Source organism: Leopardus geoffroyi, chromosome C2 (assembly GCF_018350155.1).
Source record: "Leopardus geoffroyi isolate Oge1 chromosome C2, O.geoffroyi_Oge1_pat1.0, whole genome shotgun sequence".
NCBI lineage: Eukaryota > Metazoa > Chordata > Mammalia > Carnivora > Felidae > Leopardus > Leopardus geoffroyi.
In genome coordinates, this window is record NC_059333.1 from 2,196,980 (window position 1) to 2,264,856 (window position 67,877).

The following is a 67,877-nucleotide window of genomic DNA, read 5'->3' on the forward strand; positions in this document are numbered from 1 at the left end:
TGCCCCACCGTCTCCCAGGCTGCCTCTTACCTCTGTGTAAGGTCGGTGCCCGTTGGCAGGGTGAGGGCTCTTCAGGGAACAGGGAGCCAAAGCCCCAGCTCTGCAGTGGGAAACACCACTCTGTACCGTGGGATGGCAAGGCGGTGCTCGCTCACTCATTCGTTCACTTGTCCACCCTTTCCCTCCTGCACAGGCTTTGTGGAGACTGGCAGGCCTGGGCTCCAGCCGGGGGGTGGGCGATCCCCACCCATGGGCTCCCAGCCCTAGGCACGCGTGCCCGGCACGAAGTGAGTGCCTTTCAAGACTCGGACTTTCACAGTTATTTAAAAACAGTCTGAATGATGGAACACTTTACAAAAGAAAAGTCACCTATAATCCCTGCTCTAACAGCTTGTCTTCACCATTCAGTGTTTTTTTTTCTGGTGTTTCTCTCTCTCTGCGCATGTACACACACCCATACACACCCATACGTGTGCACATATTCACACACTCGCGTATGTGCGTGTATGCATACACATACACATATTCTCCTTTTGTATGTACCCTGTGCATGTACATTCTATATACCTTCTTTATATATATATATATATATATATATATATGTCCTCTATATATGTATGTGTGTGTACATAGATATTATATATGTAAATGTAAATATACAAATAAGCAAATTTAATTAATTAATTTATTTTTTTTTTAATTTTATTTTTTTTAATTTTTTTTTTCAACGTTTATTTATTTTTGGGACAGAGAGAGACAGAGCATGAACGGGGGAGGGGCAGAGAGAGAGGGAGACACAGAATCGGAAACAGGCTCCAGGCTCTGAGCCGTCAGCCCAGAGCCCGACGCGGGGCTTGAACTCACGGACCGCGAGATCGTGACCTGGGTGAAGTCGGACGCTTAACCGACTGCGCCACCCAGGCGCCCCTAAGCAAATTTAATTTAAATGAATACTCACCGGTTTACCCACCAGCTTTGTACTTGTCATTTTTATTGTCTGGATGATATCCCAATCTGTGGCTATAACGTTATTTCTCAAAATATTCCTTAGATACTGAATGTTTGGTTCATTTTCAAAGTCCTATTCTCTAAATCTGCAGGTGCTTGGCAACCGCCCCCACACCGGCCCTGGTAGACCTGGGCCTCACCGTGTACAACACAGACCTGCCCCCAACACACACGGTGTGGGGGCGGCAGGCAGTGAGCAAGTGACTAGACAAAGGATGGTCACAAAGGGAGTGCGTGCTGAGAAAGGGACAGAGCGGTGGCTCTGGGACGGGCGGACAGCTGTCCTCATCACATGGGAACGGGCTTCCGCTGGCGGGGTATTTCTCTCCGGGGGGCTGAGGTGCCCTGGCTGGGCTGCGTGAACACATCGTGCGGGTTCACCTGTTATCAAGCACCTTGGGGCCAGTGTGTGGGTGGCGGCTGGGGAAACTCTGCACGTCCCTGCGGCCCCTGCGAGAGGCCACCGAGACGGGCTCTCAGAGTCCCGTAAAAATCGGCGGAGGTGCAGCCCTCAAAACTGTGCTCGAAGCTCCGGGTCGCAGTCGGTGGCACAGAGCGCCTGTCCCAGGTACGCATATGAGGCATGAGTTCGGTCCAGTTCAGATTACGGGCGGGATCTCCAGTCCTGATTTGCTATCTTGAGTCTCTGGCCAGGAATACTGCCTTTTCCGAGCCCAGCGGGCACGTCCACGGGCAGCAGGCTCTTTACCCACATGGTGGTAACGTCCGGACCCTGAACCTGCCCGGCCCCCTCAGTCCGCCACACAGGCCCGGGCACGTCAGGGCAGGACAGGCACAGGGCCCGGCACAAATCGAAACTCAGACCCCTTGCTCGTAACTTGTTAATAATTTCAAAACAGTGACAATGAGCCTCCAACCACGCGCTGGCCTGTCCACAAGGCCTTTGCTGCCTCTTTGGGTCAGAAGAGCTGATGTTGATATCCTGGCCTAACTGTGTCCCCGCGTTGGGGGGAAAAAGGTACTCATCCCATTGCTAACAGGGGTAAGGGACTTTTTCCAGGGAACCAGCCCAGCAGGGGGGAGGTCAGGCGCAACTCTGACCACAGCCCCCAAACGTGTGACTTATGGAGGCCAGAGAGCAGGCGAGGTGCCTCAGGGCGGATGGAGGAGACACCCTGAGGCACTGGGCCCAGCCTCTGATGGGACCCTTACTGAGAACAGGCCAGGTGATCAGCATGCGACAGTGGCCCCAGCACCAGCACGTGATGGCATCTGGAGACAGGGTCTTACAGAGGCGATTGGGTGAAAATGAGGTCACAAGGGTGGGTCCGACCCCAATGCGACTGGGTCCTTATGAGAAGAGATCAGGACACAGATACACGCAGAGGGAGGGCCAGGTGAGGACTATGGCGGGGCGGGGGGGGGGAGGACAGAGGGTGGTCCTTGGACATGCAGCCTCCAGGACAGAGAATGACAGCTTGCTGCCTGAGCCGCCCCCCTGTCCACCGCGGGAAAACAGTGTGGCTGGTGTGTGTCTGCCAGACCCGTGATGCTGGCTCATTCCAGCACGAACCGCTCACGTGCTTGGCACACAGACGCTTCGGGGTATTACAAAGGCGGCTGCCGTTCCAGAGCTGGACGAGCCAGACAGACTTCGCCCCCGCAGAGAGACAGACGAGGACAAGTAGACACAGGATCGCTGCGGGAATGTCAGCTCTGGGCCGGGCCCACCTGGGAGGCCGCCCTGGTCACTTGTGTTACTGTTTACGGTTCCAGATACCCGCCGGGGAAGGTTCCAGGCGATGGGAACGCAGGCTGGCACCGGGCCAGGAGTGAGAGACGGAAGACAGGCGCGCAAGCCCCTGCCCGGCCTCCCCCACCCTGCCTGGTTGGGGTCCTTCTGCAACCCCCGTCCATGCGCGGCACAGGGCGAGCGAGCCTGGGCCTGCGTGTGGCGCTCCCTCCCAATCCCTGTCTCTGTCTGTCCCCGCCAGGAATGTGACCCACCCTCTGAGCCTGACCGGACCTTCAGCACTGCTGTCCCAGGTAGGCCTGCCCCTCCCCCCCCAAGGGGGCCCTGGAGGTCTCGGGAGTGACAGCCAGACCCCTGAGAGGCCGTGGGCCGTGGGACCCTCCTCCTGCTGTTGTCCCCACCTGAGCTTTCCTGGGCTGGGGACACGTGTCCCCGCTCTGCAGCCCACACGTGGCAAGGCCTGTGGCCACTCCCTCCCTCCCCATCCGGGCATTCTACCACGGGGTCCCTGCAGGTGGGGGCTCTAGCAGCACTGACATCTTCTGCCAACACCACCCCGGCAGCTGTGCCCTACACAGGGTCCTGGGTCCCGGGCCCCCAGCCACGGCCCGTCTTCTGACTGTGGCAGGTGCCGTGAGGAAAGTAAGGCACGGTGCTGTCTGCGTGGCCTGTTGCCCCCCGACCGCCTGACTTCCTGTCTATCCCTCACACCCTGCCTGCTCCCATCTCTACCTCGTCCTGCTCCATGCTCCACGGTGGTCACCCCACCTGAGGGCACCTGCTTCTGGCACGTGATCTGTCCCTCCCACTGGAATACCCCGCCTCAGACCCCCGTGCCAGAATGATGTACACCGTAGAGGTGACCCACAACAGAGCTTTCTCGAGTGAATGTCCGACCGGACGAGGAGGTGGCACTGAGAGGGACGTATCTCGATGAGGAAACAGACGTGCCAAGGCCCTGGGGGGGGGATGAGCTGGGCCCTAGGACGGGGGAGGAGGGAGGAGCCCATGGGGGTGCAGCAGAGGTGGGCGGGCCCAGACCTCACGCTTGGACCATACTGGGGGCTCCGGGGAGCACTGGAGTGCTCCCGGCAGAGACAGGAGCACGCTGTCCCCTTCTGGGGGCCATTCCCACCTGCGGGCGTCTCCCTTCCGGCCAGCGTGACCGACGCTTCAGGCAGCAGAAACGCAGGGGCACGGAGCCCCCAAAGCAAACACACCCCGTGAAGAGCACATCGAAACCCCACAGAAGTGGTTTTTATCTCAGGGTGCACGGTGCTCTGCGTGTCCACGAAGACGGGCTGTGTCTGCGGGCCCAGTGTGGGCAACACCTGGACCTTTCGGTTTTTCTCGGTCCTGATGTGACCAGCTCCCGGGGATGGGAAGCGTGTCCTGTCGGTCCCTCTCAGGGCGGGCCACCGTGAGCACGAGTGGGAACTCGCTGGCCTCTGTCGATTCGGAGATGGGAGCGAGGGTCCGCTCTCGGCTGAGGCCGCGTCTACGGGGGCCTCCCCTCCCCCGGTGCTGCCCCGCAGACCCACGCCGTGCTGGATCAGGAGGGGAAGGTGGGCGCCTCGGCCAGCGGGCGGGCCATGCTCTGGATGGCCCACTGCAGGATGCCGTCGAAGGAGTGCTAGAAGACAGGGGAGCAGAGGCCTGCGAGACCTGCCTGAGCCCCCAGGGGACAGGTGCACACACCGTGGGTTCCAGCGTCCCCTGGAGTCACGGGCATCCCGCCCCTCCTAGTCACAGGTGGGGAAACTGAGGCCTGAAGCACCACAGGGCACGCCAGGCGAGGGAGGACTCCTCTTTTGGTGCTCTGCCATGGCATCCTGCAAACACGGGGCACGGCCGCCACGGCTCTTCTGCCTCCGTCTTCTTCCCGGCTCCGAGGCAAGACCGGTTCTTTCCATCGTGTGCTCCCGCGGGACGGAGGGGGCACGGGGAGACCCAACATTCCAGCATAATGGGGCGACTGCCCCCTTTCTCCAACGGCATCACGCGACCGCCCCGCCAGAGCCACAGGGCCAACATCCAGTGCCCGGGGTCACCCCGAAAGACTCCTGCACTGAGACCCCCCCGTGCCCAGCCCACCACACCGGGCAGGGCCCCACAGCCCCAGGAGGCCACGGGCGGGCCACCGGGGTGTGGGAATGGCTGGAGGAGTCTGACCTCCTGTCAAAAGAAGATGGAACCCCAAAAAGGCCCATTTCCTTCACAGCGACCATAGCTGTTCATCTTAGGGTGGAGAGGCTGGGGCTGGGAGGGGCCGTGAGAGGTCCAGCGGAGGCAGAGGTTCCGGGGCGCCCACCGCCCCCCCCCCAGGGGGAGTCATGGCATCAGAGTCAGGCTTCAGCGGTGCTGGTGCTGAGGTCCTGCAGCCACTGCCCCCCCCCCCACCCCGGATCTGGGAACTCTGGACCAGGCTGGAAGCGGAAAGGGCTCAGGGGCTCCTTTCAGCTCCTTTGTGTGCTAGGGGCTCCCGCATATGCTGGGGGGCCAGAGCCGTGCCCGAAGCAGCCTGGGCCTGTGGTGCTCAGGGCACCCAGCAGGGTCTCCCAGGCCCTCCTCTGGCTCCCGTGCTGGCTGCTTGGGGCTGGGGGGGGGGGGAGGGGAGGGGAGGAGAAGGAGGAGCCCCAGCCAGGTGACGCATTACCTCGCTTAGGAGGGATTCCAGGTCGTCCCTGTGCACACCCGGCTCGTGACCAGCAGAACCGTCCCCTGCCTGCAGCCCAGGAAAGGGAGGTCAGCCCAACTCCCACACCCCTGCCGGGCGCAGCTGGAACAAAGCGGCACACCATGCAGAGGCAACAAGGGTCTAGGGGACAGTGGCTAATGCCAGGACAGAGGGCATGCTGCCCCAAGCAGGGCCCTAGGAGCTGAATTCTAACACCCAGCTCCTGCCAGGGTCATGGGCACGAGCGAGCTTGGGGCTCTGGAAGCTGGCTGCCCAAGGCCCCCAGGCCTGCCTGCCTCCACGTGCTGTATGCAACCTTCTGGGGAAAGCCAGGTGACTCAGAACCAGCTAGAAGGGACCGTCGGGGATGGAGAAACTGAGGCCCAAAGAGGAAAGCGTCTGGTGTGGTGCCAGCCATTCACCCATCCGACTAGCATTGCCAGGGCCAACCGTGCCCCCTCCCACCCAACCCCCCCCTTAAGGGGCCAGGGCCTAGCGTGCCCCCCCCCTTAAGGGGCCAGAGCCCGGCAGCAGGCTGTCCATGAACAGCCTAGGAGGGAGAGAGGACCATGCTAAGTGGACCCACACGAGACTGCCAGGTTCTGGCTCAAAATAGCCAAATCTGAGCTCCTAAACACAGGCCCTTGGAGGCAACATCAGCCCCTGGGGCGTGAAAAGGGACCCAGCTCCAAGGTGGGGGCGGGGGGGGGGGCGGCGGCTGCTGGGGAAAGCACTGGGGCCACACCCACATTTTCAGGACAGCCCCTGGGAAGGGAGCCAAGGGGCTGGGACTTCTTAGTCTCCAAAGTTGTTACATTTTACATCACAAAGACAAGGGGGTCTTTGCTAAATTGAGAAAAGAACCCAAGAGTCAATGAAGAAGCATCTTCTGGAGGGAGGGACCCTCTCTGGGGCGGGGTGGCACCCGGCAGGGCACGCACAGGTGTGGGCTGAGCCGCGGGCGTGCACGTAAGCCCCCTCGTGGGCAGAACAGGGGCCCCCGTGCCTGGGCTGGCATCGCACAGGCACAGTGTGTTCGCGGGAGGGTGCGGCGCGGCTGGGGAGCACGACGGGGCACCGGTGGGGTAGGACTTGCCACCACCCAGGGCCCTGAGAGGTTCTTGGGGGTGGGGCGGCAGGGACACGGTCAGGCAGGATGAGGTGCGCCACCTCGAGGCTCCTGGGAACACACGCGTTCTGAGGGAGCCCGGGGTGACTGCTGGGTAGGAGGGCAGAGGGAGGCCACTTCTCCCCGATGGCTCCTGGCCGCAGGATGGGGCTTGACAGGGCCCCGGCGGGGCCACGGGGGGACTGGGGTCACACTGGGGAGTCAAGCGGGCTTGCTCATCCCCGGTGGAGCCTTGTTGCTGCGGTCGCTTCACCCCCCACCCCACTGTGGGGATCGTGCTGGGAGAAGGAGGCCTCGGGGGAGCCCTGCGCTGGGAGAAGGGGGCCTAGGGGGGGCCCTGGCTCAGTCATCACGAAAGAACAGCCATCCCACAGCCGCTGGTTTCCAACACACGTGATCCGAAGGGAAGCTATTTAAACAACTAAATTGTATGAAACAGTGAACGCAGGGCCACGGGGCGCGGCGCATCCGCGAAGCTGGCACTCGAGTGTCCCTGGAGGTGTGCTCGCCACCTCGACCCCGCGGGGTCCCCGCCTCCCTGGGCAGCACTGACCTTGGCGGGCCCGGGCGCGGCTCGGGCGGGGGTCGGGGCGGGCGCGCCCTCCTCGGAGGTCGGGGCGGTGTCTCCGGAGCAGGATCGGCAGCGCGGGACGGCCCTGCGCACAGCGGAGGATGGTGTCGTGGGCTGCCGGTCCCCCGCGGTGTCCCTCCCGGTCCTGCGCCCAAGCCGCCGCGCTCACCCGGGCCGCGCTGCGCCCGCGGGGAAGTGACAGCGCCAGTGGAAGGCGGCGGCGCAGTGCGCGCACCGCAGCGCGTCCGTGCCGTCCCCGCACACGCCGCACCGCGCACCTGCCGGGCCCTGTGGGGGGACAGAGTGGTCACGGTGGGGGGGAGGGGCGCCCACGCCCTCTGCCCCACCCCCGGGAGCCCAGCGACACCCAGCACCTTTGCTCTGCAGTCCCGAGAGACCTTGCTCCGCCTTAGTGGACCCGGACCCCCTTTAGGGCTGGTCAAGGGGACCCCAGAACCGCCTCCCTTATTGTCCTGCCCCTGTGAGGGTGGGCTGGGGTAGGGGTTCCAGGAACCGGGGCGGAATGTATCACCCCTGCTGGAATCCCTCCGGGAGCCTCCCCTCCCTGGTTCTGCCCCCCCCCCACCCCCCTCTGGCTCCTCCTCCCTCAGCCCTGACCCCAGCCCCCCACCTGACTACTGCCCCCTTTCCCTGCATGTCACTCCTCCGATTTAGGCTCCGTCCGGTTGTCCTGCGGGCCCTGAGCTCCCAGAAAACAGCCACCCCCACCTCAGCACCCCCTCACCTGCTGCCCCTCGGGGCCCACACACAGTAGGGGGCGCAGGGCTGAGGGGTTCAGCACCGTCAAGGGGGCTGCAGAAGGCGGGACCAGCAGGTGCTTGTAGGCGCCGGCAGCGTCCATCCCGGCTGAGGGCTCCCTGGACAGCCCCTTGGCCTCTTCCCCCGTCAGCTTCAGCCCCAGGAGGACCTGGAGGCAGAGGGCCGGTGCTTGGGGAGGCCATGGTGGCCTGTGCCTCACCGCCCAGGGAGTCAGCGATCACTGGGACCCGGGATAGCCCCGGGGGCTAGCGTGGGAACCCCACATGGGGTTGGAAAGGTTTGGGTGAAGCTCCTGGCTCTGTGTCCTCAGCAAGGTACTTGACCCTTTTGCCATCTACAGACGGGGTGCCCGTGGCCCTCACGGGCTGTCAGGGAGGACTTCGGATCTACCTGGACGTGTGTTGTATCATTCCTGTCTCTGCTGCAACAAAACGCTTCAAACATTTGTAGAGAATGTTATTAGTAGCCAAAGTGCATCCCCTGAGCCGGGCGACAGAGCCAAGGCCCCACATGGGGCCATTTCCCAGTGTTAGAAGCCAAGCTGATGAGGCCAGGCCGGGGGTGGGGCGTCCAGGTTCCAAGCCTGGGGCCTCACCCATGGGAGTGGCCGGGAAGCCGGGGGGGGGGGGGGGGGGGCCTGCGGTGGGCCTGGGCCTGGGCCTGGGCATACCTGGGTCTCCGCGGGCGGCTCCTGGGGCTGGGGCTCCTCAGCCTGGGGAGGGTCCCGCTGGCCTCCTCCCCGGAGACAACTGTAGCACCTCCAGGTCCCACTGCTCACGTGGCCCACGTGGTCACCAGCCAAAGACATGCAAGGGGGACAGAGGGGACCACAGACTCCCAGATACACAGGCAGGGGAGGCCTGAGGTCTCCTCCACGTTGCCACTTTCCTTTCGCAGATGGGGAAACTGAGGCCCAGGCTGGACAGTGGGCAGAGCCAGGATGGGAGGACTGCCCCGGCCAGTGAGCAGGAGGGCCCGGGAGGCTGGGAAGCTGAGCCCCGGGGGGGGCGGGGGGGTGGCCCTCGCCAGTATGGTCAATGTTCCCTCTGCTGAGCCCCAAGAATCCGGACATCTGTTGACCTGCAGAGCCCCGTGCGTGGCTCTCGCTGGCCTTGCCCTCCCGACGGGACCTCTCTGAACTGGGGACCCACCCCCGTTTCCGCAAGGGGGACAGTGCCCAGCAGAAGGGGACACGGTCAAGGGCAGGGAAAAAGAGAAGATGACCGCCCCACCCCTGGAGGCGAATGATGACCTCGGCTGAACGCCCTCATTTAGTGACAAGCATCAGAGACAAGTGGCCTGGTGAAGGCCACTCAGGGAGCAGGGGCAGGGCCAGGGCTCGAAGGTGGGTCACTTCTCCCACGCAGGCTCTTCCCCGCCAGCTGTGGTCACCCGTGGGAGCTGGCAGTAGAGGGCAGGACGCGGTGGGCGGGGGGAAGGGAGCGCCAGGAGGCAGACGCGGGAGGACTCTGGCCCTGCCCAGGACGGGCACCCACTCGGCCCGACTTCAAGTAGGACCTTGTTTGGAGGAGGGGGGCCAGCTGCTTGTGGGACTTTGGGCTGGGGGTGTGTGGTGAGATGGGACAAGGTGGCCGCTCTTCACTGGGGGGCCTCATTCTGCTTCTCTGCCCTCTGGGGCCCTGCTGGCCAGGCTGGGAGGACCCAGCCTGGGTGACCCAAACAGAGACACTTCCGGGCAGCCCCACACCCAGGTCAGTCGGGCAGAAGTGGCCGTGAAGCCAGCTGGGGGCGGAGAGCGGCCTGCCGGGCTCACCTGGGAATCTCCCGGAGCGGCGGGGACAGGCAGGCCAGGTGGAAGGCCCGGGGGCAGCCGTCACAGCAGATGAGCTCCCCGCCGTCCCGGCACACGGCACACTCATCCTCGTTCTTCTGACACGGGCAAGACACGCGTATCCTCTGGAAGATCCGGGGCGGCGCGGCGCCCTCCCCAAGAACCTCTCGCAACAGCTCCGCTGCGGCATCCCCAGGGGCCCCCAAGTCCCCTGTCTGCCCCCAGCCCTCCCCCACGACACTCTCCATCTCGGAGACCCTAGTCCCCTGCGCACACCCCCGGGCCAGACCATCCCTCTTGGGAGGACGGAGCCTCCAGAAAGCCCCGTTTCCCGTGGGTGCCTGTGTCCCCAGCAGCGTCCACACTGCCCACCCCGCACGCCCTTCTTCACAGCGCAGTGGAGCGATGGCCGGCGGCGTTGCCATCAGCCCCAAGCACCCGCCGTCCCCGCGCCTGGAGCCTGGACGCTGCCTGTGCCCCTGCCTGAATGGCACCACAGGGCCCTCCAGGATGCCTCCTCCAGGCCAGGCCGCCCTGCACAGCAATGAACTCGCTCACTGTAATCACCCCCTGATCCTGCCAGCCGGGAGCTTGGAGGGGGGCAGGGGGACACGGGTCCTGCTCCCTCCTGGGCGCCCGGGGCCCAACAGCGCCTGGCGGGGGGCCGGAGGCGGTCAGATCTGTGGTGGCTTCTGTGCTGTGCTGGATGCTCAGGTCCCTGGCTCCCAGGAGGGGCCACCTTCCCACCCGCTGGCCTGCTGGGAGACTGTGAGACCGGGGACAAGGGCACCCAGCCCAGACCCATGATTTTAAACACCTGGTAAGACTCACTTTCTCTGAGTTATTTGAACACAAATTGTGTGTTATCAGGAAAACTGTTATTAAACAAGGAAGCTCGGCCCTGTGAACAGAAGCTTAAGGCTCTGTCCTCATCACCCAAGGGAGAGCCCTGGACAGGGGCAAAGGGGCAGAGGGACCCCCTGTGGACGGTGGAGACGAGGGAGTTCCACTGTGGCCTGGGCATTACCTGGTGGGGTTGGGGCTCGCTGGGGAGGGCGGGAGGGGCCTGCACCCTGCCCTGTGCGCCTGCTCTCGGGTCGCCTCCACCCTGCTAGGGAGAAGGGGGCGGGTCACCGGAGTGCGGAGCGCCCTCTGGGCAGGCCCAGCCCCAGCTGAGCTCTGTGTTGGGGGGTGGCTATCAAGGGCAGGGCTTACAGGGGCGGAAGCCTGGGTCCCCTTGGCTCGGACCAGGGTCTTTGGGCCACCGCTACGGGCCTTGTTCTTCCCCGCACCGGGGTCTTCGAACTTGCTGGGAGTATAAAACTCCCCCCCAACCTGGATGCACTTCTTGGAGCCACCTGGGAGGAGAGGGTGGCTGACCTGGGAGGCCCAGGAGGGTGGGGGGCAGAGTGGGGGGACAGAGAGGTGGGGGGGTGGAGTGGGGGGGCACTCTGCAGCTGGCTGCTCCCCACCCCCCACCGCCCCAGCCCCAGGCAGCTCTGGGACCAGGGTCCTGGGCACAGCAGGGGTCCTCTGCAGGGGACGAGGGGGGTGCTGCACTCGGCCAAGCGTGTCCACCTGGAATCTCAGAGTGTGGCCTTATTTGGAAGCAGGGTCTTTGGTGATGGGATTAGTTAAGATGGGCTCCCGAGGGACACTGAGTCCAGTGACGGGTGTCCTCAGGAAGAGTGGAGAGGACGCAGACAGATACAGGGAGGACACCCTGAGACTTGGGGGCAGCGGCCGCGGCGGTGGGGCCCGTAGCAAGGACTGCTTGCAGGGAGAGGCAGGAAGGAGTCTGCCCCGGGGCCTCTGGAGGGAGCACGGCCGCCCACGTCTCCACTTTGGAAACTCCTGCTATTTTAAGGGCCTGGTGCATGGCCACTGGTTATAACTGCCATGGTGAACTACTTCGGGGTCCCCGGGACCCTCCCTGGGGGGTGAGACCAGGGCCCGCATTGGCTCCTGGAGGCCAGCTGGCCCTGGCCGTCCGCAGCATCCCCGGCCAGCGTCCAGCAGGAGGGAGGGGAAGGGGGTGGTATGGGGGTGGGGCAGGTGCTGGAGAACTTCCCGGAAGGGGATGAGCCCAAGACCCTGAGGGGCCCCTCCGGGTGGGCAGAGTGACCCGGGAGGTGGCCCTGGACCGCCGACCTCCCAGAAGCCCAGGAGCCCCCACCCTGAGGTGAGGGACGCCCTCGGTGCCCGTCCCCCCTGCAGACGTGGCCACCTGCACCTGGGGCCTGCGTCCCCCTGGCAGCACCCTGGCCTGGCAGTGCCGTCTACCTGACTCAAACACCTGCTGGATGAGGATGCCCTCCACTGCCCCATGGGCTCCGGGGACGTCCCCAGACGACACGGTCACGGCTCTCTGGACCGAAGTGGTCTGAATTCCTGGGAAAGGGAGCACAGGGCGGGGGGCGGGGGGGGGGGCGGTCATCGATTGGAAAGACGGCCCCTGAGCACCCCCTCCCTGCAGGCCGTGGGGAGCGAGAGGCGCCTGGGCTGCGGGAGCCTTTCCTTCCGTCCAGGGCAGGCCTTGGAGGGGGCCCAGCCTCTCCACGGACAGACAGACAGCCAGCCCACGTGTAAGTGCAGAAACAGGCCATGGGTGTGTGTGTGGGGGGGGTGAGGCTGTGTGGTGTGTGTGTGCGTGTGGAGTGTGGCATCCGAGCTGACCTAACACAGCAGGCAGGGCCGGACAGGGACCCCCAGGACATGGCCCCGGGCGGTGCTGGGAGGGAGGCCGGGTTCCCAGGGTCTGTCTTCAGGTCAGGTGACTCAGGTCTCCGGGACCCCCCACCCTGGGGCAAGGAGGGGACAGAAACGGGCCAGGCTTCATCAGGCCGAGGGACCAAGAAGGATTCTTCGGAGGAAGCACAGTCTGGGCTGGCCCTGAGGACGGGGACACTGAGACGGGCACACGTGGGGTAACCGAGGGGCCCCTCTTTCCCCCGTGAGGCTGTGCAGCCAAGGCTGTGGGGTGACATGCCAGGCCTGCAGGGTCCCGGCTCCCAGGACAGGCCGGCAGAGGGCAGCACCCCACGGGGCCCTTGACTCGGTGACCCCAGCCCAGGAGGTCGGGAACCTGGCTCACCGTTCCCCAGCAGGGGGCGCTGCGGCTCTGCGTTGCTCTCCGGCTTCCTGGGGTGCTTGGCCTTTGCCTGGGAGCCTGCAGGGGGAGTGTGCAGGGGGAGCCACACCAGCCTGGCCCTCCGCTCCCCACGGAGATGGGGGGGGGGGTGAATGCTGGCGGCCAAGGGCGCATGCATGCGGGCGGGGCCTCCCAACTCCCGTGGTCCCCTTGCTTTACCGGCTGTGGTGTCCCCGTCAGTAAAAGGAAGTGACCCCCACCTGCCTACTTCTTGGGGTCGTGGGACGAGGGCCGGCTGGGTTCACCCATGAAGCACCCACAGGGATTCTCCGCAGCCCCGGCGGCTGGCCGGGGCGGCGGGGGCAGGGGGGCTCCACGGCAAGGCAAGAGGGGGGACGGCCAGTGGTGTCGGGCCGTCTGTGACCGACCAGCACCTCCAACCAGATACCTGGGTTGGAGGTGCCCCTAGGAGACAGTGCCCCGGGTGGGGCGGCCCTGGGCTCCTCCAGGGCCTTCCTCTTGGAGGGGGGTCTGGGCAGCAGCACTGGGGCCTTGGGGCCCGTCGGGGGCTTTCTCCCCTTCCTCGGCTGGCTGAGGTCCACGTCTGCAGGGCGAGCAGGGACCGGGCCTCAAGACCAGAGCCGACGCCCTGGCAAAGTGCGCAAGAGCTCGGCCCTTTGACGCTCAGGAGCCAGGACGGTCCTCGGTGGTGTCGGGGGGCTCCCTGGCCACCCCCCTCCCTTTTACAGTCCGGCTGGGATGACTCCAGCCGCCCCCGGCTCCCGCAGAACCCCAGTTCCTCCCGCAGCACCCCCCCCCCCCGACCTTTGGGGAAACAGTCTAGGATGGGCTGCAGCCGGGCGTATCTCTCCAGATTGTAGTCCTTAAAGAGAACCCTCCAGAAATCCAGGATGGCAGCTGCGTCTTGGGTCAGGAGCCACGAAAGGAGCGCGTGGAAGGCCTGCGGGCAGCCTTCCTTCTCCTTCAGGCGCAGGGTCTCCTGAAGCAAGAGTGGGGGCTGGGAGGCCCCACCTCCTGCCCCCCCTCCACAGCGCCCGCCTCCTGACCCCCACCGCTCCACACTCCCCCCTCCTCCCGCCCCCCCTCCTCCACGGCACCCCCGCCTCCTGACACCCCTTCTGTCTTTCTGGAGGGCAGAACACCATCCCAGAGGCTGCTGCAGGTGACCTGGGCACCGTGTCCATGCCCTCAGCTTGCAGCGGGCGTGAGGCTGCCTGGGGGTGCTGGGGGTGAAGAAGGCCCACCTGGAACTCATCCTAGGGGAGCCCCTAGCTTAGAGGGCAGCTTGAGGAGGGCTGGGCAGGGGCGCTGGGGAGGCACAGGAATTCGCCCCGGAGACCCCGTGCCTTTTCCTCTTCACCAAAACAGCCCGCCCACACCCCCCTTCCTTCCCCCCCCCCACGGGCAGGGCAGGGTCCTGCTCATCTTGCCAGACATTGGCTGGAGGGCAAGGCTTGGGGAAGGCGAGGGGGACATTGGGGGTCTGTCTGGGCCCACCTGGAACTTGTCCTCGGGGACCACGTCGTGGTCAGCCAGCGCGTGCAGCAGCGGGAAGGCGCTGTCCACAGCCATGGCGATCTCAGTGCGGTACAGCCTCAGAAGGTGACGAAGCACCGTGTCCCCACCTGCCTGGGCCTCACCCGCCGTCGCGGGATCTGGGGGCGCGGGGCTGGGGGCCCCCTCTCCCCGCCTGGGGTCCCGCGGCCTTGGAGTACCACTGGACTTGTGGGGTGTCTGGGCCATCTCTGCCTTCTGGCCCCCGCGCTGCCCCTGACCTGCCGGGCTCCCGGGCGGGCACCCCTGGTCAGGCGCACCTGGGGGGGCACCTCTGTGAGCCAGAGCCCCGTCTCTATTATACTAGGACAGAGCAAAGGCCGTGTTTCCCTTGAGCCAATCAGGGCGGGAGGGAGGGGCAGGGATGGAAACTTCCCTGTGACCCAGTAAAGAGAAGGTCCCATCCGCTCCATTCACACCTGCCAGCAGGCTGCTGGCTTCTCTTTCCTCTGTAAAGGAAGCTTCTGGACCGGCCCAGGGCCCGACCCCTCCGTGAGAGGGCTGGGAGGGCTGTCAACTCCCCAGCTGTGGTTCTGTTCGAATGGGAGACAGCCAGGACAGGTGCCCTCGGCCTCACCTGGGGCCCCGTGTCTTGGGCACCAGCAGGCACCGTCCAGGCGCTCCGGGGACCGTGGGGCGGATGGGGGCAGCGTCCCAGGTGGGGAGGGGGCATTACCATCCCCACTGCGCCAGCTCAGAGCCCTGGGGCTGGGCTGTAGGGGGGTCAGACGGAAGAGTCCCTGTCTGATGGAGGACCGGGCATATGACGAGTGTCAGTGGGCACAGCAGTGGGCGTCGCCTGGAGGCTGTGTGACGCTGGGCGAGTCGTTTTCCTTCTCTGAGCCTCAGTCCCTCATCTCTAACTTGAGCACATCCCCCACTGGGGGACCCAGCTGCCCCCTCCCCTCCCCTTCCTCCAGGTGTGTTAGAAAAAAGGCAGCTGACCCCGTGGACTGAGGCCAGTGCGTGCCTTGTCCCGCTCACAGCCCCGGGAGAAGGGAAGGACGCCCCAGGGGCTGCTAGGGCTGGTGACAGAGGCTGGGGGGTGGTGTCCCAGAGAGGGTTGCAGCAGAGGGGGGCCGCATCCCAGGCTATGGCGGGCAAGGGCCAGGGACTGGGGTCTGCAAGATGGTCACCCATGGCGGCCCAGTGTGGCGGGGGGCGGAGGGGCCAGGCCGTCCCTGGGCCCAGCCACAGAGCCACAAGAGGACTTCCGGAAGAAGGACCTGGTCAGGCTGGGGTGGGGCTGGAGGTGAGCGCAGGTGCTGGGAAGCCTGGGGTCAGCACAGCGTCACGTGCAGAGGGGCCAGGATTTCTATACCGACGTGGGAGTTCGGGCTGGGGAGCTGACACGGGAGTCCTGTCTCAGTGTGTCCCCCTCTCCAGGCCGGGGTCCCTGGGAGTTCAGTCCTAGACAAGCTGAGGCTGTCCCAGGGCGGTGTCCTGGGGCGTGTGGGAGCAAGATTGGGCTCGGTGGGGCGGGAGTGGTGGGGCTGTGGGGCTGGTCACCTCAGAGAGCTGGGCCCTGTGAGGGCAGTGAGGCTCAGAACAGGCCGGGGCTGCCATGGAATGTTCTGGGGCTCTCGCCGGGGAGCAGGGCCCTTGGGCTGCCCGCCTCTGGGGCTCCGAGCCCCCGGGCTGCGGTGCTGTGGGTGGTGGCAGTGGAGGTGTGGGACTTGGGGCGGGCCCGCCTGTCCCGCACTGTGCGACCCGCAGACACCCAGAGGGGCCGCCCCCTCGGGCCCACACCGGGGCTGCCCTCTCGGAGGGCACGGGCTCGCCCCAGCCCGGGCCTGGCAGCCGCCTCCTGGCCTTTTCCTGTGCCCTCTGGCACGTGTACATCCACGGAGGCACCTGAAGGAAAGCAGAAGTCGAAGTCGCTCCTGAACGCCCCATCCTCTGGGGCAGCCCTAGTGTCCTCACTCGTGGGGGTCGGGTCTCAGGGAGCAAAGCTCCTTCGTGGCACCTGCTGGGCCCGCCAGCTGCAGAGTTCCCACATAAAGGCCCAGGGGCTCTGGGGCCCGGGGGCTCAGCGTCCACCTCCTTTGGGCCAGGCTGCCCCCCAGTGCCACTCCACGCTCGGCAGAGTTTTCCCCGGTGGCCGACTGACCAAGGGACACTTTAGCCACCAGACAACGGTCCCCGGGGGGTTAGAAACGGCCAACAATATCAAGGTCTTCACCTCGCTTTTCTGGAGCCACGAAAGCCTTGTGGGTGCACCTGTGTCAGCAGCCAGGCCTGGCTCTGCAAAGAGGCTCCTTGGAGAATTTTGGACTTTCCGCCAGGCGGGGGGTTTCCCTGGCGACCCCTCGCTGCAGGTGACCTGGAGCCACCGGGGCTGGTGGGGGCGGCCTGTGAGACCCATGGAGGGGCCGGGCAAGGAGCCCCGCCCTGCCTTCGGCTGGTCACTCCTCTCATGGGGCTGAGCCTCACTCCGTGCCTCGGCGAGCCACCGGGCACGGCGACATGCCTGCCCCTTCCTTGATGGGCCATCTAAGCCTCTGTCCTCACCTCTGAGGCTTCTCTTCCTCCAGCACGGTCGTTTTATGTTTCAGACACGGCTAGCCCACCCTGCACCACGCCCTGTTGTGGGCACGTTGCAATCACACTCAATCTCAGAACCGCCCTGTTAGGTCAGCGTTATTACCCCCATTCTACACATGAGGGGGGTGAGGATCAGAGAGGCTAAGGAACTTGACCAAAGTCACACAGCAAGTCAATAGCCGTGGATGGATAGTGTCTGGGCCCATGCTCTCAGCACACAGGACACTCCTCACGTGCCCAGGCCACGTTGGGTATGTCAGCCGCAGAGAGGGGGGAATGCTTCCTGTGTGAAATGCCCACAGATTGGGGATGAGCGAGGTCCCTGCGGCAGGGTAGGGTGGGGCCTAGAGGGACCTGCTCCTTGGCAGCTTGGCCTCGGCTCGCTCAAAGAAGCCCGGACACAGTGATCTCTCCTGCCACAGAGGGACGCTTCAGTCCAAGGGGTTCCCTGGAAAGGGCTAGGCTCCCAGCGGTAAGGAGGCACGAGGTCCCTCAGGAGCCTTAGAACACCAGCCCAGGCCTCGGCTCGGGGACCAGGGCAGGAGGGGCCCTGGGACCTGTCCCCTGGGGACTTCCCAGCTGGTGGGGTATCAGGGCAGGTTCAGTCTCCTGGTGACACTCTGTCTCTCGGCCACCAGCTAGCTGTGGGACCCTTTCTGGGTCTCAGTTTGCCCATGAAAGATGCTCCACATCATTACTCATTAGGGGGTGCAAATTAAAGCCAAATGAGGTACCACCGCACCCCCAGGAGGAGAGCCATTCTCAAAAGACAGAAAAGAAAGTGTTGGCGAAACCCTGGAGAAATCGGAGTGCTCCTGTACTGATGGCAGAATGCAAAATGGTGCCTCCACTGAGAAGAAGGTTGGGTGATTCAAGAAGTTTCTTAATAAGTTAATTTTTTTAAGATTTGATTTTATATCATTTTTAATTAATTTGTTTTATTTTTAGAGAGAGAGAGAGAGAGAGAGGCAGAGAGAGAGGGAGACACAGAATCTGAAGCAGGCCCAGGCTCTGAGCTGTCAGCACAGAGCCCGACGCGGGGCTTGAACCCACAAAATGAGAGATCATGACCTGAGCCAAAGTCAGATGCTTAAGCAACTGAGCCACCCAGGCGCCCCTTAAGATTTTATTTATTTATTTATTTTTTTTTTTTTTTCAACGTTTATTTATTTTTGGGACAGAGAGAGACAGAGCATGAACGGGGGAGGGGCAGAGAGAGAGGGAGACGCAGAATCGGAAACAGGCTCCAGGCTCTGAGCCATCAGCCCAGAGCCTGACGCGGGGCTCGAACTCACGGACCGCGAGATCGTGACCTGGCTGAAGTCGGACGCTTAACCGACTGCGCCACCCAGGCGCCCCAAGATTTTATTTTTAAGTAATCACATCCAGTGTGAGGCTGGAACCCACAACCCCGAGATCAAGAGTTGCATGCTCCATTGACTGAGCCAGCTGGGGGCCCCAATATGCTAAGTTCTTAAATAAGAATTACCATATGACCCAACCGGCCCCCTCCCAGATATACCCCCCAAGAACGGAAAGGAGTTGTTCAAACAAAAATGGGTACACAAATGCTCACAGCAGCATTACTCACCACAGCTAAAGGGTGGAAATAACCCAGATATTCGTCTACAGAAGAATGGATCAATCAAATGTGGTCTGTCCATAACAGAATTATTCAGCCATGAAAAAGGATGAAGTGTTGACTTGCATTACAATGTGGATACACCTCAAAAACATTATGCTAAGTGAAATAAGGCAGACATAAAAGGCCACTTATTGTATGATTTCATTTATATGAAATACCCAGAGGAGGCAAATCCACAGAGGGGATTGGGGCTGGGGGGAAGGGGTAAAGAGATTGCTGATGGATATGGAGTTACCATTTGGAGTGACGGAAAGTTCTGCAAATAGTGACAGTTACACAACATTACAAGATACTAATCACCGTTGCATTATCAACTTCCATAAAAATTATAAATTTTATGCGTATCTTACTACAAATAAAAATGCTAAAAATCAATCGGACATATTTGTGTGGGTCTATTTCTGGGTTCTCTACTCTGTTGCATTGATCTGTGTGTCTATCCCTCCACCAATACCACATAGTCTTGACTACTGTAACTATATAATAAATCCAGTAGATCGCTTCTCGGCCTTTTGGTTAAGATCAAGTGTAGTATGATAAATCCAGTAGACCATCTCCTCCCATTTTATCCTTTGTTTTCAAAATTGTTTCAGTTTCTCTAGTTCATTTGATTTACTATATACATTTTAGAATAATTCTATTTATAAAAGATCTTTCCAGGATTTTGATAGGAATTGCATTAAATCTATATATCAATTTGAAAAAAAAACAGAAAAAAAAGGAGGGTGCCGAGGTGGCTCAGTAGGTTAAGCGTCTGACTTCAGCTCAGGTCATGATCTCACAGTTCGTGGGTTTGAGCCCCGTGTCAGGCTCTGTGCTGACAGCTTGGAGCCTGGAGCCTCCCTCCCATTCTGTCTCCCTCTGTGCAGCCCTCCACACTCTGTCTCTCTCTCAAAAATAAATAAACATTAAGAAATTTAAAAAAACTCTATAGATCAATTTGAGGGCAATTGACATCTAGGTATTGCAATCCATGAACATAGTATGTCTCTCCATTTATACAGAGCTTCATTGATTTCTTTCATCAGTGTTTTGTAGTTTTCAGCAAACAAGTCTTAAACATGTTTTGTTAGACTTACACCTAAGCACTTACTTTTGAGCAAGTGTAAATAGTTTTGTGATTCTACTTCTGGTGTCCACCTGTTTGCTCATTATTAGCATACAAATGCTTTTTTGCATATTCATCTTGTATCCTACAACCTTGCCGAACTCCCTCTATTGGTTCTAGAAGTTTTAGGGTTTTGTTTTGTTTTGTTATAGAATCTTTGGGATTTTCTACAAACAAAATCATGTCATCTGGAAATAGAACAGTTTGAGCTCTTCCTTCCCAATCTATATGCCTGTTAATTTCCTTGCCTTGCCTTACTGCACTGCCTAGAACTTCCAGCACTATGTTGAATAAAAATGGTGAGGGGGCGCCTGGGTAGTTCAGTCAGGCATCTGACTCTTGATTTCAGCTCAGGTCATGATCTCATGGTTCATGAGTTCAACCCCAGCACTGGGTTCTCTGCAGTCAGCACAGAACCCACTTTGGATCCTCTGTCCCCTTCTCTCTCTGCCCTTCCCTCCCTTGCTCATGCTTTTTCTCTCTAAAATAAGTAAACATTAAAACAAAACAAAAAAGTGGTGAGAATGGACATCCTTGCCTTGTTCCTGATCTCAGAGAGAACATCTCCAGTCTAGCACATTAAGTATAATGTTAGCTGCAGGTTTTTTGGTAAGTTTTCTTTATCAATTTTAGAAAGCCCCTTTCTATTCCTATATTTATGAGAGTTTTTATCATGAATGTGTGTCAAAATTGTCAGATGCTTTTTCTGCATTGATCAATATGATCATGTGATTTTTTTCTCTTTTTTTTAGGACTTTTAAAAAAGATTAATTTATTTTCGAGAGAGAGGGAAAGAAACAGAGCATAAGCAGAGGAGGGGCAGGGAGAGAGAAAGATAGAGAGAGAGAGAGAGAGAGAGAGAGAGAGAGAGAGAGAGAGAATCCAAAGCAGGCTCCAGGCTCTGAACTGTCAGCACAGAGCCCAATGAGAGGCTCAAACTCACAAGTTGTGAGTTCATGACCTGAGCCAAAGTTGGATGTTCAACTGACTGAGCCACCCAGGCACCCCTTCTCCCTTTTTTTCTTTGTCAGTCTTGCTTGATGTGTATTGATTTTTCAAAAAAATTTCTCAGAAAATCAGCTTTATTTCATGGATTTTTTCTATTATTTTCTGTTTTCACTTTTATTGATTTTTGCACTTATTTTGACTATTTCTTTTTTTCTGCTTGCTTTGGTTTTATTTTTCTCTTTTTCTCATTATTTTTAGAGAGACAGAGAGAGAGAGAACACAAGTGTGGGAGAGGGCCAGAGGGAGAGAGAGAATCTTAAGCAGGCTCCACACTCAGCACAGAGCCCGATGTGGGGCTCGATCCCACAACCCTGGGATCGCGACTTGAATTGAAATCAAGAGTCAGGCATTCAACCAACTGAGCCACCCAGGCACCCCTGCTCTTTTTCTTCTAAGTCCTTGATGTGGGTGCATAGACTTTTGGTTTGAGAGGTTTCCTCTTTCCAAGGTCTGCATAAGTGCCACAACATTCTCTTAGCTCTGTTTACCTGCATCTCACAATACTGGGTATGTTGCTGTGTTCGTTTTCATTCAGTTCAATGTGTTTCTCTTTAGCTCAGGGATCATTTAGAAGCGTGGTGTTTAGTTTTCACGTGATTGGAGACTTTTCTGTCAGCCCTCTGCTATTAATTTCTAGTTTGACTCCAGTGTGATCAGAAAACACATTTTATACGATTCCACTTCTTTGAAGTTTGTTGGGGTTTGTTTTATGACCCAGGATACAGTCTGTCTTGGTACACAACTGTGGACACTTGAAAAGAAAGTGTGTGTGCTGCTGTTGGGTGGAGTGTTCTGTAAATGTTGATTAGATGTTGGCTATTAGCTGATGGTGACGTAGGGTTTCTCTACGCCTTTGCTGAGAGAGGGATGCTGATGTCTCCAGTTACCTTGTGGATTTATCTCTTCCTTTCAGTTCTATTCGGGTTGCCATATGTGTTTTTCAGCTCCATTGTTTGTTGCATACATGTCTAGACTTTCATGAATTCCTGCTGGATTAACTGTTTCATCACTATAAATGGTGAAAGGGTCCATTTTCATTGTTCTGGTCATTTTCTTTGCTTTGAAATGTACTTTAATATAAGATAGCCATGCTGTTTTCTTCTGATCAATGTTTGCATGATACATCTTTTCCCATCCATCCTGTGACTTCCCATCTACCTAATTGTTATAGTTGAGGTGAAGTTCTTGTACACAGCATATAGTTGGTCATTTGAAAAACACTACTCTGCCAAACCAGGCTTTTCACTGGTATACTTAGAAAATCGACATTTAATGTAATTATTGATGCGTTGGGACTTAAATCCTTCACTTCACGTTTGTTTTCTGTGCCTTCTCTCTGCTTTTTATTTCACTGTTTTCTTTTTCCTGCCTTCCTGTAGGTTATCTGAACTTTTTGGAGTCCCATTGTGATTTGTCTATTGTATCTTCTTGTATAGATTGTTTGTGGTTGCCTCAGGTATGATATTCTCTATACATAAATTATCACAGTCTACCGGTGTCGACATTTTACCAGTTTGAGTAAAGTGTAGAAACCTCACCTCACTCTGTCCTTTTAGCATCCCCATTTATAATGTAATCGTCTTAAATATTTCTTCTGAGTACATTTAGAACCAGTGTGATAATCTTTGCTTCCACTGTCAGACATAAATCTGTAAAACTCAAAAGAAGGAAAATGGATTTACCCACATTTTTACTCTCTTCATTGTTCCTCTTTCCTTATTGATGTTCCAGAATTCCTTCTTTAATCATTTCCTTACTGGTTGGGTGGGTTTTGGTTTTTTTTTTTTTTTTTTTTGGTTTTGTTTTGTTTTTTCCTGTTTGGGTATTCTTTTAGGGTCAGTCTGCTGGTGACAAATCTTTTTCGTTTTCCTTTATCGGAGAACGTCTTGGCTCCTCCTTCGTTTCTGAAGGAACTTGTCGCCGGATACAGAACTCTGGGTTAGCAGTTCTCCTTTCTCAACGCCTGAAAAATGGTTCTGAAATTTGGTGTCATTTGAACTGTTTTTCCTATTATAGGTATGATGTCAGATCTCACTGCTTTCAAGACTTCCTCATCTTCAGTTTTCACAAGTTTTACTGTGATGTGTCTCGGCGTGAATTTCTTTGGGTTTGTCCTATTTGGGATTTGTTCAGCTTCCTGAATCTCTAGGGCTTTTTGACTTTTGCCAAAATTTGAGACCTTTCCAGACATCATTTCTTCAAGCACTTTTCAGGCCCGTGCTCTTTCTCTCCTCCTTCTGGGGTGGCGACGATGAATCCTTTGTTGGAATCACCCAGGTCCCTTGGGCTCCATTCACTCTCCTCAGTATATTGTGTCTGTGTTGTTCAGACTGGGTACCTCTGTTCTGTCTTCCAGTTCACCGATTCTTTCCTCCAATCCCTCCATGGAGTTATACATTTTTTTTTAATTTTTAGTTATTTAGTTGTTATATATGTAGCTATTATATTTTCATTTCATTTTCACTGGTCTCTTCTTTGTATCTTCTGTTTCTTGTCGAGACTTTTTCTTGACTGAAACTTGCTCTTTTTCCAATTGTTTCTCACGTGTTTGTAATTGTTCACTGAAGCATTAAAAAAATTTTTAATGTTTATTTATTTTTGAGAGAGACAGAATGCAAGTGGGGGAGGGGCGGTGAGAGAAGGAAACACAGAATCTGGAGCAGGCTCCAGGGTCCGAGCGGTCAGCACAGAGCCTGACGGGGGGCTCGAACTCATGAACCTCGAGATCATGACCTGAGCTGAAGTCGGACACTCAACCGGCCGAGCCACCCAGGCGCCCCAACATTGCTATTTTAAAAGCATGTATTAAACACACACTCATCCATCCTGTGCGTGGCTGCCCAGGTGGTGTTTGCTTTGACAGAAGGTTCTAAGCTTTCTTCGCTTCCATTTTCGAGCAAGGGGCATCGGTGGGGGGGACACCAGCGTGCTCCCTGCTGCAGACCCCAGGTGAGCCAGGTGTGCACGCAACATGAAGTGCAGAAGCATCTCTTTAGCACCTGCTCTGCGCCAGGCAGTGTTCCAGGAGAGCAAAACTGACCAAACTCCCTGCCCAGGAAGCTCCTACTCTGGCAGGAGACTATAAACAAGTGACCCACACTGCATCCGGGGGTGGTGGCTGCAGAGGAGGAAAACAGAGCAGGACAGAAGAGACAAAGGGGTCCGGGGCAGGCGGGGCCAGTGTCTACAGAAGTGAAGCAGCCTGAGCAGACAACTCCGAATAAAGATCCTGAGTAGGGGTGCCTGGGTGGGGGGAGGGGGGGTCCGAGTGGGGAGTTCTCTCTGTGGCTCCGCACACACAGCCCCCCACCACCTCTGCCCCTCCCTGGCATTCCACTCCCAGGACCGAGGTCAAGCCTGGGCGTCCAGCGAACACGCCGGGAGCAGGAGCCCACCGCTTTGAGGCCCGCCGTCTTCGTGGGCGTTGCCTCCCCACAGCCCCTGGAGGGAACCCAGTGTGGGTGTGGGTTTCCAAGGGTTTAGCGAGGAGAGCCCCCCTTGTCCCCTCGGCACCTTCCCTGTGCCAGGCCAGTGGCGGCGCAGGACCTTCCCGTGTGGCCCCGGCCCTCGGCGGCCTCTCCTTTGCCAGGCCTTCTACCCAGAGCCGAGGGGTGGGCGGTGGGGCATCAAAAGGACCCCAGCTCTGAGCCTCGCCCCTGGACGTGGACCCGGTCAGCTACGGGCGTGTACCCAGAGCCCTCACTCCTGGGGGGTGGAAAGCACACCACCAACGGCTGGCACCACAGAAAAGCCCAGAAGGAGACACGCCGGGTGCTGAACAAAGGGGGAAGCACGTTGGGGCAGCTGGGGTCTCGGCAGGGGCTTCCCATGGACAGCCCCACGCGGCGGGGCCGTGACAGACGACGGGACGGCAGGACCGCTGATGTGGACTCGGATGGGAAGTGATGCCTGAGCCCTGACGGCAGATGGGGCCGGTGGAGCCGGCACAGGGGCCCCCGGAGAGACGTGTCGTCCTGAACCAGTGGGGGTCATGGTCCCTCAGGTGAAGTTTCCCCTTTGCCAAGACGCGCCCTCCCCGCTGGCCGCCCCGGGCAGCCCTCATGGCCCTTCCTCGGAGCCCTGGCTCAGCCTAACCTCCCGCGCCCCACCCCCGTCCTCGGGCCCCTGCCCGCCTGGCCACCGGCTCCCGCCTCCCGGCCTCTGCCAGGGCCCGTCCCAGAGCAGGGCCACGCCGACAAGGGGATGAGCCTCCCACCCGGCCAGGTATGGGGGATGGGGAGCCAGCCCAGGAAGTGCTCGTGGCCCAGTGCTGGGGAGAGTGGGAACCCTTCTGGAAGGAGGGGGGGCAGGGTGCTCCACAGCATGAACGGGAAAACACAGTCAGCGTTTCGGGTCAAAGGGCCTCCAGAAGGCGCCCCCGAACCAGCGTCCCAGCCTCCCCCCACCCCCGCCCCCCAGGGCAGACCCTGGCCACTCACTGGCCCTGCCGGGTGTCCGGTGGCAGGGACCCTGAGCCACGGCGGTTGTGGACACACTGAGACCAGTGTCCCCCGGGGATATCACTCCCAAAGCACACGGTGGGAGCTGGCCCGTCCCTACCTGCCTCTGTCCCGCCGAGTCTGCGGAGAACAAAGGACAGATGTGACCCGCTTCACGGTTGCAGGGGAGGCCCCTGCTGATTATGAGGAGGAAGGGTTGGAAACCACCCAAGTGTCCCTCGACAGAAGCAGGTTAGCGGCCAGACAGAGCTCTCCACAGACGCTGGACAAGCCGGCAGGGGAGACAGGGCGTGAGCACCTGCCCGTGAGCATTAACTAACTGCTGTGCGTGGTGACCCAGTGTGTGCAGGGCGACTGATGATTGTGGAGAACACAGAAGAAGGAAGGACGCTTCTGCATCTGGAAGGATCCCCAGCCCATGTGAGCCCTGGGTCACTGGTGGGGTGGGGTTCACTGTGCAGTCAGTATGCTTCAGTATGGCTGGAGCTTTGTAATATGCATCTATATTCATTTTTCTGTAAAAGGTAGAGGATAAAAGGTAACGGAAAATAGTCACAAGACCAATCAAAACATCAAATAATTAGAAATAAAGGTAAGAAACGTGCAGCACCCACTTTCTTTAAAAAGCAGCAAGAGGGGCCCCTGGGTGGCTCAGCTGGTTGAGCGTCTGACCCTTGATTTCAGCTCAGGTCATGGTCCCAGGGTCGTGGGATTGAGCCCCAAGCTGGGCTCCGTGCTGAGTGTGGAGCCTGCTTAAGATTCTCTGTCCCTCTGCCCCTTCCTTGTGCACGCGCGCACACACACACACACACACACACACACTGTCTCTCAAATAAAAAATTAAATAAAATAAAAAGAAGAAAGAAAGAAAGGTAGACCATTTTCCTGGATTTAATTTCTTTAAGTATTTTTTTTAACGTTTCATTTTTTTCTTGAGAGAGAGAGAACATGAGTGGGGAGGGGCAGAGAGAGAGGGAGACACAGAATTGGAAACAGGCGCCAGGCCCTGCGCTGTCAGCACGGAGCCCGACGCGGGGCTCGAACTCACGGACTACGAGATCGTGACCGGAGCCGAAGTCGGACGCTCAACCGCCTGAGCCACCCAGGCGTCCCCTTAATTTTCTTGACAGTGGATCCACAGCCCAGCAAACCCAGGACCAGCACGTGGCACCGGGATTCCGAGGTCCCCTTCGGGATTCCTGAACACTGGACGGTGCAGATACATCGCCTGTGCACAGGTAGCAGGCGCCTCGCACTTAATGCCCGTAAATGTGCCGTAAGGACGCTGCCTCTGCATAACGCAGGTTAGCAGAGTGAGTGGATGTGTCCTCGTGGCGCGTGTCCCCCCCCCAGTCGCCCGGCAGCCCCATTCCCAAGGCCCCCACCCCCCGCGGCAGCCCCGGATGGGGTGCTGTTGAGAAGGGGCGCAGTTCTGGGGCTGGCTGTCTTTAGGAACCTCATCCGGAGGCGGGGGCTGGGGGGCGGCCAGTGGAATCCCCACTTCAGCCAGGAGAGGGGGATGTCTGGTCACGTTTGCGGGTGGCGTGTGCTTAAGCTTACACACAGCTTGGAAGGGCATCTTGCGTCTTTCACTCCCGGTCACAGAGTGGCCTTGTCTGGGGTCGTCGGTGTGTAGCAGGAGCGCACGGGGCCCGGCCAGCTCTAAGTTGTCCGGGCCGCCTTCTCTCCCCTACGCGCATCCGTCACTGAAGCTCTGAACCCACAGTTGTTCGTCCCTGTGGCCGCCGTGCCCAGCCTGGGGCCAGCGGCCAGCAGCTTCTCCCTGCTTGCGGAAGTACGGTCACACGGAGCCTTGGGAACAAGGTCTGGTGGCCAGATTGGCCCAGGACACGCTTGTGCCTGTCCTCTGCTTGGGGATTCGTGACTCCCTGCAATGTATAAAGTCTCTGAGAAGACTGCGGGAGACGTGCCAAGCCCTCCATCTGCCCAAACGTACTTAGCAGAGAATGTTCCCCTCACAGTGCATTTAAAAGCACTACACATGAAATTGTGTTCACAGAGCTCCGGGAAATCAGCTCCAGAGCGTCGGGTGATGACTGGGTTCAGCCTCTCCCCCGCCCCCCAAGCCCGCTTGCTTGCCGTCTAGGGAGGTGTGAAGTCTGCGAGCTCCCGTACCCAGGGGCCGTTTCTGTGTCGCCTCCTTCTGAATGATCTGCAGGCAGCCAGGAGTTCCCCACTGACACCTGGAGAAAAAGTTGGACACTCACACCCTGTTGCTTCCCAGAGGCTGCTTCCGGGGACTCCTGCCGCCACCTGCCCCCCGCCAACAGGCGAATCAGGTGAGTCTCATGCCAGGCCCCCCTCTCTCGGCTTCATTCGCCCGAGGTTCCCCTCCGGTTGCCTGGCGTGGGGCCCCGAGCCCCTCCTGCTACTCCCAAGGCCACCGCAGAAACACAGGACAGCGTGAAGGCTGGTGTGGGGTGGGGGCGTCTCTCACCGTTGCCAGGATCCAAGTGTCAAACCTGGTCGGCCCCCTGGAACCGGGGTGGGATCCACCCCCAGACCCAGCTGGGCGGGGGGCCACCTGGAGTCTGCTGGAGGCCCCCAGGCCCCAAAGCATCTGAACCCACTGAGGATCAAGTGGCAGGTGACCCTGCCAGGCCGGAAGAGGGCGTCAGCGGCCATCTGAGAGTCACCAGCCAGCCAAGCGGGGCCTAATCACATAGCCCCTGTGGCTCGGAGGGTGGAGGGGCTCCCAACAAGAGTGTCAGTGGGCACCAAACCTGTGGGTGCCCTGGCCGTGGAAAGGCAGGGGTAGCAGGCAGCCTGGTCTGGGTTGGGCGGGGCTGGGGCTCACCCGGGAAGCTTCAGAACCACCCCTCATGGGGCACAGAGGATGCTGGGTGCACGGCCGGGGCTGGAGAGGTTCGGGCTCAGCGAGTAATTCCCGTGGAGCTGGAGAAGGCCTGTGTTAGGTCCTGCCCTTTGCTCCCACGTGGAACCTTCCATATGTGGGATCCTAGGCTTCCTGGGGTTTCCCTGGGTGAGAACAGGTGTCCGGAGGTCCACCCACGCCTGGCACCCGTGGCCAGCAGAGTGAGCCTGCGCACCTCAGGGTCTGATCTTGGTGGTGGCCTTAGGGACTGAGCCGGTCACCAAGAGGCCAGCACCTCTGAGGCTTGTTTCCATTCCAGCAGGGTGTCCTCTCTCTGTTCCCCGCTCCAGACAGCCACCACGGGGCACACGGGGACCCCGAGACTGACAGGAAGGCACCTGCTGTGGGGACATCCCGGGCCACATCCTCCCACCTTGTCCTCCCGCCCTGGGCAGAACCTTCCGTGAGCCTCTGCCTCACCGCTGCTCCTGCCCGCCAGGGTGTTCCTCCTGCTGGCTGGGCCCAACAGGGAGCACACCGTCCCTCCATGGAGCCCCCAGCCCCTTCTGGGAGCAGGAACAGTGTGGACGGGTCAGGGGTTCAGGCGCGATCCTGGGCCAGGCGGTAACTGCTCCCGGCCCTGTGATGATTTTCACTCTGGCATCTTTGTTAAAAAATGAAACTACGCTAAATAAAGGGAGGAAAAAGCAACAAAGACAATTTCCATTTAAAAAACTTAGAATTATATAAGTTATAATGTCTGTACTGCCCAAAGCAACCTACAGGCTCAAAGTAATCTCTAGCAAAACTCCGACGGCCTCTCTCACAGAAATAGAGAAAATGATCTAAAACGTGTATGGAACCACAAAGGACCCCAAACAGCCAAAGCAATCTTGAAGAACAAAGCTGGAGGCATCACCCGTCTTGATTTTAAACTATATCACAGAGCTGTGGTCGTTAAAACAGCTTGATATCGGCCTAAAAACAAACACACAGATCAGTAGACAGACACAGAAAAGAGAACGCAGAAATAAAGCCACGCATACATGGCCAATTAGCTTATGACAAAGGAGCCAAGAATCCACACTGGGGAAGGGACGGTCTTCAATCAGCGGTGCTGGGAAAACCCGGCTGCCACATGCAGAAGAATGAAACTGGCCCCCTATCTTATACCCACAAAAATCAAGTCAAAATGGATTAAAGACTTGAATGTGGGGCGCCTGGGTGGCTCAGTTGGCGAAGCATCCTGCTTGCTCAGGTCGTGATCTCACGGTTCGTGGGTTCGAGCCCCGCGTCGGGCTCTGTGCTGACGGCTCGGAGCCTGGAGCCTGCTTCTGATTCTGTGTCTCCCTCTCTCTCTGCCCCTCCCCTGCTCATGCTCTGTCTTTCTCTCCAAAAGTAAATAAACATTTAAAAAAGTTAAAAAATATCTTTTAAAAGACTCAACTTTAAGACCTGAAACCATAAAACTCCACATTTGTGAATTCCGTGTCGATAAGGTGTTAATACTCCAAATATATAAGGAACGCATATAATTCAATAGCAATAAAACAATCTTATTTTAAAAACGGGCAGCAGATCTGAACAGTACATCTTTTTTCACCGAAAACCTACAGATGTCCAACAGGTATATAAAAAGATGCTCAACATCACTCATCAGGGAAACGCAAACCAAAACCACAACGAGATCACCCTACATCTTCAGAATGGCTAGAATCAAAAAGACAAGAGACGTAGGTGTCGGTGAGGACGTGGAGAAGAGGGAACCCTTGCGCACTTCTGATGGGAACGCAAACTGGTGCAGCCGCTGTGGAGAACAGTGTGGAGGTTCCTCAAAAAGTTAAAGATAGAACCCTACGAGCCAGCAGTCCCACTTCTGGAGATGTAGCCAAAGAAAACGAAAATTCGAAAAGATATCTGCACCGTCCCCACCCCCGTGCTCACCGCCGCTTTAGTTGTAACAGCCAAGACATGGAAACACCCTAAGTGTCCAGCGATGGATGAATGAATGGATAGAGAAAACATTGTGTAGATGCACCGTGGAATATTACCGTAAAAAAGAAGGCAGTCCTGCCATTTGCAGCAATGTGGATGGACCTTGAGGACGTTACGCTCACTGAAATAAGACAGAGAAAGACAGACACCATACGATCTCTCTTCTCTATGTGGAATCTGAAACACACACACACACACACACACACACACACACACACACACACCCTGAGCACGTAGATACAGAGAACAGGTTAAAGGTTGTCAAAAGGCACAAACTTACAAGGTAAGCAAGTCATGGGAATGTAACACGCAAAATGACGGCTATAGTTAATGACACTATATTGCAAAAAAAAAAAAGGAATAATTTTATTTTTTTTTCAACGTTTATTTATTTTTGGGACAGAGAGAGACAGAGCGTGAACGGGGGAGGGGCAGAGAGAGAGGGAGACACAGAATCGGAAACAGGCTCCAGGCTCTGAGCCATCAGCCCAGAGCCCGACGCAGGGCTCGAACTCACGGACCGCGAGATCGTGACCTGGCTGAAGTGGGACGCTTAACCGACTGCGCCACCCAGGCGCCCCTAAAAAAGTAATAATTTTAGAACAGTTTTATATTTACAGAAAATTCGCAGAGCTAGTGATACACAGTTCCCATAAACCCCGGAGCTTCCGCATTATTAACTCCTTGTGTTCGTGTTCGTGCGACAGCTCGGTTACAATTAATGAGCCAATACTGATAGAGTGTTAACTAAACGAATACACCACAGTTTAGTCCCATTTTCGTAGTTTTCCCCCAACCCCCTTCTCTGTCCCGAGATCCCACGTGACATTTCCCCATCAGGTCCCCTGAGGCTCCTCTCGACCGTGATGGTGTTTTGGACTTTCTTTGCTTTTGATGACTATGACAGTTTTCAGAACTTCTAGGCAGGTATTTTTTTAATACATAATTTTCTTTTTTTTTAAGTTTATTTATTTTGAGAGACACAGAGAGAGAGAGAGAGAGAGAGAGAGAGAGAATCCCAAGCAGGCTCTACACCATCAGCAGAGCCCCATGTGGGGTCAGACTCACAAACTGTGAGATCATGACCTGAGCTGAAATCAAGAATGGGACGCTTAACTGACAGAGCCCCCCAGGCGCCCCTGTGGGCAGGTATTTTGTAGGGTGTCCCTCAACTGGAATCTTCGGGTGATTTTCTCATGGGTAGAGGTAGGGGTCATGGGCTGTTGGCAGGAAGGCCACGGAGGTCACGTCGTGTCCAGGGGACATGCAGTCAAGGCAGGCCATCACTGTGGAAGTCAACCCTGGGCAGCCGGCAGAGCCCTGCAGAATTACACCCCACCCTCCCCGATTCTGCAACTTTTCACGGGGAAGTCACCAGGCCCACACCCAAACTGGGAGAAAGGGAGTTATGCCCCCTCCCCAGGTGTTTCCCCAACTTCTGCCCAGCACCATAACCGTCCTGAGGACCAGCCGCTGCCAGGTTGTCCCCTGCCTCTGGGCACAGCCCCTGCGCCATCCCCAGAAGGGCCCAAAGGAGCCCCTCCAACCACGGCCACCCATCGGGTGTCCCCGGGCCTGTCCCACCTGCAGTAAATGCCCTCTGCCGCCTTTTTCCTCACCCCTACTCTGGATACCACTCCGCCCACAGGCTACCTAGCCTCCGCAGATCTTCCTCGCCCTGAGCTTTGCCTGTCCTGCGTCCTCCCGCTGGAGCCCTACCTCCACCCCAGCCAGGGAGCACCAAGCCCTCTAAACCCCGCCCCTGAGTCCCTCCCCCCACCCTCCCTCACTGGGCCCCCAACCCCCATCCATCAGGAACAACCCCCCTGCCCCCCCCATGAGCCCGCACCCTTCACCCCCTGACAATGAGGGCTTTCTCTCCCCTCCCCCGCGCCTCCCCGCCCCCGCACGTCACGTGGCAACCTTGCGCGCCCCCGCTCCCCCCGACAGTGCTCCTCTGCAGGTCCTGTACCTGTGGCCCCCAGTCCTTCCACCCCACCTGTCTCCTGCTGCTTTCTGGGGAGCCCCTTTCCCTGCATTCATGGCCCTGTCCCCGCAAGGGACCCTGAGCGTGGAGACCCTGGACAGCTCAGACCCTGACCCGCCGGAGGGGAGCTCCTGTAAGCCCTCTCTGCTCCTCCCAGCCTCATGCGGGGTGGCCTCCGGGGAGACCACCAGCTGTGGTCTGGGGGACACCGTGGGAGGAGAGAGCATGGGGGTGTCCAAGGGACCCACGGGGGGGCCTCCATCCCCCACCCCTCCCAAGGCCCCCTGTCCTCCCCTTTGTGGGGAGAAACCCACCTAGCCCACCACTGTGGCAGGGGCCTGGGCAGGGAGGGACGCCGCGGGGAACACACTGAGCTCCCGTCCAGATGGGCGCTCACCATAGGTCCTCCTGGCCCCGTGTCCTGGGTCCCCTGGGTCCAGAGGGAAAGGTGTCACCAAAGGAGGCGGGCGGGGCCTGAGCTGGGGCCGGGGGCTCCCAGGCAGCAGCCGACAGGCCATTTTCCCCCTCTGTTTGTACGCGTCCCGTTTGCCCATGGGTCTCCATGGCGGTGGCCCCAGTCCTGGAGCCAGAGGCAGAGCATCACACGGACATCATCCTGCTGGGCTCCAGTGAGCCTTCAGAGCTGTCATCCCCCGCTTCCCCAGGGCCCAGCAGAGGTGAGGTGCCTTCCCTTAGGAGGTCAGCCCCAGGCCCGGCAGTGTCTGAGGCCCCAGGCTTCTGGAATAGTCACACCTCATTCACGAGCCCCCTCCACTCCTATGACATCACTTCTGGGCCAGGTTTACATTAGAAAAAGCAGGAGAGGGAAGGATCCCCTTTTGTTCCCTTTTCAGAGCTCATTGCATATGAAGTCAAGGTCAACGAGAGGAACATCGAAGGTGAGCCCTTGCCCAGCCGAGGGGGAGCAGCTCTGGAAAGACTCAGGCGCGGGGACCCCACCCTGGTGTCTCCCACATATTTAGAGTTGTGCAGCCAGTTTTAGGGCCTTTTCAACACCCTTGAGAGAGACGCTGTTCCCATTAACAGTCCCTCCCCACCCCTGCTGCTGCCTCCCCTTTGCAACCACTTTCTTTCCCTATGGATTTGCCTGTTGTGGATTCCTTGGGTTTCCACATGCAGTTCAGGATCCGTTCGTCAATTGTTGCCAAAAATAAAAACAAAACATTGGGGATTTTGAGAGGGGTCTGGGGGCCCTCTGGGGAGGCCTGGCCTTCCAACTGCGGTGTCTTCTGACCCGTTACCCAAGGTGCCCAAGATACCTGCCCACTTCTTTAGATCTTTCATTTCTGTCCACCGCGTTCTGTGGTTTTCATTGTACGGGGCCTGCTCTCCCTTTGTTACATTTATTCCTAACCCTCTTGCTCTGTTTGCTGGTGTCGTGACGCGTGTTGCACTGTGGGTGCCCACCTTAGACATCTGCATCTGCTGTGGAAGTTTCCAGGTGCACACGCAGCACCCTTTGTTTGAGGGAGGGATGTGCGCTCCGTGCAAGGTAAGCGGGGTGGTGGGGTGGCTGGGAGGCTGGGAGGCTGGGGAGGCTGGGGCGGCAGGACAGGGGGGAGGCTGGGAGGCAGGGAGTCTGGGGAGATGGGGAGGCTGGGAGGCTGGGCAGCAGGGAGGTGGGGAGCGGGGAGGCTGGGGCAGCAGAGAGGCAGCAGCGGAGAGGAGGCTGGGAGGCGGGGAGCCCGGGGAACTGAGGAGGCACCGGCCAGGCTCTGCCCCTTGCCAAGGACAAGTTCCTGGGCCGCCTGTTCCTGTATGACGATGACGGGTACCAGTCCTACTGCTCTGTCTGCTGCTCCGGGGACACGCTGCTCATCTGTGAGAACCCCGACTGTACCCGGTGAGCCTGGGGGCAGCCCCGGGGCAGGTGCCACCACCCACCGCCCAGGCATCTCCGTCCTCGGGCTCCTCGTCCCAGAGTGTGGAGGACGTCCCCCCAAGACGAGTTCCCCCCGAGCTTCCCGTTTCCATCCCAAATATTTTGTTCCGTGTAGAGCCTTCACACGTGGGAGGCGGGGCATCGAGAGATTTGTGTTCCTGAGTTTTCTCTTTATTATCGTCACCGCCAGGATGGGCGGCACCCTCGGCGGGGACGGGGACGCGAGGGCTGGTGGTCACAGGCAGGGGCCGGGCGGGGGCAGTTCCCCGTGGAGCTCCAGCGTCCGTGGTACTTAATCTCCCTCCTCCCAAATCTGCCCCCCCCTCCGCCCCCCAGCTGGCGTCCTTGACCCCGACTTCCTGCAGGCTCTGGAGGTGGGGAAGACGGGCGGCCCCCCACCTCGCCGACGGCAGATGGCTCCTTCCTGCCTGCCCCTCGAGGTCCCTGAGACGGGCTGGACCCCCTTTCGGGGTGACGGCTCCCCCTCGCCCCCGCCCGGTGCCCGTCGGCCTGAGGGCGGCTCCCGTCCCTCGTCCCCCTGCCTGGCGGCCAGCGGACGTCCCTTCGGTCGCTGTGATGTTCTGTTTGGCTCCAGGTGCTACTGCTTCGAGTGCATGGACACCCTGGTGGGCCCCGGGACCTCGGGGAGAGTCCAGGCCGTGAGCAACTGGGTGTGCTTCCTGTGCCTGCCCTTTCCCCGCAGCGGCCTCCTGCGGCGTCGCAAGAAGTGGCGGGGCTGGCTGAAGGCCTTCTGCGACGGCGAGTCGGTGAGGGGCGGCGGGGGCGGGCCACCGTCAGTTTCCTCAGGATGCCCAGCTGCGCTGACACCTGTGATGACGGAGCCCCGGCTTCCAAGCAGACGCGCTTTTCGCGTTTGCCTCTCCGGTCCCGGTTCCGCGGGTCTAGTTTGTGGACACGACTCTGGCCTGGCAGTTTTGCTGCTCCCGAGCGGGGGGAAGGGGGACCTGGCAGGAGACGGACCCAGCACAGATGTGCCTCCAGGTCCGGCACGTGGGGACAGACACCCAGTCGGAGGGCAGGATGGGCATGGAGTTGAGGCACGGATGTAGGGCACGGGCTCGGGGCATGGAACAGAGCACAGCCGCGGCACCTCCTGCGGGAGGCCAGGAGCCGTGAGCCAGGCGGGACCTATGGGCTCATCAAAGCAGGTTGCAGTGTGTCCCCCAAGACTTAACACCTGGTCCCCGTGAATGTGGCTGATGCCGGAACCAGGGCCTCTGCAGATGAGGTCTTCCTGGATGGGGTGAGGCAGGAGGACAGGTGTCAGAGGGAAAGCGGAGGGGGATGGAGACATCCGCGGGGAGGCTGGCCACACGGTACCGCGAGAGGGGCTGGAGTCCAGCCCAGGACTGCGGCCAGCACAGGGGATGCTCGGGGGAGGCAGGAGGACCCTCCCTGCGAGCCCCCAGAGGGAGCCAGACCTGCCACTCCTGGACCTGGGACCTCTGGTGTCCACATAGAAATGTGGTAGCGGTTTTGTGCCACAGTTTATATTCACTGTTACGGCAGCCCCGGGAAACTAAGGCTCGAGAGGGACCACCCTGGGAAAGCGGGTGCCGCGTGGGGCCCACACATAGGTCTGCAGAACTAGGGATCCCTCTGGGCCTCTCAGCCCCCTGCCCCTGCCTCTGCCTCTCCCTCCCCCTCAGCCTCACTCTCTCCCTCAGCCTCTGGCTGCTTTTTGGTGGGAGCAGGTGGGGGGAGAGGGCCGTCCGGGCCCTGGGTGTGCCCGTGCCGGCTCTCACTGGAGGGGCGGGGGGCGCTGGAAGGGGGTGTGTGCTGACCCTGGGGCCCCTCCCCACCTCCATGGGCGCCCCTCTCTCCTGGAGCCAGGACTGCCCCCCCACCCCCCACCCTTCCCTGGTTCTCTGCCACCAGAGTTCTGGGGACTTGCTGGCCTCCAGGCACAGGCCCTGAGGCTGGACGGCGTGGGCCCCGTGGCTGAAGTGTGTTTATAGTGCTTTTCAGAAAAGGAGACGCAGCCTGGTAGCGCTTTTTTCCCGCTCTATGGGTGGGGTGCGTCCCAGGAGGGGCCATGCTCCCCAGTTGCAGGAAGTTTCCTTTCATGTTCGCAAGTGTCCTTAATGCCCCAGTGCTGGGGGGAGAGAGGGGAGGAAGGAGCCCCCCGCCGGCAGTCACAGCAGAGGGGACCAGGACGCCCCCCCAGTGCCCATCAGAGCCGCACCTGTGCTGGACCAGCTGCCCTCCTCACGCCCACCTGCAAACTCACCAGCCCCCCAGCCCGTGGGCTCCAGCCACAGGCAGGCCTTTCCCCACGTGGCTCGGGGTCTCCCACTCCGGCCCGGCCAGTGCACGTTCCTGGGGGCGGGGGGTCTGGGGTGTTTGTTTTACAAGTGGGCGTCCTGGAAGGGGTGGGGGGGGGGTTACCCATGGGCTTTCGGGTCCTTTGTCCTCAGCGGGCAGCCGTGAGGGCCACCAGGCACCTCGGGGCCCACACTGAGGAAGGACAGTCAGGGGATCCCCCTGCTGTCCATATGCAGGATCCCCCAAGAAATCCAGAGGAAGTGCTTCCTCTTGGGATAGAATTTTCTTCCTCTGCGATCAGGAAAAGCCCCTTGCACCCGCCTTTCCTGTGCTAGAAATGGCCCAGCGGGGGTCAGGGCCAGAGACCCCGGCCTGGGGGGGCCAGCCTGCCTTGAAGGCGCGTTCAGGGGTGTCTCCCCTGGTAGGGAACTGCCTCTGCTGGGGCAAAAAGAATTTTCCCTGGGCCTCACGGGCTCTGCAACCGGGCCACGGTGAGAACTGCGTTTTCTTTCGATAGAACACGCTGGAGACCTACAAAACGGTGCCCGTGTGGAAGAGGGAGCCGGTCCGGGTGCTGTCCCTGTTTGGGGACATCAGGAACGGTGAGTGCAGTGAGGTCACGCCGGACCGCGACGGTCCGCCCCCAGGGAGGTCCGCGGGGGACCCGGTGTGTTCGGGCAGCTGGCAGGAAGGGAAGGGCACGAGAGCAGCGGGAGCTCACTCCTTCAGAATTGCTGACAGGACAGAAAGTGCAGGAAGCAAATATGGATGTGAGATGCCACCAAGCAGAGCTGCGGGGCCCAGGCTTCGCGCAGAGGGCAGCAGTCCAGGCCAGGCCCTGCCCGCGGCCACCCCACACACCTGACCACCCGCAGGGCTCCCTGCCCCTCCCTCTACCCAAATGTCCCGGCCTGCCCAGGCCGGCCACGTGATGCGTCCCAGCCTTGTCCTGCCCACCCCCACCCCCGGGGCCCTTCGCGGACCCCCACCTGCTGGTGCCTTGGAAATCCTGTGGATGCTTCTGGGCCCAGCAGACCCAAGAATCCATGAAAACACTCCTTAGTCTCTGGCCACATAGAATCAGGACGTGCCCCACTTCCTGCACTGTGCCACCGCGAGCCTCGCGAGCCGTGGTCACAGCGGCCCTGCGTGCACCTGTGCTGCCGACGGGGTGTCCGCGACACATGGGGGGCAAAGCCTGCCGGCTGAAGGGGCGCAGGAGTCACGACCCCAGGCCACCCCGGCCTGCGTCTCCCCACCCAGACCATGCGTCCCTTACTCCCGTTTGTAAGGTCCTTTCTGAACTCGCCTTCCCGCCCCCAGGCCGAGGACTCTCCGAGGCTGTGACGGGGAGCCAGGCTGGGTGACCTCAGCGTGGACACCACGGCCTGGCGGATTTCCTAACCCAGAGCACGACACAGCAGCCCACGAAGGCCTGGTTTTGCAACCAATTGCTTGACTTTCTTAAATCCATACTCAGCGGAGTTGGCTGCTTAGCGGGTAGCCAACGGAACCTTCATCCTTCCTGCCGGTGCCCTGTCCTTGAAAAGACAGAGTTTGCTCATCAAGACAGAGACATGTTGTCTAATCAACCCTTGGCCTTTGGGTCTGTGTGGGGCCGGCGTCGACGCCACCCGTCTGAGCCCTATTTCTCCCCGTGCAGAACTAACGAGTTTGGGCTTCTTGGAACCTGGTTCTGACCCAGGAAGGCTGAAACACTTAGATGACGCCACCGATGTAGTGAGGAGGGACGTAAGTACCGTGGGGTGCCTCCAGATGCCAAGATGAGGGCACACGTGCAAGACCCCCGCGGGTGCTGCGGGGGTCGGGGTCCCCGAGCCAGGGTGTGCGTGGGGGGCCCGCAGGAACCCGCGCCCCGCAGGCAGTGGGGGAGGCGAGAGGGGTGTTTTCGTGGCCCCCCCGCCGCCCACGGCCCAGAGCGATGGGCCAGAACCCCGGTTCTTGTGGTTGTCATCCAGGGGCCCGATCGCAACACAGACAGGATGAAACGCCACCCGCCCCTTCGGATAAAATCGTGAACTGAACAGCCAGTCACTGTTTGGGGGCATTCTCCAAACACAGCCCGGAATGTTCTGGTTCCCTTGAAGGCTGTTTCCTGCTGTCCCGGACAGTGACCTTGGAGGAAGTGCCTAAAAAGTGACTCACTGGCATCCAGCTGGGCCAGGGGATGGCAAGGGTCTGGGAAGCCTCCTCCTGGTGGTCCCGGGACAGGAGGACCTGGTCCTTCGGTCTCTGGGCCCAGGAGAGAGGATTAGAGCCCATCGTCCTGAGAGCCACCAACCGTGGGCAGAGGGTCTGGGGCCAGGAGTGCTGGCCGTGGAAGGGGCCACAGGAGGGGGCCGACGTGGGGGTTCTGTTCTGCCAGGGGCCGGCCAGAGCCTCACCTCTCTGCTCCCCGTGGGGCCTGGGAGCCTGTGGTCCAGGGGGCTAGCGCCCCCCTCTGGCCATGCCTGGAGAAGCCCCACAGCCTCGTCCCACCGGAGGCTCCCCTGCCCGGAGACCCCGAGGACAGGTCTCCTCGTGGGACAGGGCACACCTGAACCTCATGACCTTAAACTTCATCACCATGGGCCTCATCCAAGATCCCACACGCTGCCCTCACCCCGACCCCTTGAGACGAACGACCATTTCCAGAATCTGTCCTGCAGGCACGCCCATCCTGCCTCCTCCCCCTCCCCCGGGACCAGAGTCCGCCCTCACGGGACAAGGCAGGGTGTGGAACATGACGGTGACACGGGCCTCCCCGGTAGCGGGGCGGCAGGGGACACCAGGGCACCGCCCTGCACGCCAGCTGTGGCTCCCAGACACCCCGTCTTCCTTAGAGAGGCCCACTGCCAACAGCAATGGGCACCCGCTGTCGTCCGCAGCAAAACGGGGCCCCTGTTTTCTCAGCGATAACCTGGCCTCTATTAGCAATAGGAACATGTCACACCCCCTATGACAGCAATGTGGGACTCTATTTCTGGTCGTGACACTGGAAACCTGTTTTCTGTAGCAGTGAGTGACAGTCGTGAGTGACACTCGTGAGTGACACCCGTGAGTGACACCTGTTACCACAGTAATCACGACTCAGGTGCGTGCAGCCTCTCTGAGCGCCCCCACACCACGCCTCCTGACCTCACCTCTTTCCACGAGGCCTGTGACACGGGCTGTGCCCTTGCAGCCCCTCCTAGAGACGGGGGGTGGCCGGCTCCCACCTGCTCCTGGCCGTGGGTTTCTGTTCCAGCCTGGAGTGGGGGGCAGACAGCTTGGGGGGGGGGACCACGTGTTCCCTCCAAGACTCCGGTGTCTTCTCCGTGAGCTGCTTCACGGCAGCACGCACTGGGGGTCAGCGGATGGGGGACCGCGGGGGTGCTGGTCTGGGACCGCCCGCCCGTGCTCGCCTCCTTGCGCCCCTCCCCCACCGCCCTGCCCGGACAGCACCTTCGCGCCTTTGCTCCGGTCACTAGGCTGTGACGGAGGCCGGTGCCCAGACGCCCCCAGTAGCTCTCGGGGACATGGGAAGGTGCCAGAGGAGGCTCAGGCTCGGGGGCTCACCGAGGGATGCGGGCTTTGGTTACACGGTCTGGGGGACGGCCCGGGGAAGGGGGTCTGCCCTGGGGCAGGACCCATCAGAAAACCAGCGATCCAGCACCTGGGTCTCTGTTAATGTTCCTTTAGTAGAAAGACGGGGGCTACGATTGTCATTAACGGGAGTCCCTCGGGTCCTGCAGGAGAGGGGCACGTGGGTCACTGTGGTTCCGGAGCATCCTCGTTGGCTCAGGCACGGTTGGAGGGGCGGCCTCCTCCCCCCGCCTGCAGTGACCGGCTGACTGTGGCCGGTCAGGGAAGGCTGTGGCCCCGCTGTCCGCTCCCGGCTGTCACGTCAGGCACACGTCGTACGCTTTCCGGCAAAGCACTGGGAATGCGTGTGAATCCCGGGGTCCGTATGCCAGCCTTCCCGGGGGCGGGTCTGTGAGGCCAACGCCTGGCACGAAGGGCTTGCCTCACGTTCCAAGTGCCCTGCGGGGGGCTGGCCTCCCCTCGGGTGACAGAGGCCGGGCTCCGTGCGTCCCTGAGGCTAGTGGCGGCTGTGACCTGGGGGGGTGTCACTGCTCCCGCCAGGGCGCTGTGGGGGCTCGGCCTCATCGAGAGCCACTCACCTGGGCGCACAGGTGCCTGCTGCGGTGGGGGCCGCTTGGTGCCCGGGAGCCACCTGCCAGAACAGGCCGTCCCCACCTGCCTTCTGTGTGCCCGTGTCCTGCAGGTGGAAGGATGGGGCCCGTTCGACCTCGTGTACGGCTCCACGCCCCCCGTCGGCCACGCCTGTGACCATCCTCCGGGTAAGAGACCGCGGTCCGCGCGCGTTCCCTGGCCGTCTGGTCCCCAGACCCGTTTGCGTGCCCCGCCCTCGGTGCTCTGCGTCCCCGTAGCAGGTGCTCCGAGTGGGGTCATTTGCGGGAGGACACGCACGTGCGCTCCCCACGCCGTTTTCACTGCCCTGTCCCCTCATAATGGGGGGAGGGGGGCGGTCTGCGCTCAGCCCACGGCGACCGGGGCCCTTGAGGCTCAGCCGCTCTGGCGGGGACAGGCCTGCCCCGGGGAGAGGCGGGCGCCGGGTCCGGGCAGTCACCCCCGCGCCCCTCTGCCGCGACCCCACGGGCGGAGCCCACACACACCCGGACGCCCCTCCCCCAGTGTGGTACCTGCTCCAGTTCCACCGCGTCCTGCAGTACGCGAGGCCCCGGCCGGCCCGCCAGCAGCCCTTCTTCTGGATGTTCGTGGACAATCTGGTGCTGACCCAGGAGGACCGGACCGTAGCCACTCGCTTCCTGGAGGTACGTGCCACGCTGCGGTCTGGGGGCCGGTCCGGGGGCCTCCCCGGGACACGCCGCCTTCCTCGGAGCCCGGCCCCTGAGCCACGGGGTCAGGCCGTCCCATGCAGTCTCGCTGTGTTTCTGCCCGTGCGTCACCGCACCTTACGTTCTCCTAGAGTACAATCTGTGAATTATAGTTGTTTTTATTAAAAAAAATTTTTTTAATGTTTGTTTATTTTTGAGGGGGGGAGGGGCAGAGAGAGAGGGGGAGACAGAATCCGAGCAGGCTCCAGGCTCTGAGCTGTCAGTACAGAGCCCGACGTGGGGCTCGAACCCACGGACCGTGAGATCGTGACCCGAGCTGAAGTCGGACGCTCAACCGACTGAGCCCCCCAGGCGCCCCCTGTGAGTTAGTTTTAAAAGTCATTTTCACAGGGCTGAGCAAAACGTTCCCATGATTCTTCTACTTTCCTCCGCGTCTGTGGTTATTCTCCTCGTTAGGAAGTCTGGGATTTTTAAAATAGCAACATGCCCCCCTAGAAGCCACCAGGACCAGGTTTGAATCCTGAATCATTTATCAAAAAAAACAAAAAAAAAAATCTAAGAGAAGTGATAGCGGGTCCAGCCACAAGGTGCAGGTTCCAAACCCGGACGCCAGTTATCCGCACGCGTAGAGCCCATCAAAAATCCTGCCTTTGGATGGTTTTGCACACACGTTTGGGAGGTCACAACTGGTCCCAAATCAGGAGGGCCAGAAAGGGAGCGTCCCACATTTCCTGTGACCCCTCCCGTCTCGCTGTGGAACATCGTTCCTGCTGAAGGCAGGGAAGATCTAGACATTCGGTCTCCTTCGGCTCTGGCGAGTGCCGGGCTATCTGGTGTCTCTCTCCCGGCGAGGTGTCTGGGTCCAGGAGGAGGCTGGGTGTCCACGGGCGGGGTGGGGGGGCCCGGGAACGGTGCACACGGGACTCTGCAGGCTCCCTGAGTCCATGTGAGTGGGGTCACCCTACCTCGCGTTGGGCGTCAGGGGCCAGGGGGCTTCTTGTCTCAGTGTCTCCTCTAGCCTCTCCCCCTCCCACTGGCGGAAGGTCCGTCTCCCTCCCGCCCCCTCCCCTTCCAGGGCCCTCTAGGGTCCAGGCAGCCCGCTTGGCTCCTGAAACACCGGCACTTCAGAAAACCCTTCGTTGCCAGCAAAGCCTCTTATCTTCCTGAGGCAGAAAGGCTGTTGGCTCAAAGATAAAGGACCCCTTTATCCTTCAGGGAAGTTCACCTCCGAGCTGGAGCCCGTGGGGAAGCCCTGCCCACGTGACCTCTGGGACTGGAAGGTCTGCTGGTAAAGGTTTCCCAGCGATGTCTCAGCCTCTTTCCCGCAGAAGGTGATTTCTAGGAAATCAGATGCGAGACGTCAGCAACGGTGACTGACAGCCAGTCTGTCTGGAAAGGTGGCTGAGGCCTGTGGGCACCGTGAGGGGCAGAGGTCATTGCTTGGGTCACGCCGAGCCACAGCCCAAGTCTCCCTCCCCCAGGCCGACCCCGTGACCATCCAGGACATCTGTGGCAGAACCATCCAGAACGTGAACGCCGTGCACGTGTGGAGCAACATCCCGGCCGTGAGAAGGTGCTCCCGGCGCGTCCCAGGGCCTTGGGGCGCTTGCAGTGGGGGTGGGGACGCCGGCCCAGCATCAGCGAAGTCTGGGAACACGGAGTTTTCTAGACAGAGCCATGCCCGGGCAGCCTCCGTGCCCAGGTCAGGGGCTATGTCCGGTGTGCCTCTTTTCCGCCAGATTCTGGGCTTGATCCAGGTCAGGAATGCCCGGTCCCACTTTGGGGACCTTTCCCCAGCCTCTTGCATCAAGGCTGCCTGAGGCTGTCCCCTCAGGACTTTGCAGGGCCTCCCTGGGTCCTGAGAAGAAAGTCCAAACTCCCGGACACCCGTCACCTGGCCCTGGAAACCACCCCAGCCTTCTGGAGCTCTGCCCTGCCCTGCACACATGCACACCCACTCCCACCCACCTGCTCACACTCATTCACACACACAGGCTCACACACGCTGTCACACTCACACAAGCTCACTCACAGTGCATTTCTGGCCTGTACGAACCACTCAAACACACCAGGCCTTGGGCCCTTCTCTGTTGCCAGAACATTCCTGGGACCATTCATTCTCGTGAGCATCCAGCCCCCCCACGCCCCTGCTCCCTCCCCTGGATAGCTTTCTGCTCCTCGGACACCCGCCCTCGCTCATCTGTCCTCACCCACACAATGTGCCCCAGAGCCCCTGAGGACACGGCCGCCTCCCTCCCCCACAGCCCACACCGTGCGGCAACTGCCCTGTGGTGAGCCAGTGTTGACGGCATCTGAGCTAAGCCACACCTTCTGCTTCTGACAGAGAGTTTCTGGAAACTTCTATGCCCCCCCCCCACCATGTCCAGCATTCCCCACCTTGCAGTGTGGCGTGTGCTCGTGGCAGGACGTGCCAAGGCTTGGCGTGTGCCAGGCCCACACCGAGGCTCCGTGTTCAGTGGAGCGGAGCGAAGCAGCTTTCCCCGTGTCTTTGGAAGCATTGAGCGTCAGGCCGCCTCCTCTCCCTGCCCTCCTCCCTCTTCCCCCCTCTGGAGTTCTGCCGGTGCAGGCGCCTGGTTCCCAGAATAAAGCTGGAAGCAGCGTCTTCACGTGGGCCTTTGCCTCCAGGCTCATGTCTCAGTAGCGAGGACAGAGCCTCACGCTCGCTGAAAGTGGGAGCACTGAGCTGAGACGGTTGGCAGCTGCCCGTGGATGGCCACGGCCACGGCCACGGTCATCCCTCAGACAGTAGGCCTGCCCCCGGGGAGGCATTTGGGGAGGGTGCTGGGATGGGTGCCGTGTGTTTCTGCCGCCTCATCTGTGGCCTTCATCCCCGACGTAAACCCAGTGATGTCCCCCGACCCTAGTGTGGGTGCTGGGCACCAAGTCCGTGAAGACTTGAGTCCCACGGGCGACATCAAATCGCAGGCCAGGGTGCACGTGATCTCCCCATGCACCTGCCCCCCACACAGGGCCCCCAGCACTGGGGGCCACGGCACCCTCAGGGGACATGCGCGGTACCGTCCTGGGTCTCAGGTATAGGAAGTCCTTGGGAGTGATACATGGCGCAGTCTGGCCAACCTTGGCTGCGCAGTCCCGCCCCTTCTTGTGCGCGGGTTCTCTCCACGGTGGCTCTTCACACTGAAAGTGGACTGCCGAGCTGGGCCCGGGGCTCCGGCTGCTCCCCAGAGGAGCCATCTGATCCCCTGCTGTCCAAGGACTGCTTGTCATTCTACACTGGCTAGAAAGCTTACGGAAGATGGGTGGGGGCTTCCAAGGATGTCTATCTCCGAGGCCCCTGGATAATCCGGTGGGAGCCCGTGCGCCACCCCCCCCCCCCCCCCCCCGGGGAGCCTGTGCGGGGCCCGGGTTGGTAATGAGCCTCCTTCTCTCCTTTGCAGCAAGCATTCCGCCCTAGTTTCCCAAGAGGCATTGTCCTCGCTGGCTCAGGACAGGCGGAGAATGAAGCTCCCCGCCCAAGGGCCAGCCAAGCTGGTGAAGAATTGTTTTCTCCCCCTGAGAGAATATTTTAAGTGTTTTTCAACAGGGCTCACTTCCTCTTTATAAATGATTCATTTTACCATGAAAAAAAAAAAAGTCTTCCTAGAACCCGGCAACTTTCCTTGCATTGTTTCTTTTTTTTCTCTCTTCAAACTATTATTCTATTTGGCTGACTTTGGATTTCCCAAGGTGGCCTCAGACAGAGGCACCTCCTGCTCTGTGCGGTGATGCAGGGCCCGGCCCGGCCCCGCCCTTTCTCATGGGGGCGACATTCTCAGCCTCTAACCTTGGACAAGACCCTGACGTTATGAAGCATATTTGTTGCTGAAAACGTCTGTGTGTGCCGGTTGAGACGTTACAAATATATTCATTGTGGTTGTTACTGGTCATATTCTGGTGTTTTTTTTTTTTGTTTTGTTTTTTGTTTTTTTTTTTTTAATTTTTTTTTTCAACGTTTATTTATTTTTGGGACAGAGAGAGACAGAGCATGAACGGGGGAGGGGCAGAGAGAGAGGGAGACACAGAATCGGAAACAGGCTCCAGGCTCTGAGCCATCAGCCCAGAGCCCGACGCGGGGCTCGAACTCACGGACCGCGAGATCGTGACCTGGCTGAAGTCGGACGCTTAACCGACTGCGCCACCCAGGCGCCCCATATTCTGGTGTTTTTATGTGCAAGGATAGCCTTTCTTTTATCCCGTAGGACGTGGGAGTGTGTGTGAGGAAGATAGGCAGGACAGGTTGTCATGGTGGGTGTGGCCCGTGTCCCCTGTGCACATGTGGCCCCTGTGGGTGCGTGACTGCCGCCGGCTGAGAGTGAGTACCGCTCCCCCCGATCATAGCCGCACCAAACATCCCAAACCCTTGCAAAGCGTAGACTAGGACGGTTGGTAAACAAAGGGTAGAAAGAGCTGAATGGACAGCACAGAGGCCAAGGTCCGATCCCCGTTCGAGGCCTGCAGCCCACGGGTGCTCCTTAAACCAGAGGCAATTGCCCGTAGGAAGTGGGATTCCCGCTCGCCACGGCCCTCGTGAGGACAGACGTGTTACAGAGCACGGACTCAAGCTGGCTTCAAATCACATGTAATGAATCCTAAAGGGACCTTTCCAGGTTAGCCAGAAACTCCCCCAAAGTGAGGTAGGCTTAATTAAACAGACCCAACTTATCCTGGGCGTCACAACTGGGGTGAGGGGAGCCCCGGGGCCCACGCTTTGCAGAAGAAAAGTGGGGTTAAAATTGGGCCTTCTCAAGATAAAAAAAAAACAAAAAACAAAAAACAAAAAACAAAAAAAACCTTGAAGGAGGATAGAAGTTGTAATGGTTAATTTTATGTTTCGACTTGGCTGGGCCACGGGGCCCAGATACTTGTTCAAACGTTATTCCGGACGCTTCTGTGAAGGTGTTTTTTGGATGAAATTGACATTTAAATTGGTGGGCTTGGAGTAAAGGAGACTGCCCTCCATAATGCGGGTGGGTGCTACCGGCTGAAGGTCTGTATCTCCCCAAGATTTACATGTTGAAATCCTAACCCCCGAGATGGTGGTGTTGGGACATGGGGCCTTCGGCAGGGGACTCCAAAATGGGACCAGCGCCCTCATCCACGAGGCCCCAGAGGGCCCCCTCGCCCCTTCTGCCACTCGACGCTGCACTGAAAGTGTGTGATGAGGAAGAGGGCTCTCACGCGACCCTGCAGGCCTCCTGCCCTCAGACTTCCCGTCTCCAGAACCGTGAGCCACACGTTCCGGCCCTTTAGAAGCCATTCGGTATATGATAGTGTGTTATGGCAGCCCGATCGGACCGACACGCGGGCCTCTACTGGTCCACCGAAGGCCGACTAGAGCCAGCTGACCTCCTCCGAGCAGGGAATTCTTCAGCAGGCCGCCCGCGGGCTCCACTCCTCCCCGGGTCTCTGGCCAGCCAGCGCACCCCCAAATTGTGGACTTACCAAGCCTCCATGATCCCATGGGCCCCTTCCTTGAAGTAAGTTTCCCTCTGTATATATAGGCACATCCCATGGGTTCCGTTTCTCTAGAGAGCCCTGATTAATTCAGAGGCCTTCACGGAATCCCCAGGAACCTTCTCTCCTGGGTGGACGGGAGGACAATGCTGGGCTTTGATGTCACAGGTCTTGGGTCCAGGGGCTAATTTAGCATGATCTGTAATGGAACGGAGGCCACAGGAGCCCCAGAAAAGGTGGGGAGTGGAGACCACATCATACAAGCACAGGTAAGACCTTCCCGGTAGGTCAAGTTCTGGGGCCAGTCTGACAAAAATGTGAACTCATCACAACTGTCTGGACAGGGTGAGGTGACGGGGGTGGGGGGGATAGGAGGGTGGGGAGGGGCTGACTCCAGGCTGCTTCCACCCCAGGGAACTAGTGCTGTGGGGCCAATGTGTTAGTGTCCACTTTCTTTTTCTTTTCTTTTTAATTTTTTAATGTGTATTTGTTTTAGAGAGAGAGAGAGAGACAGAGTGTGAGTGGGGGAGTTGCAGGGAGAGAGGGAGACACAGAATCGGAAGCAGGCTCCAGGCTCCGAGCCGTCAGCCCAGAGCCCGACGCGGGGCTCGAACCGCCAACTCCGGAGGTCATGACCTGAGCTGAAGTGGGACGCTCAACCCACCGAGCCCCCCAGGCGCCCCTGGTGTGTGCTTTCTATCAGACTGCTCCCAAGTAGGGGCCCAGAGCTGCTCAAACAGCAGAACACTGTCGATCCTCAAATACCTCACAATTCTCCAAGTATTTAATCCCACCCACAGATCCCAAAAGATGTCCCTGTCCTACTCCCTGCAGCCTGTGAATGTCACCTTATATGGCAAAAAAAATGTAGCCGACATTGTGAAATCGAGATGGGGAGGCTGTCGGGAATTACTGGGGGGGGGGGGGAGCTAAATGTGATCACAAAGGTTCTTATGGGGGGAGGCAGAGGGAGACTTGACCTCATACAGAGGAGAAGGTCATGACCCTGGAGACAGAGAAGCAGCTGCAAGCCGCGGGAGCCTGGGGCCACCAAGAGCAGAAGACATGGGAAGTGGCCTCATGTCAAGTCCCCAAAGGAGCTCTGATTCCAGACCCCCAGCCTCCAGAACTTTGAGAGAATACATTTCTGTTGTTGTAAGACGCCAAGTTTTGGTGATTCGTTACGGCTCGCCCAGGAAACTGGCACACGCACTAGAAGGGTGGGCTCTCTGGGACCAGGGACGCCCACATGTCAACAGCAAGGCGCTGTGCCAGACCCCAAGGGAGCTGCTCAGGACAGCTGACAGGAAGCCCGGGTCTCCAGCAGCAAAGTGCAGCCTGCTCCTTCCTCGTCTGTGCCAAGGACTTCCAATTCCCAGCACGAATACAACTGCTGCTTGGTGCCCAGGGAGGCCTGGATGTTCTCTCTCTCCACTCTCTGACCGCCTGAGAAACAGGGTCACTGTCAAGGGGAAGAAAGGGAAACCTTTCCTCCACTGCAGGAAGCCTTCAGAGGAATGTTCTGTTTTTTCCACTTGTCTTAAAATCCTCGTGCCAGTATTGGTGTGAATGTTTTATGTGTATCCGCTCACAATAGCCACGTATTAAGTCGGCTGCTTTTCTGAGGAAGGTGTTGTAACTGTCTCCACTCCGCAGATGAGAAAAGGCAGGCACAGAGGAGTTAACTAACTTGTCTCAGGTCACACAGCTCCTGAATCCAACATGCACTCATCAGGCTGAGGTCCCTGAGACTGGTCTTGGGTGCGCCACTTCCCCCAGACCCGGGTCCTGCCCGGATGTCCCTTCCGACCCAGCTGCTGCTCTCCCTGCCACTCCTCTACCTGCTTAACAAACTGCGCTTCCTTGGTCCGAGTCCCCATTCTTGGCTGGCCTGGCAGCAGCACTTGACCTTCTGGGGTCAGCGGCGAGGGGTGGGGGCGCTGCTCAGGAAGCAGAACCTGGTGCCTCCCCACCAGCCACAGCACCCCTCAGCTCTGCAGATTAGCCCCTGCAAGCCCCCTCCCTCCCGCCTCCCCGCTGCCGTGGGGCACTGCCCGGGCTGCATCGAGGGCCTGCGTTTCCGGGGCCCACCCGACTGGGCACCTTCCTTCCCCTCGCCTGCGACTCCGGCGGCGATCGCACTGGGTGGGGGGGGTGCAACGAGACCCGCGGAGTGGGCTCCCCGGGGAGCTTCCGGAGGTGGAGCGCCACCCAGGCGCTGGCCAATCAGTGCAGCGTAGCCCGTCCCCCGCCCAATCAGAGGGAACCCCGGCGCTTGTGGGCGGGGCTGGACCGCGAGGGCCGGGAGGTGGAGTTGCTCCCGTCCGGCGCTCTCGCTCCGCACCCGCGGGCCCTCCGCTGCCAGTCGCTGCCAACCCAAGGGGCAGCAAGGCCACCCGCGTCGTGTCCCCTTCCGGACCCGCTGGGTCTGAGCCGGTGCCCTTCCCCGAAGCGTGCCCGGCTGCGTGCAGAATATGGCCCTGGCGTTCTGGTTCCGGGAATAGGGAGCGTCCTGAGACCTCTCTAGGATTTGATTCACGCCCACAGCCTGCTCTCCCAGCCGTATCTTACCTTTCCTGCGGGCCCCCATCTCCCGCCCCCTTCACGACGCCGCCGCACGCCGAGTTCGGACGGCCCGGGCCCTCTCCGGACACGTGAATGGAGCCCTGGCCTGGCCCCCTGGCCCTGGCTCCCCGGCTAAAACGGAGGGCGGCCCCGCTTGGCCTGGGTACGCCCTCCACCCAATTTCCCAGAGGCCCGGAAGGGGTGAAGCCCCAGAGCTTCGGGACTGCCGGCCCCGCCCCTGCCTGGCCGCGGGTCTCACCTGCAGGCTCCGCTCCTCCCCGGCCGCCCTCCCTGGCGGTCTGCCCCAGTCTCCCGGGCCCCGCTTCCTCCCTTGATTCCCCACTTTCCCGGGACGGCCTGTCTGGTTTTAACAGTCGGTCCTTGGCGCTCACAAAGGACCTGGCCCACGGTGGGTGTGCGCTACATCTTTGGTGAACGGAGGACGGGCTGCTGGAGGTGGCTGGGCTCAGGGGACCCCTCCTCGTTGGCCCTCACCTCCAAAGGCCGGCCTCTGCCTCCCCATCGGGGCGCGGACGTTCTGCGCGACACCGGGGGGCAGCACTTAGCCTCCCACGGCCCCGCCAGCCCCTCCAGCCTCCCGCGGAGCCCTCGGCCGCCCTCCTCCCCGGGACCACGCACCACCCTCCCAACTCGGCGCCCAGCGGCTGGGGAGGGCTTAACTTTGTGGAGCCTGTGACTGAGCTTCCGTTTTTCCGAGCCCCGCCTGCGGCCAAGGGCGTGGGAGGGACTGGGCAGGGGGTGGGAACAGGGGCGAGGCCCCGGGGAAAGTCAGCTCTTGCGATTCACTTAGCGCGCAGAGCGGCGGAGGCGCGCCGTGAGACCTGGGCTCCCGCGCTCCGACGGCTCCGGCGGCCCGAGGTCTTTCTCGCTCCGACGGCTCCGGCGGCCCGAGGTCCCGCCCCCACCATGCGGCTGACAAGGTGAGCGTGCGGGGGCGGGGAGGACGGGTCCTGCGGGTGGACCGGAAGAAGAGAAGTTGGAGCAGGGAGCAGGATCCCCAGGGGGCCGGGTGGGACCCCTGCCCACCTGGCGGCGCCGGCCGGATCCGCGGGCAGGGCCGGCCGCTGGGAGCGCCGCTGCGCCCGGAGCCCTACCTGCAGGAGGGTGGCCTCCGCCCAGCGGCGCTGTGGGGGGCCGACGGCGGCGCGTGTGTGTGCCTGGGGGCGGGTGCCCGCCGCGAGAGGGCGAGAGCGAAAGCTAAAGGAGAGCAGCCGCGCGCCGCACTAAGGGGACGAGGGCACGGGCTGCCCAGCGGTGGGGCGCGACCTCGCAGTGCCGTGGCCACTCCCTCCAAGGCCAGCCGGTGCCCACTGTTGGGGGACATGTCCTCCCGTCGGCAGAACCAACCCGGAGGAGGTGCGAAGCTGGCACCTCGGCGGTGCCGGCGGGAGAGCTGGGTGACTCCGCCTTGCTCTCCGCTTTTGGCCAGAGCGCCCCCTTCAGGTCAGGTCGGGGGCGTGCCCGCCTGGATAAGCTGGCTGCCACCGGGTGTCCCCAGTTATAAATGCAGGTAGTTACAACCATTTTCTCAAGCGAAGAATATACGTCCTCATGGTCACCCACACCCCAGAGTCTGGGGTGTAGGCTGGGGACCAGGTGGGCCAGCAGGGGGCCCAGGGCGCACCCAGGGAGCAGGCCCACCCAGCTCCCTCCCCAGAGCCAGTGCTTGTGACCCAGGTTGCCCCCAGATAACCAGAGGAGGCCCAGCAGGTGTATGCTCCCTGGATCCTCAGTGCAGAAGGGGGTCTGATGGGCACCACGGGAGCCACCAGGCTGTTCGCAGCTCTTGTGTTTTGGAAGGTTGCTCTGGCTCCAGGGAAGGGGGCTGCAGGTGGAGGTTATGGGAGCTGTCCCCGCGAGCAGCAATGGTGGCCCCAACAGAGACAGGAGAGACGACAGGCCTGTCTGCAGGCTGTGGCCTCTGGCGTGAGGGAGCCCCTGGCAGCCTGGGCCCAGCCAGGCCGGACAGCCATGCAGACCTGAGTTTACTCGGCAAGGGACATGCGTCTGTGCACATTCAGATGACGGCTGTGGCGGGCGAGGCAGGGGTTTCTCTGGGTCCAGAGCTCAGCGGACACAGAAGCCTGGGAGGCCTTCAGGAGGGGGTGGCTGGGGTCCCTGGGGTGGTGTGGAGTCCCTGGGGTCGAAGGTCTGGGTCGAAGAGCCTCGGAAGTCCCCAGAGGGGTTTGTTGGCTCCGGGCAGCTGAGCCACCCGCCTGCTCTGGAAGAGCCACCGGGTGTAGTTTCAGAACGCCGCCCTGCGCTCAGTGGACCCTGCCGCGGGGCGTGTTACGGCCTCTCCGTCTCCCCAAACCTAAGTGTAGCTCTGACTAGAAACACCCTGAAAGCGTATTCTCCTTTTTTCTTTCTTTTTTAAGATTTATTTACTTTTGAGAGAGAGAGAGAGAGAGAGAGAGAGAGCGCACAAGTGGGGGGGGGCAGAGAGAGAGAGGGGGGCAGAGGATCCGAAGCAGGCTCCAGGCTCTGCGCTGACAGCAGTGAGCCCGACGCGGGGCTCGAACTCACAAACCGCAAGATAGTGACCTGAGCCGAAGTCGGACATTTAACTGACTGAGCCACCCAGGTGTCCCTGAGAGTGTACTTTTCTGATTTCATATAGTCTCTTGGAATCCACCCCCGGCAAAGGCCAGGCGGGCACAGGGTTGAAGGCAGTGGCTTGGGGGGTGGCTCCCTCCACCCTGTGAGCTGGCTGGTGGCTCAGGACTTGCTGTGCGTGGGGGGAGGGCGCGTCCGACGGGCTGGGCTGTGGGTGTGTTCACATTCCTCTGTGGGCACGAGCACCGCTGCCCACGAGGTTTGGGAGGAGCGGGAACTCACCTGCCTTTCCGGTCGTTTCCTTCCAGCGCTGGAATGTTCCTGCTCCTGTTCAGCGCCCTGCAAGCCAGTAAGTTCAGAGAGGCTCCTGCCGGGGCTGCGGATGCGGGTGCCACCTCACTGTGGCCCTTCTGGCCTTTGCAGGGGGCCCTACGGGAAAGCGGGGCTCGGGGCCTAGGGGAACGTGCAGATTCAAGGCCACGAAGGGGCTGCTTGTGCAGCCCCTGCAGTTCTTGTCTTAGTTCGTGTTTGGCGACAGTTGCTTCCGTCCCTCCGCGTTCCAGATGAGCTGGGGCTTCCCATTTCTCTTGACCCCTTTGCCCCAGTCAGCCCTGGGGAGCCTCCAGAGCCACCACCTTCCAAAAGAGCAAGGAACAGGGGTCTGGCACCACAGCCGAGGCTGAGACCTTGCGGAGCCTTCCCGCCCCGAGGGTGGCAGGACAGGGGACACGGGCACTGCCATGGCCACACCGGTGGTGCGGCAGCTCTAGACTCGGCACGTGGGCCTTTCTGATGCCCTGCGAGCAGCGTTTTAATACAATGCTGTTGCTGAGAAACTGTTTTCTTGTAAATGTCCTAATTAAAAAAAAAAAAAAAAGCTTTTTACTTTGAGTTAATTATAAACACCCAAGAGGTGGCCGAAACCGTGCAGAGCCGTCCTGGGTGCCCACCCCTCCCCCGACTCCTCCCGATGCCGGCCTCTCCCACCGGGGCGGAAATCCACGCCGGAGAATACAGTGCTTTCCAAAACGGTTTGAATTTTAAACATGCTAGCACATTCCTACGTCTGTTTGATTAACGCATTAACATTTCTACTGAAATGAGTCCGAACAGGTGTCTGACTGACCCTTGCTACCAAAAAGCCTCCCTCCCCCTAGTTAGAGAACTTCGCGGGCTAGGACTCAACCGTAGCAAGTAAATGTGCTTTCTGAACCACAGCAGATGTCCAAGAAAAAGAAGTCAGGGCGCTGGTGGGCAGCGACGTGGAGCTCAGCTGCGTTTTCCCCGAAAGACACAGTTTTGACTTAAATGACCTTTATGTGTACTGGCAAACCAGTGTCGTCGGCACACCGAAGACCGTGGTCACCTACTACCTCTCCGGGAACAGCTCCGCGGGCCACGAGGACAACCGCTACAGGGACAGGGCCCGGCTGTCGCTGGAGAGCATGAAGCGGGGTGACTTCTCTCTCCATCTGCACAACATCACCCCCCAGGACGAACAGAGGTTCAACTGCCTGGTGTTTAGGAAATCCCTGGAGTTAGAGAAGATTCTGGATGTCGTGGTGACGTTACACGTGGCAGGTAAGACCGTGGAAGCTGACGGGACAGACCCCACCCCAGCCTTGCGTCCCAGAGAAAGTATTAACGGGGCCCATTCTCGGGCTCATTCACCTGTTTTCTTCCGTAAAGAACGTCCTAGTCTCTGCCGGCGGGTTTCTGTCCACCCGAGCGGGAAGCTGAACTGGTTGAAAACTCATTCAGCTCCTGGGAAGTTTTCCGTAGCCTGAGGTCACCTGGTGTCACAGAAGAACTCCTAACCTTGCTGTCTGGGCCTTAAACTCTGCATCTCAAGTCCAACTAGGCGTTCTTAATGAAATTAGGAGAGAATGCTGCGAAGCACCAAGGGAGATCCGAGTTTAGGAAGAAAATTAAAGTCAACCAAGGACCCCGGACCCTGTCCCCTCCGGAAGGCCTGCGAGCCTCCCGTGTCACCGGAGATCCACACGCGCCCCGCCTGCTCACATGGGGGAGGGGGTGCGGGCCCAGCAGCCCTGCTGGGGGGCGGCGGTGTGTGCGGGCTGCCCGGCCCGCAGCCCCGGTCCTGCCTCTCCCCCGCGGTCAGGGCACGCTGGGCCACCTCCCCTCTACCCTGGCCCTGGGCACCAACCATGTGCCCCTCTGTTTCTGACCTTCAGAACCTGCCTCCCTCACCACCCATCTCCCCCCTGCAGCCAACTACAGCATGCCCGTGGTCAGGGCCCCAAGCGGCCCCTCCGAGAATGAGGAGCTGACGTTCACGTGCACGTCCGTGAACGGCTACCCGAGGCCTAACGTGTACTGGATCAACAGGACGGACAACAGCCTGCTGAACGAGACCTTGCAGAACAACACGGTCTCCTTGAATGCGCAGGGCTTGTACGACGTGGTCAGTGTCCTGACGATCCGGCGGACCCCCAGCGTGAACGTCGGCTGCTGCATAGAGAACGTGCTCTTGCACCAAAACCTGACGACGATCAGCACTCAGGCAGGTAAGGTCCCCCGGGGTCTGTCCCCTGACACCGACCCGAGACTGTGGGCCTGCGGTGACTCAGGAGGTCCTCTGAGCCAGAAGACCGAGCCCCTGCGAGGTGCCTGGGCAGTGGCTTCCGGAAGCTGGAAGGAAGGGGGAGGAGGTGATAGGCAGCACTCGACGACGAAATTTACCACGGCTGCCGAGGGCAGGAATGGGGCCGGGCGCTCAGTGCTTAAGTGGTTTCACTTAATCTTCGCTCTCAAGCTCAGGTTTGGTGACTCACTTCACAGACGAGGGGCTGAGGCCTGGAAGGTTGTGTAGGACCGGGCAGCGGCGGCATCAGGGTGGAAGGCATGGCTGAGCCTCTGCCGCTTAGAGGGCCAGAGCGCCCATGCTGGGGTTCCAGCCACTGGCAGCTGGCCTGGCTGCGGGCTTGGGGCTTCCCCGGGAGAGGGGTGCAGGCCGGCGACTCCACAGAGGCCACGGGCTCTCTCAATCTGCGTCCCTGTCACTAGCGTTGAGATGACAGGTCCCCTGGGTGGAGGCGGGAGAGCTCCAGGATGGACTCTGTGGGCCTGCCCGTGCCCTACAGGGCCCCGCACAGGTTGGAGAGAAAGCATAGCTCCTGGTTCGGGCTTATGAGAGTCCCAGGGGGCAGTGGCAGCAGTCACGCCGAGCACAAGCCCCTGAGTGTGGGCCCGTGAGCCCGCGTGGGTCGCATGCTGTGAGACTGGCCCTGACCCCCAGGAATCCTTGCGGGCCCGACGTCTTCCTCCCTGAAGTCAAGGCTCGGCCTCGTGACCCTGTGGTCCGGGCCCCTCTGCCCAAATGGACCAAGACAAGGGCTGTACCAAAAAGCCTGCCTCTGATGGCCGCCTCCCAGCAGTGGTCTCCCTGGCAAGGCGGCCCCGGCAGCAGGGGAAAGGGGAACCAGAGGGTTCTCTTAGGGCTGTGGTCTCGGCTCCTGTGCTGTGGGATGGCTGGGAAGCCCGTAAAAGTCCCCAAGCCCCGGCCCATTGGATTTGCTCCCCTGGGCTAGCCGGGCACCAGGACACGTTTAAAGGCTTCCAGATGATTCCAAGGTGCATTCAAGACCTAGCCACTGAGTGGTTTCTCCCATTTTGGAGACGTACGGGGCGTTTATCACAAGCTTCCCTTCCTCGTGTGCCCGGGATAGCCACTTTCCAAGGGGCTAAGCAATCACGTTAAGAGAGGAGGGATGAACCCTTCATGCACTGTGGGGGGGTGGGGGGTGGTGGGGACGCAAAATGGTGCAGCCACTTGGGAAAACAGCCTGGCGGTGCCTCTGAAGGTCGTCGTGGCGTTTCCATGTGAGCCAGCAATTCCGCTCCTGGGTTGTACCCAGCAGAATTGCAGATGGACTCAAACGTGCGTGAATGTTCAGAGCAGCATCACTCACAACGAGCAGCGAACGATTAACACTTCCGTCCAGGCACTGATACTCACTGCCACGCGGCTGGAGCTGGAGAACGCCGTGGTCAGTGAGGAGCCAGAAAGCACACACGCCGTGTGACCGCGTTTATATGAAATGTCCAGAATAGGTCAATCCTTAGAGATGGAAAGTCCATGAGTGGGGGCGGGGGCAGGGGAAGGGCAGTGGCTGCCGATGGAGACGGCGTCTCCGGGAGCGACGCAGAGGCTCTGCACCCAGACGGTGGCGATGGCCGTGCCCCACTGGAAATGTACAAAATGCTGCTGCTGTGTTCACGGCGTTACGTGACTTTTGCCTTTCTTTTTTCAAATCTGTCTATAAAACTAAATAATAAAAATAAAAATAAAATGATACACTAGATCACAGTAAACATTTTTTTGAAAGCCAGGAGGACTGCGCGCTTCCCACCATGCCCTGCCCAGGTGGCGGCGGCTGGAAAGGGCTGGGGTTCCACCCCTCCCCCCCGGAAGAGCCGCAGATTTTAAACATCACAAAGCAAAGCCAGGGAAGTTCTGAGGCCTCGGTGCCTCCCTCGGCGCTCTCCTGCTCAGGATGGAAGGGGTCCCTCCCCTTTCCTCCCCACCCTTTCAGTCTTGTGTTATTTTCCTCTCCCGTAGAAACGGTCACCGGAACTGAATATGTCATCACCGAGAGCCAAGCCGATGCCCCGAAGAAACAAGGGGCGGTCCTCAGCGCCCTCATCGTGCTGGGCGTGGTCGTGGCCGTGGCCGTGGCTACAGGCTGGGTGTGCCGAAGCAGGTGCCCCCCGCAGGATCCACGCAGGTACCCGTTAAAAGTTCTGCAAGACGTCGCTTTCCTGCAAAGTGCGGCTTTATTAGCGTTCACGCTCACGAGTTCTAGCGGCTCCCCCAACTCTGGGACGTGGGCCCTGGGCGTGGCCCCTGGTGTCGTGGGCTCCATATTTCTGACACAGCCGAGCCGAGGGCGCCGTGTGAGGCTTTCTCCCAGTGTGGGGTGGGAGTGCCAGCTTCTGAATTTAGACGTCAGGACGGAGCCCTTTTCTATGGAGGCCAAGCCGCCTTTGGTCCTGACGAGGCCGTTGAACTCTGGCCAAACTCAAAGGGGTTTAGAAAGGTTGAGAAAGGCTGGGTGTTGACCCTACAAAACAAAGCAGCAGAACTCACAGAAGAGGCAGGAAAGCCCAGAACACGAACACGGTCACAACCACATCAACCAGGGCCAGTAGGGAAGGCCCTGAGCGGGGGGCACAGGGAAGAGACGTCTCCCCAGCTCGGCCTGGCGGGCATCCCCCAAGATACTGACAGAGTTGGGGATCTTCTGGGTCTTCCGGGAGGGTCGGGGCACGGGGAGCGCTGGTTCCCTGATGCAAGTCCGCATGGGCTGCTGGAGTTTCTGGTTTGTTGCCAATGCCTTCATCCCAGAAACACTTCCCACGGCCCATGGCCCACTGCCGATCTGGCCAGGCCCCGGAGAGGCGCCTTGAGTCCGGAGCACAGACCTCTTACAAAGCATCTTCCCGGAAAACCAGGTGGCCCGAGGGACCCTCCCCTGTGAGTCTGTCCCTGCTGTGCGTGGCACCCAGGGCCACTGGGGACTCTAGAGCAACGCCTCTCTACCCCTGCTACCTGCCCTGAGTGTTTCCGGTTTGTTCCAACAGGAGCTGGGCTGCAAGGCCAGAGCAGACGTTCTCTTCGGTGAGTTTGCCAAGAGGGAAGGGGGCCCGTGGACAGCAGGTGCAGGTTCACGTGAGCCGATGGCTGGGCGGTGGCTTTGTCAGTGTTGGCCTCTGGCACGAGCCATCCTCAATGACGGGGAGCTGGATGTGGACATTTTCAGAAACACGATGAGCCCCTAGAGAAGGCGTGTCACGCTTTCCCCTTTGGCATGCAATCCTATCCTTGTATACGCTTGCTGACTGACACCGGGTTACAGAATTCTCCAGACATCCACGAAAGCAGTGAGCCTCTGATGATGACCCCCAGGCACGCCTGCCAAACTTCACCCCTTCTCCCTGGGCCCCCTCCTCCCTACCCTTCCCACCCCACCCCCACGGGGGTCTCAAGGGAGTCCGGACGCTAAGCCCTTTGTCACAGAACAGTTACTCCGGGTCTCCTGGTAGAAGCAGGCAGCCCGCTGTCCCAGGAGCAAAGGTCGAGTGATTCCCACCCAGTTTGGGAAAAGCGTCCACACACAGAGCCTCCAGTTTCCCACGTGGCAGGTGCCTCGGGCTGCAAAGGGCAGTGGGGCTCGTAGGCGGGCTGGCCCGCACTGGACCCTTTCGGCAGACGGCCACCCCTCTCTGAGCCCCGTCTGCACCCCTGTGAGCCACGCTTGTCCTGGGGAGGCTGGGCCGGGCTGAGCCTGGTCACACCGGTGCTCCCGAGGCCACGCAAGCCAGTTTCAGATAACTGCAGAACACAACTTGCCAAAACACCAGGGCCCGGCTGTCAGGCAAAGGACACTGTGTGTGGGTTTTCTGAGTTTCCGGTCCTTCGTTTCCACCATCCTGTGTCCTGAGAAAGCAGCCGCCCGCCCCCGAGAGGAGGGAAGCGGTCGCAGTGCTCCGTGACGCTCTCCCTTCTGTTTCTTTCCAAGACCGTGTCTGATGAGAACTCACCACCCGGAGCGTGGAGAGGGTTTCTGTGAGATCCCACCAGGAGGGACGGCGGATGGCAGCTTGGGAATTGACTCTGGCGGACCTGGTGGCCAAGAGGGGACCATCTGCCCCCATCGGCGCCATTAACCAGGGGGCTTCACGGACACGGAGGCTCTCTGGCCTGGAAGGGACACGTAGGACCGTGCCTGATCCCAGGGAGAATGTTCCAGGTGCCGCCCGGATCCTGGAACGAGGACCTCTCACAAGGGCCAACAGCTCCAAAAGCACATGCCCCCAAGTGAGCGGGCTCCCCGCCTTTGCTGCCAAATGCAGGAGGAAGGTGCCTCGTGATGGCTCCTCCCCCCGCCCCAGCCCCCCAGAGCCCACGGAACCTTTCTCAATCCCAAAAACGCGTGGGGGGTTTGGGGGATGGGGGCTTTCTGAGACCAGAGGAAGGGCGGCTCCTTTAGGAAGGAGTGAGGCGAGCTGGGTCTCCTCCAGGACCTCCCCTGCCGGCTGGAGGTCACTCAGGGCTGTCGTGAGAGGCGCACGTGCGGGGCCCCCTCCCCTCCTGCGCCCTGAGCTGCGTGTGCGTGTGTGTGTGTGAGTGCGTGTGTCTGTGCGTGTGTGAGTGTGTCCAGAATGCAGGAACCGGTCAACACCGGAAGGGCCCTGGGAGCTCCTTTTCCTCTGGGATCTTCACCGGGGAGAAAACCTGACCTCGTTTGTTTTAGTCAAGAGCTGCATGTCCCTCCTAAAAAGGCACAGTGGAGTTTTTTCGAGAAGACAATGTGCTGCTGGGGCCATCGTGACAGAAGCAGGGGAAAGAGCAGAACGCAGAAACTTGCTCAGGCAGGACTGGGGACCCGTGCTTCCAGTGGACACAGGCTTCACTGCGTGGCCATCGAGGTCCTTCAACTTGGTGCCCTGCCGCGCACGGAGGGGGCGCTCTCCCCGCAGAGTGGCAGCCGTTCAAAATGTGGCACTAATTCCATGCCACCCTCCGCCCCTGTCACCCCCAGCGTCCCCCGGGACCTTCACGGCTGCCGTGCAGCCCACCAGGCCCAGCGGGGGACGGGAGAGGCGCAGTGGCCCAAGTCCACCCAGGGGTGGGGGGCCCATGGCCTCGACCCTCGCCGCGTGGCTTCCATGTTGTTGCCCCCACTGAATCTAGCAGCTGACGTTTCTGGAAGGTTCTGCACAGCCGGCTGCCCACTAACCCTGGTGTGCACGCCCCTGGGAAAGGCGGTGTCCCGCCTGCGGTCATTCAGCACTGGTGGCGGGCGTGATGGCAAAAACAAGAACCAGGCTCAGGGGGAATGCTGAGCCCAATCCGTTACAAGAAGTGTTCACTGTGTTTGTACCCAAAACTCCTTGCCTGGCTGTCACAGCATGCCGTGGACTGCACCCAGACTTTACCCGAAAGCATCAGGAGAGGCGTGTTCCCAAAGGGGGATGAGAAGGTCGCTGACTGACATCCGGAGCAAAAAAAAGCAGAAGGACCATTTGGGTGCAGGCAGGGGCTGTGGAGCCCGCCTATGGCCTCGGGCAGGGGTGCCGGCATAGCCGCCCTCCCCGGGGGCCCCCCGAGTCCAGGCTGAGGGTCCCGCACCTCCTGCAGCCCGCCCGTCCGCAGCAGACCCTGGTCACTGGGCGCTCACCCAGATGGGACGGAACGGGGTCTGTTTCCAGCGCTCCCCTGTCCAAGCGGGCTTCTCCCTGGGGCGGGGGGGGGGGGCAAGGGGGGCCAGCTGCCCAGACCCCCAGCCGCTCTCCCACCACCGCCTGTTTGTGGGTCTGCCTGGACCCGGGGCTCCCAAGGGATGCCAGCAGGACCCCCCCCCCCACTCCCTCGGGCCTGGGAGGGTGCACAGTGACCCCTTGCCCTTCGGCCTGGACGTCTCTGTCCACTCCTTACGCTGTACTGTGGACAGGCCGAAGGCCAGTGTTTTTACATCTGTTTCTGGAAAGCTGATTTATAAGAATAACAAGATGGAAAGTGGTGTCTGTGTCCAGTGGCTTGGGTCAGCGTGACAGTCACCTGCACGCTCAGCTCGGCTCTTCCTTACTGTCGGTCTCAGGGGTGCCTGCAGGGCTCAGCCGGGTAGGCATCTGACTTCGGCTCGGGCCATGATCTCGCGGTCCGTGGGTTCGAGCCCCGCGCCCGGTGTCGGGCTCTGTGCAGACACCTCGGAGCCTGGAGCCTGCTTCGGATTCTGTGTCTCCCTCTCTCTCTGCCCCTCCCCCATTTGCAATCTCTCTCTCTCTCAAAAATAAACATTAAAACAAAAAAAACCTTATTGCCAGCCTAGGGACCCTGCCCCTGTCCCATTGGTTTTCACCCAGGAAAGGTCTGTCCCCCAGGGGACGCTGGACACGGTCTGGTGGCAGTTTTGGTTGTCACACCTGGGGTTGCCACTGGCCTTTAATGTGTAGAGGCACATGGGACGGCCCAGCACAGAGAAGTAGCCACGTTAGAGGTCAGTGGCCCGAGAGTCAGAACCTGTGCCCTCCGTCGTCGCCTTCCTGTGGGAGGCGGGGGGGGGGGGGGCGCTTCCTGTCCCCATCCGCGCTGGGGCCCCTGCCCACGGCTGGCTGTGGCACAGGTGAGGGGTTCCCGGTTAACAGGTCCAGGCTGGGGAACGCCCTCGCTCAGGGTTGGGGGCCTCCTTCCCACTCAGCTCAGCCCGCTGCCTGTCTGACCCTCCGTGCAGGGCCCGGAAGCTGCCCGTCCCGTTGCTCTCGGAGCCTGGCCGGTGGGCGCCTGGCGGTGCTGTGGGCAGAGGCCCCGCCGGACACGCGAGCCTTCGGGAATCCCGCAACGCTGCCCACCTGCGCATAGCAGGTGCGGCGAAACCCGTGGGGAGGCGGAGCCAAGGCCAGCAAACAGCGTGGCCCATCACTAGGGCAGGGGACAGAGCAGGGTGAGCTGCCTGTGTGACCTGAGCACGTCACTTCTCCCTGCACCTCGGTTTCCCCTCCTGTGAGGCGAGGAGGCTGGAACTAGGCTCCGCGAACGGGCCCCTGCCGCTCGGATGCTTCCTACGACCGACCGTGGCCACTGCGGCCATTCTGTTCGACCCGGGGGAGGGCAGCCGTGGCTTTGCAATGGCCGTTCAGGCCCGGACTCCTCGAGAGAAGGCCCCAGGAGCTGGTCAGGGGCAGAAGCCAGCAGGCCGACTCCGGGCAGTGCTGAGGAACCCCCAGCCGCACATCTGGTTTTCACCCCCCTCCATGCTCAGCTTTCCCAAACAGAAGGCGGCTCTCCTGATTTAATCTGAGGTAATTCTGTCCTTAGAGAAGGAGTCCACCCTGACGGCCCCTGGCCCGTCAGGACCCACACCCCAGCCCGCGGGCCGCCGCTGCATTCCTGAGCGTTCTCTGGCCCTGGCACAGCCCGCCCCAGCCCCCTCCTTCCCCGGCATTGGGTCTGTTCACTCCCACTCTCCCAGTGAGGGTCCCCCCTCTCGGTGAATCCAGGGGGGTCCTGCCAGAACCGGGGCGAGGCAGGCAGCTGGGGGCAACTGTGAGGGGGGCAGGGGCAGCCCAGCTCCCGACACGGGGGGCTGGATTCCGAGCCCCAGGGCCCGGGGGTGCTGTAGGCTGACAATCCAGGGGCCTCCCGTGCTGTCAGCCTGCCTTCCGTGTCCAGAAGCTGAGCTGGGGGGGGGGGGGGGCTTCTCCTGCCATGGTCCCTGCTGGGAGGTGCTGGGGAGGACCCTGGGCCCCCATAACATGCACGAACAGAAGCTCTGACGTGCGGGTGTCCTGTCACATCCTGCCAGCCAGCTCCCTGTACGACCGGGCCGGGCTGGACACTGCAGCAAAGGCCCTACACCCTGATCTGGGCCCTGGGGTGTGCAAGCCGAGACCGGTCCAGGGCCCTCCTTCCCTCCTGTGTGCTCCCTCCCCGTCCTCCTTCCTACTGTGTTCCTGCCCCCTGCCCTCCCTTCCCCACTACCTTCCCTCCCCCCATCCCCCCCACTGTGCTCCCTCCCCCTGTCCTCCCCCGATTGAACTCCCCCCATTGTTCTCCCCTACTGTCCTCCCCCACTGTGCTCCCTCCCCCCTCGTCCTCCCTCTGACTTCCCCCCCTCATCCTCCCTCCCATTGTCCTCCCCCCCCCATCCCCTCTCAGGGTCTTGGCCTGAGCTCAGGGCTGCACCCGTCCCCTGGGAGAGTGTGATTCATCTCCTTGCCCGCCCCCCACGACCCCAGGTCTGTCAGGGCACGTGCCACCAGGAAGGCAGAGGACACCTGTCCCATCAGAGTGGCGGCTCCTAGGCTGTGAGGGGGGTCTCCCAAAGGGCCCCGTGGATCTGCACTCGAGGTGCCCGCACAGCGTAGTTTCTCAGAGAGTGTAGACACCACAGGTGTGGTCCAAAGTGTGGCCAAGAACGGACCCGTGGTGGGGACAAGGGGACGGCGAAGACTCGGGCCCTCGGATCCGGGCTGAGTCCCTCTCTCACGCTGTCCTTGAGCCCAGAGAGTGACCAGAAGGTAACGAGCAAACGCCAGGATTTGGCAAAATACAAACCCAGGAGCTTCGGGGCCCGGATGGCGAGGGCCAGGCGGAGGCTGTGCGAGGGGCCTGGCGGCTTAGGACTTATTCTTGCCCATCTGGAGGCCGCAGCCCAAGAGGAAGGTGCTGGCGGGCCGGTCCTGTGGGCGCTCAGAGGGAGGACCCTCAACGCCCCCTCCAGCTGCTGGCGGCTCACAGCCATTCCTGGGTGAGCTGTGCCCCGTCTCTGCTGCTCCCCGCGTCTGTCTCCCCCAGAGTACCACACCCCGACCCAGGCTGACCTCCACTTGACTAAAACTGGGGCGGGGGGGACACCATTCAGCCCAATCCAGCGGCCAAGAGGAGGAGAGGAAGAGGGAGACAGCAGACAGGGGCCAGGGAGCAGGTGAGGAGAGGGGAGAGGGGCCCGGATGGGGTTCCGCAGTCTGGCTGAGGTCCAGACGCACTTGCGGGGCGCGGGGGCAGCACGGCGCTCACCGGCCTGGGTCCCGGCTCCATGTGGCACGGACACCCGTGTTCACTCCTCTCCAGGGAGCACCTACCACGGGGCAGACCCAGCGGTGAGTCCCGACCCGGACCCTGACCCTGCGCCGGCCAGGGTCCCGCCCTGCCGGCTCACCCGCCACACAGGCACTGGCCCTGGCACCGTGTCACCCTTCCGTGGCCCCACTCTTAGCCAGTCTCTAACGGTGGGGACTGGGGTCGGGCCACGTAGTCCACAATGCAGCTGGCAAGGGAGGCTGACTGGGGAGCGGGGCATCCCAGCGCCCCCCAGGCCCCTGCCTTCCTTAGAGCCCATCCCCCTCCCTGCAGGGGCCTCCCCACCCAAGGACGTGCACTCTGGACACGGCTCTGCTGCAAGGGGTGCTGGGAAACAGGGCTGGGTGCGGCCTGGGCTGAGGCCGGAGGAAGCTATGGGGGTCTGGCGGCAGGGGTGGGGCAAGGCTGGTGGGGGAGTCCTTAGAAAGAGAAGTGGCCGATCCCAGAGGTGTGATAGGGAAGATACAACACGTGGCAAAGGCCACCAGGGAGGGGTTTCAGGATCAGGAATCCCCAGGCTCTGGAGGACTGAGAGCCAGCAGAGCCCATTTAACCGCAAACATCAGGCTCTGGCCTTGGTGGCCCCACCCCCTGCCCTGCGAGGCCCCCACTGGCCAAGAGCGACGAGATCCACGGAGGCCAGCCTCTACCTGGCCAAAAGGAGGCCGGCGGCCCGACTCTGGCCGGGGTGCAGAAGTCCCTGATTAGATGTCACTCCAGACTCCAAGGGCAAGAGGCTAGAGCCACACTGTAGTCTTTAGGGGGCGGAAAAGTTACTTTTTAAAAAAGTCACTTCCTAGAAAAGCAAGGGTGGGGAATGGATCGCAAACCTGGGCTGTAACGGCTTTTCTCACTTAGCTGTAGGTGAGGCGCAGCGATCACGGCAGAGCCACAGCCCCGTCAGATGTCTCAGGGCCGTGCTGACCATGCAGGGCGCATTCAGGGTCTAGTGCAGTCTGTGTAGGGGCCCCCGGACTCTGCCGCACAGTGTCAGGGGCGTGTCGGGCAGGAGGGCCGTGGAGCCCGCCACCCGGGGAAGGCGTGGGCTCTCCCACGCGGCCTGGCTGCCGCCTGGTAGCCCGGCACCCGGGCTCGCCACGGACTCTGCACGCTGCCCTCAACCCCGGACAGGCCACGGCTGGGGCTGTTTGCACAAAGGGGTTCAGCATCTCGGGCTTCCGGGCAAGTTTCCACTTGCTCCTGCGCCTGTGATCGAGATCCCGGAGCCCTCCACGTGTGTTTTAACCACTGACTGGGTTTCTGTTCGTCCTCCAACAAAACCTCCAAATCTGAAAAAGAAAATCGGTTCCTGTGAGTCTCAGCAGAGCTGGTGGGGAAGGAAGAGAACTCCGGTCACCATCTAAAAGTGACCTGTCCCCTCCGGGGCCAGGTGGAAATGAGCCAGAGGGTGAGGCTGGCGGGAACCTGCGCGGAGGAGCCGGCACTGTGTCCTTCCGAGGACAGGAAAGCCCACCGGGGCGGGTTGTTTATAAAACAGACTGAATGACGAACACGCTCGGGATTCCTTTTCCCACTGGAATAGAATAAGCATCAAGCAAAGGCTGGGAGTAACATATGCCAATAAAGGGCACGATGAAAGACCGTTCATTACGAGGGCCCGAGTCTGGGAAAGGCTACTGGCTGCAGACGGGGGACCCCCAGTAGAGGGGAGACCCAGAGTCAGAAGGGGACCCACAGTCGGGGTGGAGCCCACAGTCAGAGGGGGGACCCACGGTCAGAGGGGGAGACCCATGGTCGAGGGAGACCCAAGGTCAGAAGGAGACCCATGGCCGAGGGGGACCCACAGTTGGGGGGGGACCAAGGTCAGAGAGGGACCCACCATGCCCTGAGGAAAGGATTGTGCTGGGTTGTTATCAACAATTGTGACACAAGATCAGAGTTTGAGCTGCTCGTGAACAAGGTGTTCCAGCTGAGGACTTCCTGGCGGCAGCTGCCAGCTGGTGTCCTGGCCTGTAAGCCCTTCTCGGGGGGCAGCGGGGCCTGGGCACCGGAGAGCGAGCGCGGGGAGCATTCGCTTCTGGGCTCGAGTTCTGGGCTTTGGGAGAGTGGCTCCGAGCTGCCCAGGACACATGCTTTAACCAGTGAGCACGTTCCGTGTGGGCCAGAAGCGCCCTTGACAAACGTTGGCAACGGCCACAGGGAAAACTGCATAAAACCCAACCTGGTTAGAGGAAAAGGCAACAGACTTTTAGTTAAAATTACCTCCCTGAACTTCCTGTCTGCTCTTTGGGCCAGAAAGAGGAAGTGACACTTTCATAGCCCAAGATGCCAATTCGGAAAGGACCCTCTCGAACTTGTAGGATTTCCCAGAGCCGACCCTGGCGCTCCTTCCAGAACAGGGAGAATTGCGGTGGGCGGGGGGGGGGGGGGGAGGGGGGGCTCCCCAGGTCCCATGGAGGCACGGGGCCAGTTGGGCAGCCGCAGCTGGGAGCCAGGGCCCAAACCAGCCAGTCCTGACCACTATGCTGTGCACTCAGCCAAGTGACTCAGCCCCTCTGTGGGGACAAAGGAGAGGGCACACTCTTCTGGCAGCCTCTTGACTGAACTCCTGGGGCTCCCCAGAGAGGCTGATGGTGTCCCATATGGGGGTGAGACTAGTAAGGTCAGGGGAGGGGGTCCCACATCCCTCCTGGACCCCTGCTGTGGGCCTTCAGAAGTGTGCCTGGGGCCACCCATGGTGCCCCACCCAAGGGAGGGCCTGTCCGGGGCCACAGCCGGTGGACGTGCAGCCACGCTCCAGGGTTGGTCCCTGCCAGACCACAGGGTGTCCCTGACGGAGCCCTGAGATGTCAGCGGGTGCAGTTCACGGCATCATGTTCAGACGCGAGCCCGGCAGCAGGCAGCCCAGGGAGGCAGAGGTGAGGCAGCCGTGTAGGAGGGGAAGGTTCAGACAGGAAACCATGGGCAACCGATGGACACGATTACACAAATATACAAACCAGTTTTCAAAGTTTTTGCATCAAATTCCACAACGCTTGCAATTTTTTTCCGGAAAACAAAGAAAAATCCAGAACAGCTGGATTCCCCCGTCTAGACCCTCAGGCCAACCTCCTGATCTCACTCCGCAAACGAGAGACTGGGCTCCTTCATTCAGACACGAACATCTAAGAGATGGACCCCAATCCCTGGGGACCTCGGGTTCTGCTGGCGGAGGGGTGGCGGAGGGGGAGAGGACCGGCATCTCCCGGCAGCTCCCTCCGCAGGGGATCCATCCGGCTGCGCTGGGCTCAGGGCCCTGACGCAGGTGTGGCCGCTGCAGGTGCCCACACACAGCCGGAGCAGTCACGCTCTGTGGCTTGCGTGTGTGTGTGTGTGTGTGTGTGTGTGTTTGTGTCGCTTGTGGGCGCTAACACCCCCAGACGTGGAAACAAGCCTCTTGGCCCTATTGTGCCTTCCTCTGAAGCCACACCACCAGTGGGGAGCATTTGCATGGCAGGTTGTTAGAAGTCACGGCTCATTGATCTTCATAACATTGTTGAGCAGGCAGAGCAAGCAAGGTCGCTCCTTCCCAGTGGCAACAAAAGAAAAAAGAATCCCGTCACAGAGCTGATGGCAGAATCTTCCAGTTCCACATTATGGCCTCCTTCTACTGTGCTAAAGAGTCCCCGCCGCACCAGCCGAGCTCCTCGGTGTCCTCCCGGCGGGTCCAAATGTTGGTACACGTGCCGGGACCATGTTAGGACTTCTTGGGCCCTGCTAGCAAAATCTAGCAAAATTCCACCCCAGGCCAATGACATCACAAGGTCTGGAGCAGGCCCCAGGCACCGGGTGTTTAAAGCTCCCCCGATGAAGAACCACCGTGAACGTGCCGGGAGCCAACCCAGCCTGGCTCTGGGGACCGGGGAGCTTGTGACACCTACAACTGAAGGAAGTCCCACCTCCCAATTTTTCTGAAAGGTCAGGCCCCAGGGTCTGGGACCCCAGGCAGGAACTGAGTGGGGCCCAAGTCCAGGACGGCACCCAGGGGGAAAGTCGGAGGCAGTGTTCACCCACAGGGACTCAAACCCACCAGCATGCCTCCCTATAGCTTGGTGCTCCGGGCACGGTGCCTCAGTGCCTCGTTCTGGCCCTGCTGACCCCAGGCAGCGGGAAACAGTGGTTGGGTGTTCAGAAATTCTGCAGCCGGTTGAAAGGGGCTGGTAGCGTGCAGACGGCTGCAGCAGGTAAGTCGCGCTCTGGCTGCAGAGATTGGCACGCGCCGCAGGGCTGCTGTGGGGCTCCACCCGGTCTTGGAAGGACACTTAGCCAGCACACTCTGTTGCCGGGTCTCTGAGCCTAGGACCCTCCCCAAGTTATTCATCTGGACCTTTGCATTTCCCGTCCAAATGTCCTACCTTGTGGAGTGCTGCTTGTCGACACAAGTCAGCCAAGGGCATTTTGTCTCAATGACTACCCTCTAGATGAGACTCACAGTTTATGTGCAAAGCCCAGGAATGAACTGTCAGTGTCTTTTTAAAATGTTGAACGGCTGCTTTCCGCAGGACCACCCCCCACCCCAAAGGACTGCTGGCACATGCGCAGCTCTCCCCGGCAGCAGAGGTCACTTAGGCTCCCCCAGGGAAACCCCCAGAGATTACACTGTGGGCTCAAGAAACAGTCCTCAGCTCCTGGACACACCACGTTTGTGGCTTGGTCTACAGTAGTTCCTTTGATAAGGGGAATT

At 60.3% G+C, this 67,877-nt stretch overlaps 3 protein-coding genes across 4 annotated transcripts; 2 read left to right on the plus strand and 1 right to left on the minus strand.

Moving 5' to 3' along the window:
* Positions 1-3,946: 3,946 nt before the first annotated feature.
* AIRE (autoimmune regulator) lies at positions 3,947-14,526 on the minus strand. Its single transcript, XM_045437032.1, has 14 exons — positions 14,281-14,526; positions 13,588-13,762; positions 13,211-13,366; positions 12,766-12,840; positions 11,955-12,062; positions 10,887-11,029; positions 10,699-10,779; positions 9,654-9,769; positions 8,550-8,649; positions 7,845-8,027; positions 7,269-7,387; positions 7,082-7,184; positions 5,379-5,447; positions 3,947-4,355 (listed from the first exon to the last, which is right to left on the minus strand). Exons 1-14 carry the CDS (start codon positions 14,524-14,526, stop codon positions 4,275-4,277), a joined length of 1,755 nt encoding a protein of 584 aa, XP_045292988.1. The 3' UTR covers positions 3,947-4,274.
* Positions 14,527-32,397: 17,871 nt separating this feature from the next.
* DNMT3L (DNA methyltransferase 3 like) lies at positions 32,398-44,886 on the plus strand. Of its 2 annotated transcripts, none has more exons than XM_045501200.1 (12): positions 32,398-32,597; positions 32,775-32,819; positions 33,354-33,433; positions 33,672-33,784; positions 34,419-34,590; positions 35,897-35,899; positions 36,627-36,711; positions 37,773-37,861; positions 40,377-40,452; positions 40,808-40,947; positions 42,453-42,557; positions 44,395-44,886. In XM_045501200.1, exons 1-12 carry the CDS (start codon positions 32,483-32,485, stop codon positions 44,554-44,556), a joined length of 1,185 nt encoding a protein of 394 aa, XP_045357156.1. In that variant the 5' UTR covers positions 32,398-32,482; the 3' UTR covers positions 44,557-44,886. The 2 variants fall into 2 exon arrangements, with proteins under 2 accessions (XP_045357156.1, XP_045357157.1); XM_045501201.1 differs by having other exon boundaries at positions 42,453-42,544; positions 44,391-44,886.
* A 3,900-nt stretch (positions 44,887-48,786) lies between these two features.
* On the plus strand, positions 48,787-60,134 carry ICOSLG (inducible T cell costimulator ligand). The gene is made up of 7 exons (XM_045501202.1): positions 48,787-49,952; positions 51,897-51,937; positions 52,807-53,169; positions 53,820-54,116; positions 56,171-56,336; positions 57,193-57,229; positions 58,131-60,134. The coding sequence occupies exons 1-7, from the start codon at positions 49,939-49,941 to the stop codon at positions 58,179-58,181; spliced, it is 969 nt and encodes a 322-aa protein (XP_045357158.1). The 5' UTR covers positions 48,787-49,938; the 3' UTR covers positions 58,182-60,134.
* The last annotated feature ends 7,743 nt before the right edge of the window (positions 60,135-67,877 follow it).

Excerpts from the sequence above, each read along its gene's own strand:
- AIRE (XM_045437032.1), bottom strand. The coding sequence starts at position 14,526 with ATGGCCCAGACACCCCACAAGTCCAGTGGTACTCCAAGGCCGCGGGAC. Across the intron at positions 12,841-13,210 it reads TAGGGGCACCTCCAACCCAG|GCTCCCAGGCAAAGGCCAAG; the intron begins GTATCTGGTTGG and ends CTCCCCCTGCAG. Across the intron at positions 10,780-10,886 it reads GGACCCAGGCTTCCGCCCCT|GGTGGAGGCGACCCGAGAGC; the intron begins GTAAGCCCTGCC and ends TCTCCCTAGCAG.
- DNMT3L (XM_045501200.1), top strand. The coding sequence starts at position 32,483 with ATGGCGGTGGCCCCAGTCCTGGAGCCAGAGGCAGAGCATCACACGGAC. Across the intron at positions 36,712-37,772 it reads GTTTGGGGACATCAGGAACG|AACTAACGAGTTTGGGCTTC; the intron begins GTGAGTGCAGTG and ends CTCCCCGTGCAG. Across the intron at positions 40,453-40,807 it reads CGCCTGTGACCATCCTCCGG|TGTGGTACCTGCTCCAGTTC; the intron begins GTAAGAGACCGC and ends CCCCTCCCCCAG.
- ICOSLG (XM_045501202.1), top strand. Across the intron at positions 51,938-52,806 it reads GTTCAGCGCCCTGCAAGCCA|CAGATGTCCAAGAAAAAGAA; the intron begins GTAAGTTCAGAG and ends TCTGAACCACAG. Across the intron at positions 56,337-57,192 it reads CCCCCGCAGGATCCACGCAG|GAGCTGGGCTGCAAGGCCAG; the intron begins GTACCCGTTAAA and ends TTGTTCCAACAG.